The 70,929-nt window shown below is 40.9% G+C and overlaps 4 protein-coding genes and 1 pseudogene across 4 annotated transcripts; 1 reads left to right on the top strand and 4 right to left on the bottom strand.

The window, feature by feature from the left end:
• The first annotated feature begins 3,048 nt into the window (after positions 1-3,048).
• LOC102517776 (protein HP-20 homolog) lies at positions 3,049-8,740 on the top strand. The gene is made up of 3 exons (XM_006195483.3): positions 3,049-3,166; positions 5,039-5,167; positions 6,951-8,740. Exons 1-3 carry the CDS (start codon positions 3,160-3,162, stop codon positions 7,394-7,396), a joined length of 582 nt encoding a protein of 193 aa, XP_006195545.1. The 5' UTR covers positions 3,049-3,159; the 3' UTR covers positions 7,397-8,740.
• Positions 8,741-11,159: 2,419 nt separating this feature from the next.
• Positions 11,160-15,385, bottom strand: LOC102517524 (protein HP-25 homolog 2). Its single transcript, XM_014568371.2, has 3 exons — positions 15,243-15,385; positions 13,288-13,425; positions 11,160-12,111 (listed from the first exon to the last, which is right to left on the bottom strand). The coding sequence occupies exons 1-3, from the start codon at positions 15,283-15,285 to the stop codon at positions 11,660-11,662; spliced, it is 633 nt and encodes a 210-aa protein (XP_014423857.2). The 5' UTR covers positions 15,286-15,385; the 3' UTR covers positions 11,160-11,659.
• Positions 15,386-20,197: 4,812 nt separating this feature from the next.
• Positions 20,198-26,678, bottom strand: LOC102517278 (protein HP-25 homolog 1). Its single transcript, XM_032492087.1, has 3 exons — positions 26,530-26,678; positions 22,033-22,170; positions 20,198-20,857 (listed from the first exon to the last, which is right to left on the bottom strand). Exons 1-3 carry the CDS (start codon positions 26,570-26,572, stop codon positions 20,400-20,402), a joined length of 639 nt encoding a protein of 212 aa, XP_032347978.1. The 5' UTR covers positions 26,573-26,678; the 3' UTR covers positions 20,198-20,399.
• Positions 26,679-40,374: 13,696 nt separating this feature from the next.
• Positions 40,375-45,464, bottom strand: LOC116667507 (lysozyme C-like). Its single transcript, XM_032492093.1, has 4 exons — positions 45,282-45,464; positions 43,728-43,892; positions 41,952-42,030; positions 40,375-40,521 (listed from the first exon to the last, which is right to left on the bottom strand). The coding sequence occupies exons 1-4, from the start codon at positions 45,415-45,417 to the stop codon at positions 40,455-40,457; spliced, it is 447 nt and encodes a 148-aa protein (XP_032347984.1). The 5' UTR covers positions 45,418-45,464; the 3' UTR covers positions 40,375-40,454.
• Positions 45,465-56,686: 11,222 nt separating this feature from the next.
• Positions 56,687-69,147, bottom strand: LOC116667503 (annotated as a pseudogene).
• Between the last annotated feature and the right edge of the window lie 1,782 nt (positions 69,148-70,929).

The raw sequence follows: 70,929 nt of genomic DNA, 5'->3' as shown, positions 1-70,929 counted from the left end.
TTGTAGGTCTGAAGTCCCTGTTTTCTTTCAGGGTATCAATCAAGGACCATTCTTAGCTCTTGAAGACTTCCCTTACCCACGTTCACAACATTTGCCTACCTTTCTCTCTTGCCTTCCTTTTCTGCTTATAAGGGCGCATGTGATTACATCAGGCCTGTCCAGGCAATCCAGGATCACGTCCCTGTGTTAGATCAGTCGTGCCGCGTAACAAAACACAATCGCAGAGGTAAAATCACACTAACAGGAGGCTGGACATGAAACCTTCAGGGGCACGACTCTGCCAAACACAATGTGTTTTCATTTTTCTAGGATAAATACCCAGGATTGGAACTGCTGTTTTGCATGATAAATATATTCAACTTTATACAGAGCTTCCAAACTGTTTTCCAGAGCAGCTGTACCATTTTACATGCCTTCTAATATGTGAGAGTTCCAGCTGCTCTGTATCTTTGTATTACTAGTATTTTTTTAAATTTTAACTGTTCTAGTAGATGTGGAGTGATATCCCATGTTGGCTTTAATTTGTATTTCCCTAACGATTAATGATGTTGGGACAATTTTCAATGTGCTTGTTTTCTATTTTTTTTTTTTCCTATTTTCCATCTGTACATCCTCTCTGGCAAAATGTCTGTTCAATAGGCTTGTTTGATTTCTTACTGTTAGGTTTAAAGAATTTGTTACGTAGTCTCCATACAAGTTCTTTGTCAGCTAGGAGATTTGCAAACATTTACTCCTAGTCTGTGGCTTTTCTTTTTAATCTCTTAGTATCTTATGGAGCAAAAGTTTTCCTTTTCCATAAAGTCCATTTTATCAATTTTTTTATTTTATGATTTATCTTTTTGGTATCATGTCTAAGATCTCTACCTAGCTTAAAGCCAGGAAGATTTTCTCCTATGTTTTCTTCTAAAAGTAATACATATTTACATTTTACATTAGGATCTATCATCCATGTAGTGTTAATATTTGTAATAAGGTGTGAGGTTTAGGTTAACATTAATTTTTTTGACTACCAATTGTTCCAACATCATTTGTTGAATATTCTATCTGTGCTCCACTGATTTGGTTTTGTACTTTTGTAAAAACAAAATGTGTCGGTCATCTGTGGTTAATACATAGACTCTTTTATGTTCCACTGATGTATGTTCATATCCCTCTGCCAATACCACAGTGTCTTGATCACCAATCTACTGTATAGCACAGAGAACTATATTCAATGGCTTGTAGTCACCTGGACGGAAAAAGAATATGAAAAAGAATATGTGTATATATAACTGAATCATTTGGCTGTACACCAGAAACTAATAAAACATTGTAAATCGAAAAAAATGCAAAAAAATGTTTTAATTATATACCAAGTCTTTAAAATAAAGCAGAAAAATCATGTGATCATGTCAATTGATCAGAAAAGTAACTTGACAAAATTCAACACACATTCATAATGAAAACTCAGCAAACTAGGAATAAAGGGGAAATTCCTCAACTTGATAAAAAAAATCTACCAAAAAAACTACTCTTAATATCATATTTGTGGTCTGAAAATCATGCCTGGTACATGCATGTTCAGTTAGTTCTCTTCTCTGTGCTCTTGGTTCTGGCTGCAACTCCCATCAAAATACATTTTTGTAGCAAGGACTCTCCCTTACAAGAACTCTCTCCAAACAGAATTTTGGAGCCTGCATGGGAAGATGAGATAAATGTTCCCCCACCTCAGTATATATAAGGTCAAGTTCGAACCTTAGTTGATGGAAGAAATCCCTAACTATCATCAGTTACATATGTCTTTAGTACAGCATAGATTTAAAAAAAAAAAAATCCCCATTATATCTTATTTAAATGAAGAGATGACAACTGTTCAACACTCTGCTTGCAAAAATATTCCTAAAGTGAAGTTAGAGGATTCATTCACCTACATGTTCTGGGTCATTCACAGTCTTCTGGTCGGTCGGGCAATTCTATTCTTCTTTTTGACAGCCATCTATATGCTATTCGGCCTGTACTCTGGGCAAGTAGGAGTTTACAGGAAAGCATCCAGAAATTATTCACTTTTGAATCATAGTTCACCTACTTTACATGTTCAATGCTGAGTCATCCCCTACCCCAACTCAGAATTAACTTCTAATTTCTTCTTCCTATAAGAATGTCTTCTTCCCAGACATTTGTATATTTGATGTAGATACTAAAGGAGATGTTTGATTCAAACGTTAGAAAATGGATGAGTTCATCAAAGTTCAGGGGCATAAGAACTCCAGGCAGAAAGAACAAAATAAGGGTAATGAGCAAGAGTATGGAGTGTTGCTTTGTATAAAATATAACATGTAATGCAAATATTTTCCTTATAAGGTTGTTATAGGGATAAAAAGAGGTAAGTGACCTGCGTGTTAAAACAGTAACTAAGATTAATCAGCACGGCATGCTTTACATGTGCTTGACCATCCGATTATGTATCAATGAATTACTGTTGCTTTCCCATTGCACATTATTCTCATTGGAAATTGCCCTCCATTCTAGACTTTCTGCCCTGCATTTGGCTTCCTGTCCAGAAAATGGTTTGGCATGACTCCAAATCTGTGGTTAAATGTAAGGAATAAGTCTTCAAAAAGAAATCATGGGGAGGCTGTAAGTTCAGTGGTAGAGCCCGTGTTTAGCATGCATGAGGTCCTGGGTTCAATCCCCAGTACCTCCATTAAGAAATGAATAAGTAACTAAGCAAACCTAACTCCGTCCCCACCAAAGCAAACCAAAAAAGTGCAAATATATATATATATTTCAATTAAAAAAATTAAAAAAAAAAAAAAGAAGTCAGAGCAAGAGGAGAAATGGACCCCTTATTTTGGCCTTATATGTGTTGACAGCTGCTCCCATGATAGACCTGCTGGAAAGGACACCTGAAAATGACAGGACTTGTAGTTGAGAACCCTACCCAGGCTGGGATCCAGATTCCCAAAGAGCAGGTGACCCGAATCACCTTGCCATTAAATATTAATTTTGTTGTTGTCCCAGATTGCACCAGGGGTAAATATTTGAAGAAGCAACTTTATAAATGGTGAAGGCCTTGATAGGGTGAACGGTGACAGGGGCCCAAGCCTCAGACACAGAGCAAGTCATTTCAGAAAGAAATCTGAGAGAAGCCCACCCCAGAGGAAAGACTTTGTCCCGAGAATGGCTGGTAGGAGATGGACGCAGGTTGTGGGAGGGGCTGATCTCCTCATTCAAGTACTTGCAGGAGAGTGGATGGAGGGTATCATTTTATTAATAGGGGTATGGATATCCGAGTGCCAAAGATGGGTTTTCTGACATTATTGCTCTGGGGGGAGAGGATAAACACAGAGAGGGAATGCCATCTAACTCATGATGCTTCTTGTGGGTTGCTGTGCTGCAAGCCTTGGCTGGAAAAGTCAAAGCCAAGGGCAGAGGGTTTGGAGAAACGACAGGGCAAGGAGGCTAGCTAATTAATTACCTAATTAGAATCACTTATGGGTAAGAACGCTGATTCTTAACTGAGAGTGCCTGGAGGTAGAATCTTGTCACCAGCTGTACCTAACTAGCAATCTGGTTAGGAATAAGAACCGCCTCTTTGAATCCCAAGCTACAAATCTGTCAAATGAAATAGGCACCTTACCTTGCAGGGGTATAATGAGTGGTTCTAGGCACTTTCTCAATAAGCTTCTTTGCCATAGACAACTGGACCACAAGTATTTCCTCTGCAAACGTGGTTGCTCCATAACTAATTGGCCAAAAGGCCATTTTGCTGTAAAAGATAAAATAATGAAAAATAAAAGAGGGTCATTAAAAAGGACCTAATGAAACACAAGAAACGAATAACAAAATTGAAAGAGGCTTTATTGCGACATACAAAATATTTGAATACATTAAAACTGCTGTGTAGATTCATGACAATACTGTGCAAATAACTGATTGTACTCTGTAAGTTGTACCTAAGCACTTGTCTTAAAAGTCTTTCATAATATTTTGCACTTTTTTTTTTTTTTGCTTGTTGATTTGTCTCTTCTTTTGGCATTACATTTTTTCTTTTTTTGCTAAAATTTTCTCCTTTGTTAAGAGAGGTATCAGTTTCCAAATACTAGGATGCATATTTATGACTGAGCTTTGTGTTGTGTTGTGAAAGCCTGTACACGGGTTGTTCTTGGCATAGTCACATGTCACATGGAACGTTGATGAACGTTCCAAAGTTCTATGGGAAATGTGGGTTCAGCTCTGCCTTCAGATCACCCAGGGGTTTGCAAGCTGATATGTCATCATTTTCTAGTATAGTATGCAGTCTGGCTTTACACTCTCTTATTCCACACTTCCAGGAAGTTTTATCACATTTTTTCCATCAAGTCGATGTACCTAGTTGTTATCATCCACTGTTTTAAGACTGCCATGCCTACGTGTCTCTGTATGGACCATTTTAAGGGCTAAGATTTATGTAATACAAAAATGGGATTACTGCATCAGTGGAGAAATGAAACCGAACTGTCAACCAGTTATTTCATCTTTTATGGCAAAATTGCCTTACGGCCAATTAGTTATCTGGCAAAATGTTTGCAGCAAAGATGTCCATGGCAAGGACACTTACGGCAAAAACACTGGTCATGTCATGAAAACTTGATCGTATGGTATTTCTAGCACAATATTTTTTCCATGATAAGCACTCAATATATAGTATGCTCTAGCAAAAAGGAACTGTTTAATGATTCAAGAAATGTTATTAAGTGCTTACTACGTGCTATCAGTTCAAAGATGGATGAAAACAGAGGTTGAAGGTCCAGGATTCAGAATCACATTTAATTGAGAAATTATTACTATATATTATATGATAATGAAGGGGGGTTAACAAATTCTATCTAAAGTTCAGAGAGTCACATGCTCAGTTTACTAGTAAGGGTCAGGGTGACATCTGAGTCCACGTGTCTAATTCTAGAGATGATACATTTTATGGACCCGGTTGCAACTCTACCTATCCTGTCCTCATATAAAAACAAAACAAAACAAAACAAAATGGAGGAAAAAACCTCTCTTTGTTTCTCTAATCAAGGTATCGGGATATTGGTCAACATCATCTTAGTGGCAACTGCTGTCTTTGAGAAAGGAGGATGTGCTGGACCTCCCGGGGCACCGGGATCTCCGGGACCTCCAGGCCTGAGAGGGCTTCCTGGTCCCATAGGTGAGACATGTATTTCTTCCCTCTTATTTTGTATTCTTGGCAGGGAAGCCATAATCCTCATAGGCTCAGGAGGCATTGAGGATGAAAAGAATGTGGAAAAAATAATCAGCTGTAGGTTTGGGTCCCAGGGCAGGGTGGCCAGAGCCCAAATCACAGGGGACAAGGGAGAATGGCCCAGTTCCAGTACCAGGGGACTGTGACCCACGTGGGTTAGTCATGGTGGGAGCAGGGGCTAAGTAGAGTCAGCATCATGAATCAGACTGTCTGATAAACAGTAAGGAAAAAAGGGGGTTATAAATTTAGCAGGGCATCACACACCAGCAGAAGAACTGGATTTCATTGGGCAGTTAGAGCCCTAAACCTAGTTATTGTGAAAAGGATGGTGCCCAGTGAGCACCTGAACATGCAGCAGGAGTCTTCCTAGATTCCGTCCTGAGTGCCAGGACTCCTTTGCATCTTAATGAGACTAGACAAGAGGAGATGCTCAGGAAAGCTCACAATCGTGAGTAGTCTCTTGTGGGGCCATTATCATTGGTCATTACCCACAAGGATTAGATTTGGTAATCTAAAGATTTTCTGGTCCCCAGACTTAGACACTCAGGCCCTTTTATTTATCATCCTTGGTAAGATTAGAGTCATTAACAAGAATCAGTCCCACCCAAATCAGGGTGAGATAATATATAGGATCACTGACATCCATATAGGATCAGAAATCACATTGTTCGCCCTGTACTGTTCCATTTCCCAAAAGTATCCCAGGAAGTACAGAATCCTACCAAACAACCGGGGCCAACAGAATTAATAATAGCTAATGTATGTTTTCTTAACAGTTGATTTCTTTAACTGACAAATAAAAATTGTGTATATTTAAGGTGATGTTTTGGTACATGTATACCTTGTGAAATGATTACCATAATCAACTAGTTAACGTATCTGTCACCTCAGATAGTTACCATTGTGTGTGTGGCGGGGGATGAGAACATTTAAGATCTACTCTCTTAGTAAATTCCAAGTATACAATACAGTGTTGTTGGCTATAGTCACCACGCTGTCCGTTAGATCTCCTAAAGTCGTTCACCCTGCATAACTGATGCTTTGTCCCATTTGGTCAACATCTCCCCATTCCCCTCCTCTGTATGTATTTGAGTAAGGAGAAAAGAAAGAAAGAGAGCAATGGCAGGATGAAGAGAGGAGCTAGAAGTAGAATAATGTGCATTCTCACTATCCGGTGTAGCAAGAATCAGGAATTTTCAATGGATCTGGTCAACTATAGTCACCATGCTGTCCGTTAGCTCTCCAGAGCATACTCATCCTGCATAATTGAAACGCTGTATCCTTTGACCAACATCTCCCCCTTCCCCCTACCCTTAGTCTCTGGCAACCACCGTTCTACTCTCTGCTTCTATGTGTTCAACTTTTTTAGATTCCGCATATAAGTGAGATCATGACATAAAGGTTCTTCTGTAAGGTTTAATGTTTTTGGCCACTATAGTAAGTACTTTAAATGCAGTCTCATTAAGACTTCACGATAGCCATATGAGAAGTCAATAATATTATTTTCAGATGAAGAAATACAGCCCCAAAAGTTGAATTGACTTTAGCAAGTTCACATAGCCAGCCAATTTCAGAGATGTGACTTGTAAGCATTTAATCGTACACCAAAGATCACTCTCTTAACCATGATGTTATAACAAAAAAAGTGGTGGTTTCACAGATCAACTGAGGTACCACCTTTCTATTGGATGCTCTGAACTTCTTACTGGCTTGTCTCCATTTTCCCAAGGGGCCCCAGGTTTCCCAGGACTTCCAGGACTTCGAGGACAAAATGTAAAATGCCCATGCAACAGAAAGTCAGCCTTCACTGTGAAGCTCAGTGGCAAGCTGCCTTCACCATCGAAGCCTGTCACCTTCACAGAGGTCCTGTACAACGCTCAGAGAGACTTAAACGAGGATACGGGGGTCTTCATATGCAGGGTGCCAGGAAATTACCTTTTCCTCTTTGATGTAGAGCTCCGTCACTGCAAGGTGACCATTTGGCTGATGAGGAACAAGAACCCTGTCTTAGAAAAGCATCAGGTCTCCACCAAAGAGTACAGGAATCTCTCAGGCATGCTGTCCCTTCCACTGAGCGTGGGTGAAACGGTGTGGCTAGAAGCTGCAGTGGAAACTGAGGAGCCCGAGCAAGCCACACTCACCATCTATTTCTCTGGTTTCCTAGCCTCCATATAACAAAGACAAACCCCTTATGACTCTGCTGTCTGAAGCAAGCAAACAAACAAATAAGTACACACCACATCTTGGCCTCTTGGACTTTTCCTTAGCATTTTGGAATTTTGGTAAATAGATTCTACATTTATAGGAGGGAACAGGTAGATTTGATCACAGAGGAACTGGGCTTTAGAACTCTGTTCCAGAAGTCAAATCTGTTTCACTTAAAAATCACTCTTCTAATAATTACCCAGGCCACTCTGTCTCCTTGTCCCCAGACCCTACTGTTGGATGGAAACCCTTTTATCTAAGAGAAGCACACACATGGTCTCCCTTTACCCAAGCTACTTCTCCATCTAACTGACACTTTCCACCATGAGCCCTTCCTCATCCCTCCAATTCTTTCCTCTTCTATCCTTCACTCTGCATATTCTGTCAAGTCCTTTTTACAGCAAAAGGGGGTTGAAGTGAAACACGTTGCCATTATTCCGCTTACGATAATGAAAGAATGACCCCTCCTTCCAAAGCTACAAAAACTTGGGGAAATATTGTATGATTTCATGGTAACACTAACTAATGAAACAGGTTAAAAGGGCTTGCTTAACTCAATAGAAATTTATTTCTCACTCATTAAAGTTCCAATATTGATATTGTTGGCTGGAGGTTGAATTTCTCCTAAACAGTGATTCTGGGGTTCGGGTTCCTTTCCTCTCTTGCCTCTGCCGTCTTTGACATGTAACTTACAAGCTCTCCATTATTCCTGTATCAAGACAGCAAAAGGCGAAAGATCACAGAGAGTCGCATGTGAAATGTTTTTAATGGGCAAGGCCAAGAGATGGGTCACGGAATTTTTGCTTGCCTGCCATTGACAAAAATTCAGTTGTTAACCATCCATAACTCTACCTCCTTTGGAATTTTGGTGAATAGATTCCTATACACTTAAAAATCACTCTTCTCAAAAATAGATTTAAAAAAAATTTCTTCTGTACAGCACAGGCAACTATATTCAGTATCTTGTAATAACCTTTAATGAAAAAATATGAAAATGAGTATATTATATATATATGCATGCCTGGGAGATTATGCTGTACATCAGAAGTTGACACATTGTAACTGACTATACTTCAGTTAAAAAAAAAAAATCAATTAAAAGAATCACTCTTCTCATAGCTACCAAGATCATACTTTCTGCTTATCCCTAAACCCACATTACCTGGCTGGAGGAATCCTTTATCATATTTACAAATTAAATGAGACAATTACATAGTCATTTAAAAGGACAATAAAAGCATTTGATAAAAACTGGAACTTACTAATAATTTTTAAATCTGTTAGGAAATAAAGAATAGAATTTTCTTAATCTGATAGTGACTACTGAAATCTTACATGTAGAACATTTCACCCTGGAAAAGTAAGCTTTCAGATAGTGGACCAGAATAATATGCCCACAATCACCAGTACTCAGTACTGTAACTGAGCCCCCTGGGCCCTGGGGGGCCTTCCCGGGGCAGACGCCTCCCCCATATCCTCTGCCATAGCTCCTCTCTGAAGTACCCAGATACTAGTAACCAAAAATGTCTTCGCTCATGCTGTAGCACCTGCTAGCCTGACTCTAAATTGCACATGTTTCTTTAGCGCCCTCCCCTATCCCTCTTTGTTCCAGCATGCTTTGTTCCAGGTGCAGAAATGTCTAGAGATATGACTTGTTAACTCCAGGTGCAGAAGACAAACACCAGACCAAGGACCATTGGAGGCGGAGGTCATGGTCTGATAACCACAGAACCAGGTGGCCCCATCACCAGGTTTTCTTGATGTCAGTACAATCGTGTCAAGGAGGAAAGAATGCAGCCCCTGCATGTTCACAGATGTTTATCAGAAGCTCTGTTTCTTGCTACTACCCCACCCCTGATCGGGCTCACAGTCTTGAGACGCTAGCCTGCTGTGACCTACTTTGCCTGGCAAAGAAGTAAAGCTCTTCTTTTCTGCTTCACCCAAAACTCTTGTCCCCAGATTTCAATTTGGCGCCAGGGCACAGAGACCGGGATTCGGCAACAGTATCACACTGGAGATGTCAGCCGTGGGGTAAGCAGGGAAAAAAGTAAGGCACATAAAACTGGAAAGGAAGAATCAAACGTTTATGACATTCCCAGTATGGATCTGGAAATAGGTTAACGCAGGTACTGTGAACAGCTTCTTGAGACTTTTGGGGACAGAACATACCACAATAGATTAATGGTAGAATTTTCCTTAAAAGTAACAGATATTCCCACTGATATTCATCCTGAGGAGAAATTAACGTCGGGGTGGAGACAACGCAGGCCCTGCATTGGGGAATGGCTGCATCTTCTCTTCCCCTTGGGCCGCAGGATCACTGAGATTTAAGAGGCATTGAGGAGAGACTTGGAGCAATGCAGCTTTTACTGTTTTACATCAGTTCCCTTCTTACGTGCTTTGGAGCAACTTCCTTACAGTTTTGCCAAATATTCTCCCCAACTTCTTTTATCTGTAATACTTTGAAGTGGCAAGAGAATGGTTTCTAGCCCTTGGCAAAGTTTCCATGTGTAATAGAAAAAGGTACAATCTGTCCTTCAAATATGGAATGGTGATGTATATAAGTAATAAGATTTCCCTCCTGATTATGTTTTACTCAAGCATTGAAGGCATGTGCAAGGCAAGCTCACCCTCTTATCAAGACGGCAGAGAGAGGCGACCTCCTAACAGGTCAGCCAGGTGAAAAAATATGGGGCTAATTCACCAAAAGTCAATTTTCCAAAAGCCAGTTCAGTAAACGAGCTACGTAATGATTGGCCATTGTGTGTGTTTTAGGATGATCTATGCGTTTGCCTATGATTGTCATAATTAATCAGTTATTTTGTATCTGTTATTTAAATCAAGAACTTTAAAGTGGTGCCGCTAACTCTAATACAGACAAATAACTACAAATGGTATAAATGTGAGTGCCAGAAAGTTGAGGGTGTAACTGGACTATTTTCTGGCAACAGGTCTATCAGTAGAGGGTAGGCTTGTGACTAGGGACAAACCTCCTCTGGATTTTGACCCCTCGGTTCACCAGAGCTTCATCCAAATGGGACAAAAGGGGCTTTGGGCAGCCGCTCCAGGGAACAGGGCGGCAGACAGCTGCCCGCATTGCTAAAATCATGTGTGTCTGTATTTCTTGCGAGACAAATGATGTGTGTACTTTCTATTACATTGAAAGTAAATTTCCACAGCGCTGTGTGGCCTGGTCAACATTTCCATACTCTAGAACCCTGTCAGTGTTTAACCAAAAGATCGTTAGTTCTGAGTAATAGATGTTACAATGTTTTACTCTCTCTTTCCTCTCTCTCCCACCATTGTCAGCAAAAGGAAATTAGTAGTAGAGATGTGTTTCTTTCCCATTGATGGGAAATGTTATTTTTACCCTCACCCTTGGACACACACACACACACACAGTAGCAGTCAAAAATAGCAAGAGTCAGTTTTGCATTTTTCATGTCCTTTCATCCCTATATAGTGATAAAGATGGTGGAAAATTGAATGGGAACATGTATCTTGAAAGAGGTTTGGAAGGATAAAGTGTCTTCCTTATGCTGTTTACCATGAGGAGAGATTTCATATTCAGAAACAGCTAAAACTTTGGAAAAAAACAAAATACATCCTCTCCAATCTTCGTTGAAATTTTTCAGAAATAACTCAAAAATACTGGCAAAATGATATGCCTCCCTCGAAGTGTTTCTGGATATTATAGAGTACCAAGTAAATTAAGACACGGCAGGTGAAACTATTTATTGAGGGTGAAGTGGTTGGAAAAGAGCATATATTTAATACATATAGTTTTATTTCCTTTTGCTCCTCTCCATGTCACACTGTAAATATCTGTTCATTGGGAGCTATGATCAAGACGTTTTCCCCCCCCATCAGGTGAAAAATTTTCAGCCATAATCAAGAACAGGAATAATGGCTTTCCTGTTTCCCCCACCTCCAAGCAGTAGGCAGCTTCCGATCAGTAATTGTTTCCTGACATACCCCTTCCCCAAAGTTTCTAGGATATAGCAGAGTACATGAAATGTGATGGAGTTTCAATAAGAAATTGTTGACCAGTTAATGGATTATAAATCTTAATTGTTCTTTGGGTTGCATTCACATTGGTGAACAGGGCATTCTTAATGGTATTCATTCAATGGTCTCACTTAAAAATATCTAAGGGGAAAGGGAAGTATTCTGTAGAATTTAGGATCACTTGAGGGATTTAAGTGTGCCTGTTATCCCTTAGCCAGTGTAATTTCAATAGAGCAAATACCCAAAGAACACGCTTTGAATCAATCCTTTCTCAGTCTCTGCTGTGTCTTGCTCGGATTCCAGCCAGACTCTGTCTCCCGCGGTCAGCTGCAAGATGACATTTCCGGAAACATGCCTATAATTATCCTCGGCCCTGGCTTCCTCCTCGAGGACTTGGGTGCCATTCTTCATGAGCCCTAACTTCAGGGCATGCTGGAACAGCTCGATGTCAAAGCCAAAGTGGTACACGCCAGGGACGCTGCAGGTGAACACGCCCGTGGTGAGGTTGAAGTGGTCCTGGTCGTTATGCAGGGCTTCCTTGAAGACAACGGGCTGGGAGGGGGCTGGGAGGGGATCACTCCGCTTCACTGCAAAGGCAGGTTTGGCGGGGGGTAGACACTCCTCAGTGTTTCCTGGAATCCCGGTTAGCCCTACTGGTCCTGGAAAGCCTGAAAACCCTTAACACCGAAGTAAACAGAAGGAGGTTGGAGGAGTTTTGAAGTTCATGCATTTCACAGCCCATACATTTCTTTCCACACTGCTCCTCCTCCCAATCTCACTCACCCTTCAAGGATCATCTTAAGCATCACTCTTCCCAGGAAGTCTTTCTCTCCTCTCTGCCATCACCGTAGCAGAATCCAGCATCTACTTTGATCATAGCATTTGCCACCCTGGATAGCAATCTCCCCCATCAAGTACCTATTTTGCTTCCTTAGTTAGACTATGAGCCAATGACCTACTTAATTTTGTTTCTAACGCAAAACCATCACAGTGTCCAGTGTAGAGTTGGTAGAGTCAGAATATTCTTAGAAGCAGTGATTGGATAGTCACTTGAATTGCCCTTCCCGTTGATTTCATAGGTAGATCATATGTTTTTTGTTATCACAAACACCAATTAAGGATGACTCTCGGGAAACACTGGCACAGGGAAATCTAGGAATTGGATCATTCCAGAGATAAAAGGGGATGTTAGAGCGATGTTTCCTGAGCTGGACTGTGCACTAGTGTCTGCAGGGGAGACTGTGAATAATACAGTACCTTGGCTAATAGTGCAGTGACCTTCTGAATCAGAATTTCAGGGGGGTGAATCCAGGAAACTGCATATTAAACAACGTCCACAGATAATTGTGATGCACAATCAGGCTAGGAATTCCTGATGCAGGATCGAATTGGGATAGTTTCCAGCAAGGTTGAGATGGCAGAGCTAGTTCTCAGACTTGAGGGGAAATCTCCTAACACCTGATTCTCAATGGTCGTCTCCAATACCATTTGGCCCTTGAATTTGCAGGAAACTCACCAGTACCCGTATTAATTATGGGTGAGCATACAGTAACTGCCACTTTAAAGAGTGCACCAATTTAAAAGCTATCTGAACCGTCATTTAGGTTTACATGGTGGCGTCTTCAGGACTCATCCCTGAAGTTTTTCTGGGGTAAAAACCTCGTCACCTGTTTTAAGATCCTAGGTGCTTAGCTGTGCTTGGAAGTGGAAGTCTGCGGTAATTTTCCTCCAGAAAATCATTGTCTCAGTCAGTTACTGTGGGAAACACCTGGGTAATTTCCACTGGGTTTATGGATATTTCAGTCAGAGAGAAAGAAGTGACCAATGCAATGTGGAGAAAAATGTTTTCTCACCTCGAGGGCCAGGAGGCCCCATGGGGCCGGGGGGCCCTGGAGGTCCGGGATATCCTTGAGAATCACAGGGCCCTTGAATTTCTGGAGAGTTGACATCGGCCACGGCTGATACGACAGACCAAGCTAAAATCCCGACACCTAGAGCAGGGGGTCAATGGATAAAAGTTCACAGAAGTTGAAAGTTGGTGCTGCTTCTCTTGAAGGATTATGTTCCCAGCACTGTTTAGGGCAGCAAATTCTCCCAATCACAAGAGCTAAGTATGAGCTTAGTCATATCAGTGCTTTCCCCTTGCCCCCATCTTGCTCCTTGATGGGGTACAATCAGGGCCAAAGTTGATCTATAGGTCCCTTGTATTGGATGTTAATGCTGCTTATTGAAACTTGAACTTCTGAGGGCCTAGAGGTTTTCTCTAGGACACCCAAGCTTCGGTCTCTTTAAGTAAATGCTCCCAGTGGTATCATCCCTATGATGGTCGGGCACTTGTAGCGCTTACAATTAAGCACAGTGTTGCCTCAAAAACAAGCCAATTGGAAGTTTCATTTACTACTCACTGCTTATATCTGCACGGAAAACTTCTTTTCATTCTTAAAAACCAGTTCAGAGATCACTCATCTTGGGAAATACTCCATGACATGAGAAGACAGTCTATGAAGACGGGTGCCTCTCTTATGGGTAAACACTAGGGGAAATTATCCCAGAAGACTGCCATCCATCTCATCAACGATACATCGATGCAACAACTTGTTATGTGTAGTCGTTTAAGTGTTAACCTTTTAACTGGTAACATCTTTTTTATAAAAACTGTTTATGGAGATACTGTTTGCATACCATAAAACTCTCTCATTTTTTTCCATTTTCATATTCTTTTTCATTACAGATTACTAAAAGATACTGAATATAGTTCCCTGTGCTATACAGTAGAAACTTGTTGTTTATTTAATATATAGTAGTTAGTATCTGCGAATCTCGTACTCCCATTGTATCCCTTCCCACCCTCTTTTTTCTGATTTATTTTGTGATTGCACATAAGGTGCCTCAATTACTCCATAAAAAAAGTTCAGCGTGTCCTCCCCCATCTTTGCAGGTGTATAATTATGTCCAAACTCATCAGGTTGGATACATTAAATACGTAGTCTTTTGCATGTGAATCATACCTCACGAAAGTGGTTTTAAAAAAATTCGAGAGGGAGGACGGGACAGTGTAGCAGATCATAACTAGATATGTGAATGGAAAATGTCCAAATCTTTTTGCTTTTGTAGTATAAAGACTAGGAACTCAAACTGAATACTGTAGAAATTAGAATTTAATTCCGTATTGTAATTAGTTAACAGTGAAAGAAGTTAGATCATTTTCAGGAGACAAGAAGAAGACTACGGGGGAAAGCTGGAGGTAGAAGGGACTGAAAATGGGATCAAAACAGGAGAAAGTGACACAGGAAGAATGACAGCAGCTCTCCGATGGGTAGAGAGAGGAAGTGAGTGGCAGAATCCGAGATGCGTGCAAAGAAAAGCTCAGAGACCCTGCAAGCGCCGACCTGCTTGATTGTAAGGATCAGCGGATTAGCATTAGGTTATGTGTCAGAGGATGGACATAGAAAACACATTGACAGTCCATAGTCAAATACGTAAAAATTTTGCATCATCTGCCCTTCGGCTTTATTGAAGCCATAATTCCCCTGTACTCACTTACATACAGCAGACCTACTTACATCTGGATGACACAAGCTTTGGCTCACATAAAACTTCCACTTCCGCTCCTTTCTGTTTGCCGTATCAGACTGGAAAGGCTGAAATGAATCTATCATTTTGTCCAGTGTTATGGGAAAATCGTGTCTCGGAATTGTTATGATAATAAAAAGAACTGCAGGTGATCACAGGAGACTGAACTTTGGGTAGTTCTGTGTACCAGCAGAGGGGGTCCAGTTCCTTACCTGTCAGTACTGGTTACACTTACCGACAATTCCCATGGAGAGAGACCGTCCTCCTTCCCTAGGCATCCTGATGTAGAGGCGGAAATTGCTGTAATGAGTATGTCTTCAGCTGTTCTGTTCCTTTTCCACTTGTTTGCCTTTCAAAGGTACGGGGAAGATATTCTAATAAATCAGTTTTCTTTAATATTTAATTTTTTGGCTTATCTGAGGCCAATGACCTCAGCTGGTTTTCACCAGAGTAAAGTACAAGTTGATGTTCAAACAGAGGCTCTGTTTGTTATTTGTTCCTTTTTTTCTTTAACTATCTTTTTTTTTGAATAATTAAGAATTTTTTTTAAGGATTTAAACTTACCTCCACTACTGGTTCATTATCTTTACCTTTGATTTTATTGTTTTAGTATGCTTTTTCTAACATTTAGAGTATATATTTTCAACTTATCACAGTATAATTACAAATATTATACCTCATCATTTAATAGATAAAAACTTTAAAGCAGTATATTTTCATTTCCCCCCTTTCATTCTTTGCTGGTATTTCTGTCATGTTTGTTTTCATACCTTCCAAACTATCACAATACATAATTGTTTTTCTTGTTTGCAACAATTATTTTTTAAAGTCAGTAAATGAGCAACATATTTCACATGGTTCCACAAATTTACTATTTCTGGTGCTCTTTATTTCTTCAGGTAAATCTGAGTTTCCTTCTTCACCATGATTTTTCAAGAATATTTTCACTGGATGTACAAATCCAGGCTGATCATCATTTTCTTTCATCGCTGCAAAGGTATACTTCTATTGTCTTCTACATTTCACAATTTCCTTGGATAAATCACCAACCTTTATTATTTTTTCCTTTAAAAGTAATATGCTATTTTCTCTGACTGCCAGATTTTCTCTTCGTAATGATTATGAAATTAAAAATGTGGTGAACATTAAAAGGAGAGTATCATAATGTTTTAACAGTCCAACAAAGGAAGGATTTGCACAAGTCAGCTCAATCATCTTTTCTAAGGAAGCCATTCTATGAGCATTCTCACTAGTCAACATTGTTGAGGGTGGTTTGAAAGTACAGATAAGTGGGGGAGAAGTAGACTCTAGTTAATAGGAGGTGCAGGGGCCCTCTGTGGCTACAAGCATTGCACATTTGTGGACTAAAATGCTGTTTAGTTAGAGCTGTAAATAAAGGAAAGACTGAGATGCAAATGGAGAAGGATGGAGGAGACAGGCCATGCACAGCATCGTAAGCCAAGCAAAAGGATTGGTTTTCATCCTAAAGAAAATTGGAAATCATTAAAGGATTTTAAGCAGGGGATAGTATGACCATATTTACATTTTGCAAAGCTCCCATGGGTTGATAGGTAGAATGACTAAAATAGTATCACTTTAAAAAGATAAATGGGGCCAGAAATAAGCTAATTTCTCAGTTTTGTATACTTGAAAGCTATCCAACCCACAGATAGTCTTATTGACTTCACTATGGTTATTGAATCACTTGGGATTCTGAGCTTACTTGTTCAATTATTTATCCCTCCTCTGTAACATTTACTGAGGTCTAGTGTTTATTAATTATGTGTCTCACGTGTATACCTACATATAAGACCAAGTCTTACCCATTTTTAGGGATAAGTCTTGTTCATTTAACCCAACAAAAAAAGGACTGGCTCATTTCTTTAAGGAAAGAAGAGTGATGGAGAATTACATAGAGAAGTGAGGAAGATGACAGACCCTAGAGAAAGCATAGCCACAGAAGAAAATATATAGGTTTTGCATGAGTAGGGAGACTACCAGGACAGGAAAGATCCCTCAGCTGGCCTGGACTGACATGAACTGGCAGAGTTAGGAATGCATAAATACCTCTAAGACCGTTAAATGAATTAAAGTTATCATCAATCTTCTGAAAAAAAATCTCGAGACCAAGATGATTTCACTAACAAATTTCACCAAACATTTGAAGAAGAAATAAACACAATCTTAAAAATTCTCCTTCAGAAAATAAAAAAAGAAGACAATTCGTAACTCATTTTTTAAGACCAGCATTGTCCTGATACCAAAATCAGACAAAGATAATATTAAGAGAGAAAACTACGAAGTCATATCCTTCCTGAACATAGATGCAAATATCCTCAATACAATTTTAGCAAAAGAAATCCGACAATATATAAACAGAATAACACACCACAACCAAGTAGGGTTTACTGAGGAACACAAGGCTGTTGCAATCTGCAGACCTCAACAATATTAACAGTTTAAAGAAGAAAATCCTCAGGGTCATCTCAATAGATGCATAAAAACATTCAACAAAAATCAACTTCCATTCATGATAAAATTATCATCAAACCGAGAATAAAATTGAATTTCCTCAATCTGATAAAGATTATCAACAAAAAGTCCATAGCTAGCATCGTACTTAACCATCAAAGACCAAATTCTATTCTCCTAAGATCAAAAAAAAGTAAGGATGTCTACTCTCACTCTTATTCAGCATAGTCCTACCCAATGCAAAAAAGCAGTTAAAGGAAATAAAAGGCACACAGAATGGGGAAAAAATCTGTCCCTATTTGTAGATGACATGATTGTCTATGTTAAAATTTCAAGGACTCTACAAAAGAAACTTCTAGAGCTAACCAGTGAGTTAGGCAAGGTTGCAGGACACAAGGTCAGCACACGCACACACACACTCACACACACATCAGTCACATTTTTGTATACTAGAAGTGAACCACTGGAAATAGAAATGAAAAACACTGACACAACGTTGTAAAATGACTATTACTCAATAAAAAAAAATGTTCAAAAAAAAAAAAAGAAATGAAATACACAATACCACATATTATGGCTGTGAAAAAATGAAATACTTATGCAAAAGTCTAATAAGACGTACGGGAGATGAATGCTAAAAACCAATCAATAAGCCCACTCCTGGGTATTCATCCTAGAGAAATGAAAATCTATGTTCTTGCAAAGATCTGTGCATAAAAGTTCCTAACAGTTTTATTTGTTATAGCCCCAAACTGGGAACAAACCAAATGGCCTTCAATGAGTGAATGAATGGGTAACAAACTCTGGTATGTCATATAATGAAATACTTGCGAGCAACAAAAAAGAAAAAAAATTATTGATACACACAGCAGCTTCAATGTGTTAAAACACAAAATTCCATCAGTAGATCTGAAGATCTAATTGGCTTTAGTAGGTGATTCCTGAATCACGTGGCATCCCATCTAGCAACTAGAAGATGCTCCAAGAAATGGTACAAAATGGAAGGCTCTTGTAGAAAGGAGGGTGGGGCAAAGAAGCCATTAGCAGAAGAATGGAGAGGGTTATTTGGAGCCAGGACGTCTTCTGGGGGGAAGGAAATGGTGAAGATCTCATCAAGCAAACTGCCTCTTCTTCCTTTGGAAGATGGAGGTGGCACCACGGGACAGACTACCTCATTGGTGCTGACCAGCAAATCCCCAAATGGTTGATTAAGATTACATTTCTGGGGAAGGTCAAAAGTGCAGCTAGGTTAGGTACTAAATCTAGGTTTGGTGTCATGGGCTTTAGCACAAGTGATACCATTTGGGGCCTGTGGGTTTTCTCTTTATTAGGTGGATTTTGAATTCATTGTTTTTCATGAAAAGGTCAATCACAAAGCCACTCAAATATCCATCAGCAGAAGAGTAAGTAAGTAAATGGTGGTGTATTCATACAATGAAACACTATACATTTCTATACAATGAAATACTACACTACTGCTACCACAGTGTGCATAGAGTTCACAGACATTATGATGTGTGGAAAAACACTAGACACAAAAGATTTTGTATTGAATGATGTCACTCATATAAGGTCCAAGAATAGGCCAAGATAGTTGATGATGCTAAAAGTCAGAATAATGGATTCAGCGCTGCAGATGTGGTTGTGGGCCAGAAGAGCACCAAGGAGACTTCTGGGACGATAGAAATGCTCTCTACAGTCATCTGGATGTATCCATGTTTGTATGTGTACAAAATTAATTAGGCTGTGTACCTGAGAGTTGTGCACTTTACTAAAGTTCAGCTGTAGAAAAGTATACATGAAGTATATATATTGAAGTTTATAATTCAATAATAAAAAAGCAAAACCCACCAGTATTTTTTAAAGTCTAGTCATCAGTAGTGTAAGGTTGGCTTAGATCCTCATCACGATGTACAAAGAGCTTGATTACTTTTATCCTGCTTCATCGTATATTATGTGGCTTTGGTTTAATGCCTGCAAGATGGTTGTTGCGGCTGGAAGAACCGCATCTTCATTCTTTATAGAGAAATGGAGAAAGCAAAGGGCAGAGGCCAGAGGCCAAAGACTGCAAGTCAGTTGAATTGCTCCCATTTTAAATGCGACTCCAGCAAGTATCGTGAACTTACATCTCACCAGAAAAGATGGTGTTTTCTACGGTCACCCTGAATGGAATAGAATCTCGTCAAATTACATTTTTGTAATCGGGCTTATTGAGGCAATGCAAACAAACTTAGCTAGAATGGAAATTAGCTGGAAGAAGGATTATTGAGTAAGGAACTAACAGCCTGAAGGAAATTAATGATCCTGAAAATTATGAAGCCACAGAAATTCCCTCACCTCTGTCTTTGGCCCTCTGCCTCTATTGCCACGTCACCCACCCAGTTATGCCTTTGGGAAATCATCAGATGGGAAGCATTTTCATTTGGTCTTTTAAACCAACTTGCTATCTCTGCCAGAGATATTTACTTCTATATTTATATCCTTAATTCCAAAAATAGATTTGAGACTTTGAGCAAGGTTTTTGTCCCCTGGAAGAGACCAAAAAAAAAAAAAAAAAAAAAAAGCAGGCTTAATAAAAGAACGGAATGGGGCTTTTTCTGGTGTATTCAATAGGAATCTGGCTGGGCAGCTTCCTATCTCAATCTTTCCCCCCCCCCCTACATTTTTGCCACTCAGGACCTTGAATGTTGGGAAATCACAAAAAAGAAATCGTTGAAATGTTGATGAACCATGAGTCTTTATTGATTTCAGTGATTGGTAATACATTCATTTTGTTCAACTTGGCCATTACTGATTTTGTGAGCTGTTCATCTTTTAACAATTCTAGAGGAAATACTTGGCATGAGAGGAGTAGAAAGCTTCTTTTCTTAAATTCAGAGTTACTTGAGGGAGGGAACTATGCAGCTAACCCAAAGCCATCTTAATTTCCATTGATCAAAAATCCATAAAACACGGTTTGAATCGTTCCTTTTCCAGATTCTTCTTTGTCTAGCATTGACTCCAGCCAGACCCTGTCCCCTTTCTCCAGCTGCAGGATGGAACTTCCTGAAGCATGCTCATGGCCATCCTTGGCCTCTGCCTGTTTGTCTCTGATCTGGGTGGCATTCCGTAGGAGACCCACCTTGACAACGTTCTGAGACAAGGCAATGTCAAAGCCAAAGTGGTACACACCGGGGACGTGGCAGGTGAACACCCCCGTGGCCAGGTCAAAGTGGCCGGGACAGTTGTACAGAGCTTCCTGGAAGACAATGGGCTGGGAGGGTCCCGGGAAAGACCCATTCAGCTTGACGGAAAAGGCAGACTGAGGTAGAGATGGGCACTTCTCAACCTCTCCAGGTAACCCAGTTTTCCCTCTTGGTCCTGGTACACCTGGGAGTCCTAAATTTCAAAATAAACAAGCAAACAAAATAGAATGATATAATTTAAGATTTTGTATTTTGTACGGTATATGAATTATTTCTTCCTTTCTACCCCTCTTCCCCTCCAACTTCTTTCTTCTCACTGGTCAAAGCCTAGCCCAAGTATCACTGCTTCCAGAAGGTTCTCCTGTGTCCTCCAGATTTGGAAAAGTTCTATCGCCTTGTACCACATTTGGTATTGATTGTCACCATGGTTATAAAGAATTACCACAAAGAATTGTAATCTCTCCTTTATGTGACTATTTCCTTATCCATACTGGGAGCTAGGGTCTGAATTTTCTTTCTAAATGCTATATTCAGTATCAATCATCAAATTAGCACTCAAAATATGTTCAACAAGTGAATAATTAAATGATGAATATGTGAATTGATCATTAAACATGTTCTGCCATGTTTTTTCTTTACCATAAGGCTGAATATTAAGGATCACTCTTGGCAGTTACCCAGACAAATCCAGGGATCATATCATAACAGAATTAAATGGGAATTTTGAACAGTGGTATCCAAACATGCCTGTTTCTTAGACCCAGTTGTGGAACACCATCCCACCCGAATCCCCCAATTATTCAATGCCAGTCTACACTGTGGGCCTTTCAAGGAATCTCTGAGGATGGAGACTAGGAAGCTAAATGTTAACAAGTCTGTGGATGAGTGATGCTCAGCCAGATTTCAAAAACCACTGCTTCAGAAGGTTGGTACAAGTGTTCAAAGCGGATGGGATCGCCACGTGAGCTTAGCCCAGCGTACCTCTCAGCAGAAGACAAGAGACCAGGAAGCCATGTATCTGCTGCCCCATGTGCCTGATGTATGAAGCTCAGCTCACACCTACACCGTGCGACACCAGTGTGAGTGCTCTGCCCTAGTCTCAACGTGGACTGCACATCCCACATGTCCAAAGAGCTGTTTTAACATATAGATTTCTTGGTAGTTAGATGCTGTCTTAGTGGAAGAACATTACGACTCTTCAGGGTTGAGAAAAAGAGGGCGTAGTCATTTGTTACCAAGAAATGACTTGCCTTAATGATCAGTATTCTCATCAGATCACCTGGAAGATCTCAGTGAATCCATGAACATTGCCATCAGAGAGAATCTATGAGAGGCCAATAGAGCAGTTAGGTTTTTTTTTTTTTTCACCTGGAAGTCCAATTGGCCCTGGAAGACCTCTGGGTCCTTGAGGTCCTGGGGGTCCATGAGGTTCACACGGCTGACCATCTTTTGAAGACTTGACATTGGCCACAAGTAATGGGACAAATAGGGCTAAAATCCAGCAACCTGAAGCAGAAGAAAAATGAATGAAGTTTCAAGTAAGCTGGGAGATGGATCAGCCTCCCATAAAGAGACTGTCTTACAAATTTTGTCAAGTGGCTGCACGTTTTCACAATTCCAAGAAAATGATGTTATTTTGGTCTTTAGTTCCACCAAATGCCACACGTATCAATGCTGTGACTTAGCCAGAGAAGATCAGAAGGCACGCTGAGTTGAGATGATTTCATGGCGAGCACAAAATCCAAGAAAATCAGCTAATCCATCCTATTTGAAACCAATGCTGCTTTCCCAATCTCATGCGAACCCCAGAGGTTCTCTCTCGGGGACTCAGAGCCTCCTGCCATCTGTTGAGCAGTCACCTTTAAATAATTGGATGAGTAATCTTGTTCTTATGATGAATAAGCACCTGAATTGCCCATTTATTCTATATTGACTTATTGCTTTATTGTTTGAATGGGCTTGGAACAGAGAAGATATATGATGAATTGTTCCTTGATGGTGAATGAACCAATAAATACCAGATATTGAATTAGCCAACTACTCTTTCCCACTACCCTAAAATTTTTTACTTAGTCACCTTCATTCCACTTTGAAGTATCAAACCAATAAGAACAATCTGCTTGCATTATACTTGCTTCGATGAATGCACCTGTTGTATTTCCCCCTTTATGAGACTACCAGGTCCTTGAGGGTAGCATTAAATCTTCTACCAACCCTCAGTAATCAACTTTCAGGGGTTACAAATATACACAACAACTACAGGAAACACAAGCAACTTTAACATGAGTCATACACTCTTGAAAGCAGAGGGTTTCAATTCTTAAAGTACCAGTCAGTGATCACAACTTTTAGAATATCTTTTCTAATTCAAACAAGACATTAATCACTTTTTGACTTTAATTGATGATCCAAATGATGCTCTTCCAAAGCTGAAGACAAGTCATGAAAGGAAATACACTAATTTATGAGCGTATTTTAAAAGTCAGAGGACGTCGATTCAAATTCTAGCATTGCTACCTTAATGCTGAGTGATCTTAGGTCAGTCACTTAACTTCTCTAGCAGCTGTATCTACAGAATGATGCTGGGAGCATGTGCTTGCCATGTTTAATAGTTTTAAAGTTTAAGAAGATATGTGTATAGTCTTTGTATGGATGTCTAGCAGATAATTCATATTTCTTTATGAGTTATTTCTTATTAATTTTATTCTTATTGCTATCTTCCAAGCAAAGTGCTATTCTGATTTTAAAACTAGAGAGAATGTTAATGCAAAGAGTTTCAACAACCGATCACATGAAAATGAAGGACACGTCTCAAAACAATTTAAAAACAACCCTGAGAGAATCTTGAACAGTTTGACACATTCCAGTGTTTCATGTTTCCCAAACTCCTCCACGAAACAGTGAGGGGCTTGGTAACCGAGACCTGGAAAAGGTGATGGCTGTACTGTTGTTACGGAAACGACAGGCCAGTCAAGAAACAAGCACCACTCGGAGGGTTGGAGTACTCAGATGTATTATGCCGGCGGGCTCAGAGGGGCTTCTGCCCCGAAGCTCTGAGCACCTCCAAGACGTGCGCATGAGGTTTTATAGGGTAAAGTACAAGCTTGGGGTATTCGGCCAATAGGCATGGAACAGCTTTAGCAGTATTAGCATCACAAAAGTGGAGGCGGGGAGGCAGCAAACCAACATTCCAAAGCCAGATACGTATCTTTGAAAACCCAGCTGGCTAGCAAAAAAACATGAACAGCAAACCAACACTAATTAACCTAGATTTACAAGTTACTCTAGCAGAACTCAGATCAGTATTCCGATACTTAGATTTGTGAGTTATCTTGTTAGCCCAGCCCAGCCTCTCCTTCACATTCCTAAACTTGTGAGTTATCTTGTTAGACCAGCCCAGCTTTTCCTTCACACTGTCTCCAGGCTTTTAAGTTTTGAGGATGAAACCAGGATTGAAACCCACATATCCAGACTCTCTGGTGATTTGTTCTTTCACACAAATACGATGCTGGATTGTCTATGTCTTGGTGGATAAAAGTGGGCCACAATTTTTGCTTACAGTCACTGCCTCCCCCATTCCATTCCATATACACACACATATTCATATAAACACACAAAGGCCACCCAGGGAACTAAATTAAAATGATATATTCAATTGATTTTGCTGAGATGAACCAGCATTATTCTCAAAATTATAAGGCCAGGACAATAAACTGTAACAGGAAATCTTTCATTGAATTTATTGTAGGAAAATTGATGAGGACTTTGTGGTTTAACTTACTCAGTATCCATAAATGAAAATCCAGGAAAATTATTTCCTTTTGCCCTAAGTTCAAGACCCTCAAGAAAGAAGTAGGCGTGACCTTCGTACACAAAAAATAATTTGCATAAATGATTTTTAAGAAGTAGGCATAAACGTTACAAAACAATTTGCATAAGTGACTACGTCTTTATCATGAAGCTTGGATACAAATTTTCATTTAAATTTCAAAACCTGTCTTGATACCTACACCTTATTTTCTCCAGTCTTTATTTTTGCCTACTTGTTTTGGGCTTTGCTATAATGAAAGGTTTTTTTTTTCTTTTAAAAGTCAATACTCCTCTGTCTGTTTATATTGTCCTGTGAGTACTTGTGAATTCATGTAAACTCACTCCAGTTCTCTGCGGAATCAGGGAAAATTTGAGAGACAGAAGTGAAAACTAGATGTGCATGAGGGTGTATGTGTGTGTCTGGCGGGGCTGGCAAACAGCTACAATGCTTTGAAAATATTGATTGGGAATTTTACATATTAATAATTAATAACAATAGATATTATCAAAATATACTTTACTGTCTTATCAGTTGATATTGTTGAATAGTAAAGGAGTAAAATTAGTTGTGTGAACGAAAAATACTGCAAACCATATCAGTAAACAAAGAATGCTGAAGCCATCAAGTCATCAGCGGCTGCCGCCACCCCCCAGTGAGGACAGGCCTGCAGCCCAGCCTCTGCAGCCACTCACAGTGGTGCCCTCTGAGGGGACTCAGAATAAGAAAGGACAGGATACTGGCCCTAGATAGCTAGATGCTTGTCAAAGGAATGAATTCAATGAGCTCAAATGTTTGCTCCCTCCCATACATAAAAGAGCGCTAAATTCTTGAATTTGAGATGCCTGGTTTTCTTTAGGTAATAAATAATCTTTTATTGTTCCAACTACCTGGTCTTTGTTGTAAAGCTCCTATATATCCTAGCTCCTCCCCTACCTCTTCAGAGCAGTACCCCAGAGTGATCTGAGAGCCATCCCAGCTCGAGTCCTCCCGCCAAATAAAACATAACTCTCAACTTTAAGGCTGTGCATTTATTTCAGTCAACAGTTTGAAGACAATGAACAGGGATTTCAAGTGGGACATAATCAAGAGAGAGCTAAAAAGGGACTCAAAGAGAATAAACAGTAAACACACAATAGTCACAGTGAAACACATTTGGGGGTGAAATCAAGACAAAGAAAGGCAGTAACAGAGACAGATATCAAGAAGGAGAAAGAGAATAAGAAATTTTAACATGTAGAGCAGTGTGTTTTACTATTGGTTTGATCATGAGCATTGTAGTTTTCAATTTTAATGCATAATTGGAAACTATAAAGGACTTTGTTAGCATCCATTCTTTTGTTTATGTGATAATAGCCTTGATTTAATTTGAGTGACTGGACATTAATTTCATATTGAAAGCAAAGGTCTTGGTTCCCAGGTGACACCTACTCCTTCTCCGTTATTTGCAATATCCAATTGGCAGGTTTGAGAAAATGCCTTTCTTTTTGGCCAGCATTACCTGAAACTGCCTTCCAGGGTTGTTCTAATTTAAATAATAATAATAATAATAATAGAAATCACATGCAGAGAGAAGAAATGTGAAGGAAAAGCTGGCTGGGCTAACAAGATAACTCACAAGTCTAGGTATCGGAATACTGATCTGAGTTCTGCTGCACTAACTTGTAAATCTAGGTTAATTAGTGTTGGTTTGCTGTTCATGTTTTTTTGCTAGCCAGCTGGGTTTTCAAAGATACATATCTGGCTTTGGAATGTTGGTTTGCTGCCTCCCTGCCTCCACTTTTGTGATGATAATGCTGCTAAAGCTGTTCCATGCCTATTGGCCGAATACCCCAAGCTTGTACTTTACCCTATAAAACCTCATGCGCACGTCTTGGAGGTGTTCAGAGCTTCGGAGCAGAAGCCCCTCTGAGCCCGCCGGTGTAATACATCTGAGTACTCCAACCCTCCGAGTGGTGCTTGTTTCTTGACTGGCCTGTCGTTTCTGTAACAGAAAGTGCAACTTACCAACACAATGGGTTGATTTCATCTTGACAGACATTGCTAAGAACACTTACCCACGATGCTCATGGAGAGAGCGCTTCCCTTTTCCCCAGGCATTGAAGCTTTTTCACGGACCACCTCCTCACCTGTCCTATAACTAGCTTGTCTGCTTGATTTTGAAACATTATGGTAAATGGTTTAATAGATTGGTTTTGTCTCAATATTTGATCTTCTGGACTCTTGAGGCTGAAGTCAGGGTTAATTTTTAATCAGAACAGTTAAACATTGAAATACGTTTAGGACAGCTGACAAGTTGACATCCCAAGTGAGAACACCTCTGTCCACCCACCCCAGGAAGGCATCTCTTCTTACGATGGCCAAGCCTGGGCCCATTAGGCTGACGAGCTCTGGGGTATTCCCCTGCTCCTGGTCATTTCTTTAACACCACCTGAGAGTCCACCTCTGACTCTTCCTGGACAACAGAAATATGAGATGGACTAGACTCTCATTTCCTTTACTCTAAACCCATAATTTTATAGACTGGGAAATTGGCCCAGGGGGAAGAAGTGACTTAGGTGATAAAATCAGGTCTAAATATAGGACAATAAAGGCTTTTCTCCTAATTTAAGAGCCCAGGTGTCTTTTCTTCAACTTCTCTCCCTTACTATCAATATATCCGATAAATTCTTGCTTTGCCATAATAATCAACAGTCAACTGAAATAAATGCACAGCCTAAAAGTTGAGAGTTATGTTTTATTTGGCAGGAGGACTTGAGCCAGGATGATAGCCTCTCAGATGGCTCTGAGGGACTGCTCCGAAGAGGTAGGGGAGGAGCTAGGATATATAGGAGCTTTACAACAAAGACCAGGTAGTTGGAACAATAAAAGATTGCTTGTTATCTAAAGAAAACCAGGCATCTAAAGTTAAAGAATTTAGTGCTTTTCTATGTATGGGAGGAAGCAAACATTTGGGCTCATTGAATTCATTCCTTTGACAAGCATCTAGCCATCTAGGGCCAGTATCCTGTCCTTTCTTATTCTGAGTCTGCTCAGAGTGCACCATTGTGAGTGGCTGCAGAGGCTGGGCTGCAGGCTCGTCCCCACTCAGGGGTGGCGGCAGCCGCTGATGACTTGGTTTCAGCATTCTTTGTTTACTGATATGGTTGCAGTATTTTCATTCACACAACCTACTGACATCCTTGTATGTGCCCACCAAGCTCTCTGCTTGCCAAGGTGAACCGAAGTTAAAAATTTAATTGAGAGTGAGACCTTGGGAATAGCTTGGCAATCTTTAAAAAGCAACATAAAACTGGACAAAATTGCCAAAAAACAAACAATTAAAATTCTGGGAAATGACCAAAGTATAAAACAAAGTAAGGAAAGTTAACTAAGAAATATTTATTCCAAAAAGTCCACCGAATCTCAGTAAGAACAGTGACAACCTATGGCATCTTCACCAGGGGCTCCTGCCATCTAACCCTCAACTCTGTGGCCAGACGTTCAGCCAAGGTAGGGCAGGCAAGGAGGGCTGGTATCAGGTGGGGCTGCCTTAATTTTGAGCAGTAAATGGAAAAGTTCATGCTCAGGGCACTGTCAAAATAATAGTGTTTTAAGTATCCAATGGCCAGGAAAGGCCAACATCACAGCTAGTCTGAGATCTTAATAGTTGGGGTAAACAAGGAACCAACAAAATACTGTAAAAGCTGTTGATGGAATGGGACCACCAATAGGACGTTAAGAAGATCCTTATTATCCACGGTGGTCTGGAAAGCTGTGCAGGCTTTCCCTGTTCTCTCTAGCTACCAAACTCCGCCTTCCATGATTGGATACACATGGTCCACCTCTCCTAGGGCACGTTTCTCATTGTCCCAGGCTATAGGTCCCCTCACCTGGCCTCCATCAGCCCTCTCCATCAGCGCTCCATTCAGCCCTTAGCCTGTGCACTGTGTGACCACTAATCTTTCTATTATTTATGAACAGAAACACGAGGTATTCATGTCTGAGCTTTCTCACCTGTCCTCACTCTCCCTCTGTGTTAGTTTTCTAGGCTAGTTGCCTGGTGAAAAATTACTGCAGACTTAGAGACTTAAAACAGCACCCACTTACCAGCCCACAATTCTCTAGGTCAGATGTCCAGCCAAGGTATGGTGAGGTCTCTTCTCAGGGTCTGATGAGGCTGAAATCAAGGTGTCAGCCAGGCTGTGCTCCCTTCTGGATGCTCTGGGGGGAAAATCCACTTCCAAACACATTGAAGTTGCTGGTCAAGATCAGTTCCTATGGTTGTCAGGCTGAGGTCTCAACTTCCTTGTCAAGGGTTTCTCTTGGCTCCTAGAAGTCACCATCATTCCTTGCCACGTGGCCCCCATTGGTGGTTCACAACATGCTGTTGCTTCTTCTTCCAGGCCAGCGGGACCGCATCTCTGCCCTCTCTTCCTCAGTCACCAACTGGAGAAAAGCTCCTGCTGTGTTCTGTTTGGTTTCTTTCCTTGCCATGTAGTTCCTTTTTTTTTTTTCAAATAATACATACTATAAATATAAACAAATGCACACTATGCATTTATATAGATTACAGTTTAAAAATTATAAATTATATATATTGATTTTAATAGTTATTCAATGATTTATTTCTAAAAGGTTACAGCAATTCCTATCACCATCAGCAACATTTGGGAGTGTGTATCTCCCCAAATCCAAAATAACAATTAAAGATAAGGGCTAGAAATTTTTTCCAGCCTCTTTGGAGGAAAGAGATTGTATTATTATTTTAATATGCATGCTCATATTTCTGTGAAATTTATCATCTTCATACATTTCTTGGTGATTTGCACTTACATAAGTTGTCAGTTCATTTTTTTAATTAATTTTCCTTTGGGGTTACTTTTCTTTCTTGTCCACTTTTTCGGGCTCATTTTTAAATGATAGATATTAATCACAGAAGTGACCATTTTTTTCAACTTTTCTTTGGTTTCATTGCCATGAGATTTTAATTTTAGAGGCTCAAATATATTTACATGTTTTTAATAGTTTCTGGGTCTCCAACCTTGGTTAAGGTCTCCCCCGCCTGACATTGTACTCATAGTCCTGTAGATCACATTATAAAACTATTATTATTGCCACACTTCTGTGTGTAATGTGTCTAGAAATTTTCTTTTATTGGTTTAAGAGCAGGATCCAATTTTATTTTCTTCCACTAGGATACCTGGTAGTGTCGGTACCTTGCATACATTTCTCACCCTTTTTCATTTGGTAAAATCACAGCTTCACTCAAATATAAATTATCATGTATCCTAGGATCCACTTTTGGACTCTATATCATATTCCACTCACTCATAAATAAGTCAGTCCATAGCTGTGCCAACCTCATATTTGTGAAAACCCTCTGCTTTTAAAGTGCTCACTTGATTAGGTCAAGCAATGATCTCCCTTAAGTCAACATATATATAACATAACCTAATCCCAGGAGTAAACTCTGGCATGGTGACAGCCCCGGAAGTTACACAGGGCATGTACCCCAGGAGGCAGGGGTCCTGGGGGACATCTTAGAATTCTGTCTACCACACCCTCCAAGCTTCTCTCTCTGAAGGAAGAAGTTTTGCTTTTAGGGTCAGTTTCTGGACTCTCCTTTGTAATCTGAGAACTGGACAGATTCCCATTCCAAAGTAGTGAGAGATGGAGCCACACGTTCCCTCCCAGCAGGTGGCAAGATGTGGAGCAGGCCAGGAGCAGAAGCTTTCTGGAAGTGTTACGGAAACGACAGGCCAGCCAAGAAACAAGCACCACCCGGAGGGTTGGAGTACTCAGATGTATTACACCGGCGGGCTCAGAGGGGCTTCTGCTCCGAAGCTCTGAGCACCTCCAAGACGTGCGCATGAGGTTTTATAGGGTAAAGTACAAGCTTGGGGTATTCGGCCAATAGGCATGGGACAGCTTTAGCAACATTAGCATCACAAAAGTGGAGGCGGGGAGGCAGCAAACCAACATTCCAAAGCCAGATACGTATCTTTGAAAACCCAGCTGGCTAGCAAAAAAACATGAACAGTAAACCAACATTAATTAACCTAGATTTACAAGTTAGTCTAGCAGAACTCTGATCAGTATTCCAATACTTAGATTTGTGAGTTATCTTGTTAGACCAGCCCGGTTTCTCCTTCACATTCCCCCCTCTTGATGCTTTCACAACCCTAGCTGGAGTAAACATCATCACTTATCTGTTGCAGGGGCTCATAATTGGAGGCTAACATCTGAAGTTTTATAGCCTCTATCCACTCACTGACAAAGCGGGTCAGGAAGTTTAGGACACAGGGCCCAAACAGCAGAACTGCAAAAATCAGGAGTAAGGGACCTATGAACAGTGCCAGCCAGGAGGTCCAGCCCCAGGGGCCTGTCCATGGGCTTTTATCTAAAATATGTTTTCTCTTTTTACTCGGTCTTGTAACTCTTGAGTCATCCCTCTGACAATTTCTGATTGATTGGCTTAAAAACAGCACTCTTCTTTTAGGAAGAGGCATAGTCCCCCCTCTTTGGCCTTGAGTAGGTCCAGACCCCTCCTGTTTTGTAAGATCACCTCGGCCAAAGAGTCAATCTGATTTTGCAGAGTTCCCAGGGTTTCTGCTATTCATCGGAGATCATGGCTGAATTCACCTGTAAGCTGAAAATACCGGTTGGTACATGGACCATTTGTCACCCGGTTCCATGCAGGTGCATTGTACAGCCAAGGAGAGTGAGGGCATTAGCGTCAATAACATCAGCCTTGTGATTATCTTAGACATGATGCTGCAGTGATGGCACTAATTATAACAAGATATAAAATAGCTACGAGGATTCCATGGCCTATGTTCCAGTCAGGTGCACTGCTAGTACGCAGACTAGTATAGCAAACAAGGAAAGAGGCAAGGGAGCACAAAAGAAATACATTTAACAGCTGCGTTGAGCTTTCCTCAAGCTTCGGCCGTGCGTTGACTAGCCAGCTTCCGGGTGTGGCTAGAGCAGGGCTTGTCGATTCTTTTCTGGTCCCTCTTGATCTTGATCTTGAGCGGGTCTCCCTGGACACTCTCAATTTTCCAGGGACCCTCTGTCTGAGGTGGAGTCGCTCTCTTAACCCTGGAGTGGTGGATCCAAGGGATGATTCCTGCAACTTTAACAGCTGTAGGGGTAGTTAATACCACTAAATATGGTCCCTAACAGTGAATAGCGGCATGTGTCACTAGATGGCCCCCTATTTGACAGGATCGTGGTTGGCAGAAATGGCGGGCAGTTGAGTCCCCACTAGCCCCTATAATAGTCACCTTTTTCTTGGTGAGGGGGCTACAGGTTGAGTCACCACAGAATACTCTGCTCCTGTGTCTACCATAAAAGTCATTGGTTGGCCCCCTATAAACATCTTGACCTTGGGCTCCCGGGGGCCCAGGGGCAGGGAGCCTGGTCTCTCCTATTCTGAGTCGTCCCCAGCCAGTCTGATGTGATTACTGGCTGGTGGCTCCAGCTGATAAGTAGGTCTTTTGGGGGTGCTCTCTTCCCATCCTTTCTGTTTGGACACTCGTTCTTCCAGTGTCCTGTCTCCCGGCAGTATGCGCGCTGTGCTCGGCCCAGGGGCATCCATGGTCGGGGTCCCCTCTTCCGGGGTGGTGCAGGATTCTGGCTGAAGCTTGTTTTCCCCAGGGCTGCTGCAAGGAATGCGGCTTTCTGCTTCATTCGCTGGTCTGCTTCTCATTGGGCTTCCCGTTCTCGGTTTACAAAAACTTTGTTTGCAACTTCCAGCAGCTGTGTAGCATTCATCCCTGCGAATCCATCCAGTTTTTGGAGTTTCCAGCGTATATCTGGGCATGATTGGGCTACGAAGGCAGCGTTGACCATCTGCTGGTTTTCTTGGGCCTCAGGATCAAAAGGAGTATAGACTCGGAATGCTTCACATAGCCTCTCATAGAAGTCAGTGGGGGTTCCATCTGGCCTCTGGGTCACTGTTGTCATTTTAGACATGTTAGTTGGCTTCTTGGCTCCTGCTCTTAGCCCTTGTAGGATGGCCTCCCGGTGCTCACGCAGCGCTTCTCTTCCTTCTTGGGTGTTAAAGTCCCAATCTGGTCTGGTGTCAGGGGCATGTGTCATGGCCCATCCCTCAACATCCATTGTGTCCCCAGGGGCTCAGCCCTGCAGCCATTTTCATGTTTTAGTGAGAATGCGTCTCCTCTCTGTATTGAAGAGTCAGAAGCAGCTGGCGGACATCTTCCCAGGTGGGCCGGTGAGAATGGAAGATAGACTCTACGAGGTCAATCATAGCCTGTGGCTTGACAGCCTGATCACAGTCATATACCACCAAGTAGAAATCATCATGGGCTGGACAGAGACCAAATATTTGCATGACTTTGCAACAGAGACCCAAGGCTGTCCCAGCATCGCTTCGGGACTGGGCAGGGGCCGGTGTTCCCCGACAGTTGCCATGGAGGCGGCTGAGGTGGAGGCGGTGCTGGAGCTGGGGGTGGGGGGGGCTGCTGCTGCTGCTGCTGCTGCTGGGTGGCTTTTCAGAGTAGGAAGGAGTATGAGGGTGCCAATTGAGAAGGGCTGTAGTGCTAAAGGACTGGTAGCAGAGTACGGGGTGCCTGGACTCAACAGTCCCATTTTCCCCAACTTGTTGTGGCCCTTGTGTCTCCTGCAGCAGCATTTGGAGGGCCGGTGGTGCTGGCTTCCCGGCTTGTGCTGAGCAGACTCTCCTTCCTACGGCTCAGGCTGGAGTCTGGGCTCTGCCTCTGGGTCCTCAGGTTGGGGAGGTGTTGGTGCCCTGGGGGCATACGGAGGGGGTAGGCATATCTGTCTTCTGCGTCTCCCTGGAAAATAGGCTCTTTTCTGTCTGTCTTTTTGGGCTGGACTGGCTGGGCTGCTAATATCTTGCATTGTCCAGGTCCATTTGAGCAGAACCGAATCCATGGGGGTAGAGTCTGGGCGATATTCAGCCAGGAGTCAATGTAAGGGAATTGATCTGGGTGGCCTGCGGTTCCAGTGATTATTTGATAGACCGCTCGCACTGTTGCTAGGTCCAGAGTTCCTCCTGAGGGCCACCTGACTCCAAAGGCCGGCCATTCAAGTTCACACAAAGTGCAGAGCCTGCCAGGGGTCATTCGAATTCCACAGTCTCCTGAGAACCCCTTTCTGAAATTCTTAATCATGCATTCTAGAGTGGTGGGTTTCGACTTAGAGCCTCCCATTTTTTAGATGTTTGGGAAGGTAGCCTTTATATCTTTTCTTTCTTCACTCCTCAAAACACTGGAGTTCCCAGAGAGACCGCTCTCTTGCTGGGTCTGAGTTGTTTGAAGGCTAATTTGGTCAGGGAGTCTGGGTTCCAGTCACATCTGATGTCTCTGGAGCTCAAGGCCTCAAGCAGTTCCAGGGACTTTCTTCATTAAATCCTCTCTATATTCTGAACTAATTTATCAGGGGCGTGGGACTGACGGCAGATGGTAAAACAAATGAACTAGAAAAGGGACCACCAAGGCCGGGCGAGCCCGGTCCTGAAGGAATTCGTTTTCTAAACTCGAGTCCTGGGGGCCTGGGGGTAGGCAAAAGAGGCACTACTTGGGTCTGTTCTGTAGGGGAACACTAAGTCTCGGGTGTTCTGTGACAGAAACAGGTAGGAGACTTTTTCAAAGAAATAGCATCCTAGCCTCTGAGGGCACAGGGGCGTTGACTCACTGGCTGTCTATGTCCTTTTCTATGTCCTGTCTATGTCCTCCCAGTGTAGCCACCCTGTGCTGGTGTCGCAGACAAGACAAGGGAAGGTTTTCGTTGCGTCTGCCTGGCCGCTCCCTTCGCGGGGACGAAGGTGCCTCTTAGCTTTGGCAGGTCAGTATAAGCCGCTGACTCCAATCAGGACCCTGAGGGACCGATACCGCCCTGAGCCATATGAGGTCACCATGGAACCGCAGGTTGGGACTCACTTGAACTCCGTAGCAGAATGCCGTGGAGCTACAAACTCGAGCCTGATAGCATGCTTCAGAGGCCGCTCATTCTCACACACACACACAGAGGTTAACAACAGTCCTCCCACCAATCCCAGTATCCTGTTTCCTATAGGAGGGGATCCGCCTCCTCTTCTGTCCACTGGGACAGGACCTGATTCCTCCCAGGGGTTCCTACCTTGTCCGGACGGCCACCTGGTGAGTCTGTCCGTCCCTCCATGGAGTCTGGCTCTGGTTGTAGCCCAGCCACCCCGTGGGCCGAGTTGCCACCATGATGGAGAACCCGGAATACCGTCGGGCGGCCCCACCTCGTTCGCTGGTGGAATCCCGTCCCCCGGTCGGCCAGAGCCACCAGTCCAGTGGCTCAAGGGGCCGGCGTGGTTGTATCTCACTGGGGCCTCCAGAAATGTTATGGAAACGACAGGCCAGTCAAGAAACAAGCACCACTCGGAGGTTGGAGTACTCAGATGTATTACGCCGGCGGGCTCAGAGGGGCTTCTGCTCCGAAGCTCTGAGCACCTCCAAGACATGCACATGAGGTTTTATAGGGTAAAGTACAAGCTTGGGGTATTCGGCCAATAGGCATGGAACAGCTTTAGCAGTATTAGCATCACAAAAGTGGAGGCGGGGAGGCAGCAAACCAACATTCCAAAGCCAGATATGTATCTTTGAAAATCCAGCTGGCTAGCAAAAAACATGAACAGCAAACCAACACTAATTAACTTAGATTTACAAGTTAGTACAGCAGAACTCAGATCAGTATTCCGATACTTAGATTTGTGAGTTATCTTGTTAGCCCAGCCCAGCCTCTCCTTCACATTCCTAAACTTGTGAGTTATCTTGTTAGACCAGCCCGGTTTCTCCTTCACAGAAGGAAGTGAGGTCTGTGAACATCGGGACTGGAGGAAGAAGAAGTCAGAGGGAACGGTCTATGAGGGAAGGGATGGGCAGATGACAGCGGCAAGGTCTGGGCCTCCTACACGGGCAGGAAACTGAAAAGAGGCAGGAAAGAATCACGAGATTGACTTCAAGTAGATATTTGGTAGCAAGTCGAGAATGAGGAAGGGAATGGAGAGGAACAGGGGAAAGAGATTTTTAAAAAGTACTGCTTTGAGTTATAAATTCTATCCTCTGAGATATGCCTAAGAGAAGCCAGTAAAAACATAAATTTGCTTTTAATAATGTTAGTTACTGAACTGTCTTTCCTTAGATGTGACTCGGTGCAGACACTGGGCCCAGTAATACATCTTCCAGTTGCACATGGAGGTACCTTGTCTTACTGGTTAGGCTATAAAGTTACCTTAGTCCCCAGAATACATGACCGAACTTAAAAACCAAGGGAAAAAGTGAGTATGCACGCATGTTTTGTGTGGTCTGCTCTCTCAGTTCACCAGATCCAGCCATTTTCTCTCATCTACCAAAAAAGATTTCTTCTCTAAGTATTCTAAAAGTGAGTATTGTTCACATTGTATTTGCATGCATGTGGGAGTGTGTAACTGAGTCACTTTTCATACTATATGAATCAAACGTATTGCAATTTAGAAATTAACAGGATTTGCCAACTCTTCATGAAGCACTAACAAGCGGGAAAACCCGGGGTCTCCAGCCAAGACCCCAGCACTGGTGTGTGGATTCTCATGGAGCCCCAGGCAGGGAGCACTGGTTTCCTTAACTGATTACGAGTCATCTGCCCCAATCCCAACCGTTCTACGTGTCTTAGATGGAAATATTGACCATGTTAGTATTTGCCTGACTTTGCCCCACAAAACAGCAATTTTGAATGGTTTAACCTACGAAAAGCAGTGGTATGCAGATGGAATCCCGTTCTTAGAGATGGTTGCAAAGTACAACCAGCTGCCTTGAACCCAGATGACTCTTCAGCAAGATGGTAGGAGGGTGGGGATGAATCATGTGCTGCTGACACTTTGACCCCTAAGAATTCTCCCAGAGTTCTTCATACGTGCTCTCAGTGAACCTCATGTGTGCGCTTGTCCCTGCCCATGGCACAAGCTGCCTGTGGCTGGTAACCAGAGCTATGTGCTTGGATCTCCACTCCAGCGGTGCATCAAATACCCTAAGCATACAGGTTACTTACATCTACTCCCAAGTGTCTGATACGGTAACTGTAGGATGAAGCTTTGACAATCTCATGCATAATCAGAGTTGAGAAATAGCTCATAGCCGTTCAAAAGAAGAAATGTCTTGCTTCAGCAATTTTGTCAGAGTCACCTGGGAAATAAGTTGAAACATTACAACTTGAGAGAGGAAGGAAAGACCAGTAAAAGCAAAAGGAAACAATCCCCACCTCTTGGATGGGCAACTCCTGTAGAGCCTGGGAGCTGACGGGCTTGGGGATCCCTGAGGGTCACAGGGCTCAGGACGTCCTTCAGATGTGAAATCAGCAAGGACTGAGATGATGAACAGGGTCCAAATCCAGGAACTCAGAGCAGAGGTTACCAGTAGATTTGCACCTACAAAGGATACATTTTAAGGACAATATGAACAATGGGTACCTGGTTTCTCACTGTCATAGAAAGCAGTTACCAACATGGAAAAGGGGAAAATATGAATGAGCCTAGTGGGGTAGGATTTGAATTGGAGGTATTATGTGAATTCAATTTAAACAGATGGACATAGAGATAAATATCGTGTAAATATGCACATCCTGTAGCTTTGTCCATTGATGGGGCCTGGGAACAGTGACACCCTGGTGCCCAGGTCTTGTTTGTGAAATACCCTTCTCCACTCTGAGGAATGAGGGCTCTTTGGAGCAAAGGCTGATTCCAGGCTGAAACAGGAAAAGAACCAGCTGAACCTTGGAACATTTTGTGCCAGAAAACAAAAACAAGTGCTCAAAGAGGATGGGGACGTGTCAAAATGACAGAGAAGCTAGCTTGCAGGGGCTCTAGTGGCCAAATCAGGGACAACGTGCCCATCAGAATACATGACAGGGATGGATTATAGCTCATCATAATTTGATAATAGGAAGCCAGGGGTCCACTTGATATAATAATTAAATGCATTAATTGAAAATTTGATGAGGAACAATCTCAAAGTAACTTACCCTTTTCCAAATACTTCACAGCGGAGATGACTTGCAGACATCACCTTAATCAAATAATCAAAGTGAATGTCATCACTAACAGAACATTTCAAAACCACATGCCACCTGAGAAGACCCAAGGAGAGGAGCACGGCATCACATGTGTGGTGTTCCTGCCAAGGATGCACAGGCTGATCTAATCAGGAGAGCGTCAGAAAACCTCAGGTCCTTTTACAACACAGCTGGTTTGCCATCTTCAACAGGGCTAAAATCATAAAAGTCAAGGAAAAGACTGAAGAAATGATCTAGATGGAAGGAAACTGATAAAAACATGACACCCAAATACACCACATGATTCTGAATTAGATCTTTTTATTAAGAAGGACAAACAGGGACAGTAGATGAAAATGAATGGGATCTGATGATTAGGTGGCAGTAATGGATCAGTGTTAATGTCCTGATTTGTATGATGTTTTGAGGTTGTGTAGGATTTACACACTGAAGGACTCAGAGCCACTGGGCACCATGTTGGCACAGTACTCTAAAAGTGTTCAGAAAAAATAAAAGTCTCTAATATACTTGCAAATTTTGGGAAAAGTTGAGAGTATTTCATTGCCTTTACTTTTTGTTTTTGGTTTTTTTTTTTAGAGGGTGGGCAGTAATTAGGTTTATTTGGTTAATTATTTATTTCAGTGGAGGTACTGGGTTCCTCCACTGAACCCAGGAACAAAATTCTCAATTCAGATTGTCTTCACTTTTAGCCATTTGGCATTCTGTTCCTTTTAAAATGTTACATTGTGCAACAAACAGTGGTTATTGTTTACTGTTTTTGAAGATGACTGAACAGATGAAGGCGTCACATGCCTACATAGATGGGACTCTGCCTAAGATCCACTGAAGATGAACCCAGGACCTCCTACGTGGAAGCATGCACACTTACCACTTGAGCTATACCCTCCCTCCCTCAATGTCTTTTAAAAAGTGGGGGGGGGGGGAAAGCCTCTGTTCTTTTGGAATTTATATTTCAGCAAGAAGACACAAATAAATACATAAGAAAAACATGTAGTCTAGCAAATGGTTACAGGCATAGAGCCCGGGGCCCTCCCAAAATTAGAAATTAAATAGCGGACAAATCGCCAGCCAGGGATTGAGGAGAAGGCATCGGTGAGGTAGGATGTAAATGAGAAGCTGAGGGAGAAAGACTTTTCTAGAAGGATGAAGTGGCTCACTTTGTCAGATGCTGCTGAGAGATCAAGCAAGATGAACAGAGAACAGGTGGTCCCTAGAGTTGGCCCCAAGGGGTCATGGGAGGAGTCACCTTGGAGCAGTCTTCAGCTGAGTGAGGAGAGCAGTCAGATTAGGAAGGGTTGAAAAGAGAAAGGGTGTGAGGACATGGACTTGGTGAATAGAGTTATCTTGTCCCAGAAGTGTTGCTGTCAAAGGGAGCGGAGAACGATGTGGTACTTGCAGGTTATGTAGAGTCAACGGAGAGTTCTTTGTAAGAGGGAAGGATACCGGGGCAGTTTGCACAATGAGGGGGCTGATCCAGCAAAGAGGGAGAAACTCAGGATGCAGGACACACTCAGCCTCAATTGGAGGAGTGAGGGGGCTGTGGTGGAGGTTGCATGTGGGGACACTGTCACTGGCAGGAGCAGAGGTCCTTCAACCGAGTTATAGCGGGGAAGGAAGAGGGGAGGGGCCCAAGGGAAGATGTGGCCTCTCCTATGGTGGCCGGGAGGGGAGGGCTTGGCCTGAGTTGCTCCTCTTCTCCCAGGGTATCCTGCGGCCAGCCATCTACTGAGATGAGAGCGGGGAGAAGGTGAGTGGTTGGGCGTGTGTGCTGGGACTTTGAAGAGAGGAGAAGTGAAACAGTGCTGGTCATTTTGGAGAGTGGGGACTCAGACAGAGGGCTGCAGAGAAGTGACTCAGATGGCGGGCGGACTGGAGGGCCCATATGAGATCTGTGGTTATGAATTTCAAGTGAGACCTGTCAGCATGCTCAGGGGTTTCTCTCTAGCATTTTCCAGGTGTTTGGATACAGCAAATACTTAAGTGCCAAATCATTTTTCCCAAGTATATACATACATATCTTTTTCTTCAAAGACACTAAATGGGTCTAAAAAAAGAAAGACAAGGTATGACTTGCAAAGCCTTTAATGATAGTGTTTGTGTTTTTTAACAGCATGTGTGATTTCTCATCTGTGGTTAATTAGCAATTATTTCCATACTTGCAAGCTCATCTGCCTCTGAATTTAGTCATAATGCAGGAAGTTAATGAAATTAAGGAAAAGTAACCCCTCATCTAAACTCTCTCTCTATTTCTTGATCTAATCTCTCTTCAGTGGTCAGCAAGATGCATGAAGGAGTTCTTTAAAAGGGCTAAAATAGATTGATATATAACTTGTGTGTTTATTTTTAAAGCTTCGTAAATGCAACCTTTCTAAGAAAACAGTTAAAGCAAAGGCCTCACACTTACTGGAAACAAAAATCTTAATTCAGATTGTCTTCATTATTAGCCATTTGGCCTTCTGTCCCTTTTAAAACGTTACATTACCCAACAAACAGTGGTTATCGTTTACTGTTTTTGACGATGGCTGAACAGATGAAGGCGTCACGTGCCTATGTTGGTGGGACTTTGCCTAAGATCCATTCAAGATACTCTGGAGTTACATTTCCATTGAATATTGGCCAGTACTTGTATCATTCAAGATTAAGTCTGGGTTCTTTCTTTGATTAAGAACTGAATGGGCTGCAGATCTATTTGATAATTACGATTTTAGACAAATGTTCACCAGCATTAGTTCTGTTAGCCAACCGAAAGCACTGTAGGCCTCATATCCAACAAGAAACATGTTAGTAAATATTAAGCCTCTTAGAAAAAAGACTACATGCTCCTGCATTTGTAGAAACATTATTTGCTTGAAATAATGGTAGTATGACCTGTCACTTAAATGATGACTTCCTTGATATGAAAAAGAGAGAAAATGAGCTGAAGAAGGAAACTCCGCAGTTACAATCTGCAACCCACAACATACTTCCTGAGATCTTGGCCTCGGCATTTATTTTTCCATGCCACCCTGGAAAGAAAGATGAAACAAGCAGAAATAAGGTTAAAACATAGGTGCGTTCACTTAGTGTGATACTCTACGAGAAGCTAACACAACATTGTAAATCAACTCTACTTGAGTGCAGAGAATCTTAAAAACCCTAGAAATCCGCTAAAAGAAATTGAGGAGTAAAAGGGTAAGATTCTGAATCAGTTAAAGTAGATCGTTTTGAGGTAACACGCTTTTCAGCGTAAACCCAGAGCTGCAGTCGTCAATTCTCAGCAGCACAGTTTGGTCTTTGGAAATGTTCTCTGACTTGTCTCAGAACAGGAGGGCAAACCAGACCTCCCCTTTGATGCTTAAAACACAGCATGCTTGCAACAGGAACTAACAGAGTGTGGTAGGTGCCTTATACTTCAAAACCACACATACAAAAAACTCAGAAAAAGAGATTTGTGGATACCAGAGGTGAGGGTTGGGGTGGGGAGGAAGAAGATGGGAATTGGATGAAGGCAGTCAAAAGTTACTACAAATTCCAACTATAGTAAGATAAATACTGGAGCTGTTATGTACAAACTGATAAATATAATTAACTGCTACATTTTATATATGAAAACTGTCAAGAGAGAAACTCCTAAGAGCATCACACACAAAAAACTTTATCTTCTGTTCCTTTAATTTTGTATCCATATTTCTGCAGGTGATTAGGTTCTTGCCTCCTGGTAGAAAGAATTCAGAGATGAGAAGCTAAGAAAGTAAAGTGAGGATTTACTAAGAGACAGATAGTACACTCTCACGGGGACAGCAGGCAGTCTCAGGGAAGTTACTGCCCTGATTTCTCTGGCAGATCAGTTACATAGAGTGTGAAAATGAGTGGGCGGAATATTCACTGTGGGGGGAAGGGTTTGGGGTCCTATTCTCTGATTTTCATCCCAACTCCACCTTCCCAAAGGGAGGAGGGATTTTTGTCTTTATTTAGTGTGGCTGGGAAATATCATGGCGTTGGTGCATGATGGGTACTTCTAATCTGCAAGGCTAATTTTATTGTAATGAGGGCATAATGAGAAAAAGTTACATTTGGACACTGGAGGTTCTTGCCTTTTCCCACCTTTCTTTGTCAGCCTCCCAACCACTTGTCACTCTAAAATTTGTGACCCCTTATCAGCCCAGAGGTTCCTACTTTTCTTTCTCTGCCCAGGGACCCCTGTTGTTTACATGATGTATGGTTTCCTGCATTTGGCCCAGGACCCTTCTTTTTCTGCCAAACCCTGCCATTTGGCCTGTGTCCCCCCTTCTCTGCTCACATCTAGCTATCTGCCTGCTCTAACAGTCTGAGGAATGGATGTTCACTAAACCTACTGTGATGTATGCAAGTCAAATCATTACGCTGTATACCTTAAAGTATCCAGTGCTGTATGTCAATTACATCTCAATAAAACTGGAAGGAAAAAAAAACATACCATGCTCTAATGCCTTGAGGGTCCCTGACAACCCTCTTTGCACATTGTACGGCTTTAGTGATGTCATCTTGCAGCAAAACTGAAAAAGAGACGGTGAGGAATGAAAACAACGGTTATAGAAATTTCATTTTAACTTAACATTCAGCCAGTTTTATTCTCTTAAGCTAAGAGAGAACACAGATTACCTTTCAAGAGTCTATGTATCTACGAATGTTGAGAGAAAACTTTTTCTTCCTTGTATCCCATTTGGCATGAAATAAAGCATTCTGTTTCTCGTTTTCCAAAGTCATTGGAAGCAATGGAATTATTAACTAATATGATAGATGTTTCTTTTTTTTTACTAAACACTTTAAACAAATGAAGAAACAGAAACTGGCCCAGCATATTTTTGCTCAGTATTTCTACTACTGGAAAAGTATTCCTAAAGAAATAATAAAAACACACGCAAAGATGTATGCACAAGGTGTCTCATAGCAATTAATAAAAGGGGAAAATGGAAACAGCCTAAGAGCTTACCAGTAAGAGCTAGACTGATAAATGACAGAATATTTATGTAGTGGAATTCTAGTCATCTTTAAAAAATAATACATATTGGTATTTGTGACTTAAAAATAATTTTATGTGATAAAGAACAAATCGTAGAGTAGTATATAGAAAGCAATATCATTTTTGTTAAAACACACATTGCCTGCACATTTGTATGTGGGTAGATATGTGCATGACACTGCTTTACCTTCATAGACAAGTTCCATACATGTCCTGAAAGAATTTGTGTATACCAAGTTAGCAGTGGTCACAAATCTCTGGGTAGTAAGAATTTTCATTCAAGGACCACAAATTATTATATAATACAAAATATTTTAAAACAGAAGTTAACTGAATATAAAAGAATATTCTAAGATATTCATCTTCTCTATTAGAAAATTTAATATTTAAAAATTTAACAATAGAAAATTTTGCAATACTTCTCCAAAATTGTATACACAAAAGATTCCACATTCTAATTTTAAATAAACTCAGTAGAATATTTGCTTCACCCCAATTGAACAAATCCATAAATTAGCTTGTTAGAATGACTATGATTATATAGGAACTGTATTTCTGGAAAGTGTAAACTAAAGAATTTAGAAATTAAATGTCATAATGCTTCTAATTCACTTTAAAATCACTCAGCCAAAAAAAAAAAAATATATATATATATATATATATATACACACACACACAGAGAGAAGTAAATAAGACAAAATGCCAAAAACTGTTAAAGTACATGATGGGTACATTGCTGTTTATTATACCAATTTCTATAATTTAGAACATTTCATAATAAAAAGTAAAAACAATGGTTAGAAAAGGACCACACATATTTCTCTTCCTTGATTAGTTAACAACTAATTGTTTCATTTTCTATAAAGGACTATAGATATAAAAAAAAAAAAAAAAAGACCAAATCACCAAATTATCCCTAAACCTCCTCAGAGTAAGTCAGAGGAGTGCATAGTTCTGCACAGAGAGTCAGACAGTCCAGCCACAGTAAATTGATGGATCCCTCCAGAAACCTCTGTGTATCAGAGAACAGCAACCTTTCATGATAGGAGCGCTTTACGTTCTTACTTCAGGAATCAGGAGGAGGGTAATAAAGAGTTTCTGGAAGTTGAGATGGAGGTTTCCTAGGTCCCTGGTGACCCCATCAAGGCCTTTTTGTTTGTTCTGAATCTCTGTTCTTGTAAACATGACAGGACAGTCCCTGTGCCCACACTCAGTGTCATCTTGTCTTACCGTCGCAGTTGATGCCACAGCCGTTCACTGCTTTTGGAGTTTTGCCATCGTTACACCAGTAGCGGCTGTTGATCTGAAATATCCCGTAATCGGTGCTTCCGCTGCCGCGGTTGTAGTTTGTAGTTTTCGTGTTATAACTACTTTCCCATCTGGCCAAACACATCCCTGAAAAGAACTTACTTTTAGTAGTAAACAGTAACACCACGTGACTTACATTGCAAAGCATGTTCTATCAGGCAAATTCAATTTTACTAATGACTGACGCCTTTGTAAGTATAAAGATGACTTTTACGTGTAAAGTATTTTAACACCTTAGTGCTAAAGGGCCCTTAAGAGAATTCTTTTGCTATCAAATCATTTTGTAATACTAATGAAACAAGATAACATACTTTAGAAAATATGAAACTAGTTGTTTTTCTATTACGCTTCCCCTGCTCCCATCCCTCAGGTAAGATTCAGCCTAGAAGAGAAAAATCAACAGAGTTGTTGAGTGGATTTGTGCTTAGCAGTAGATATATGATGATGATGGAAGAGTGCTTTTTAGTGGGGAAAATAAGGAATTTCTGGGAGGAAGAAGTTTTCTTATGATATCTAAAGGTGAATTTGGATGTCAAACTACACCCCAGACAAGAGCTGTAGAATGGAGAAGACTGTTCTGTCCACCCACCTACCCTTCCGTCCAACCAGCCATCTGCTCATTTGCTCAGAAATAGTTATTGAGGGGAAATGTCTGAATTCAGTCTGAAAAATACCGTGACTACATCGACAAAATTGGACTAAAATCAAGAGCAACATTTACTTTGGGCACAGCTTGAATTCTGTGGCAGAAAGTGAAAACTACTTCATCAACTAGAGTGAGTAAGAATAATGAAACGTCCTTTCCTGCTGCATTTCAGGGATCCTCATACAAACACTGACTGAGGGGAAGTTGGGTCCTACTAGCCCCTGTGTTAGTTCAGCGGGGAGGGTAGAGCTCGGTGGTAGAGCGTGTCCTTAGCATGCACGAGGTTGTGGGTTCAGTCCTCAGTACCTCCATTAAAAATAAATAAGCAAACCTAATTACCCCCCCTCCAAAAAAAGAGTTCCACAGAATTTTTAAAATTTGCTGTTAAAACCCCAACATCATGATTAGAAAGGAGAAAAATACTGCATTACTCTAGGCTTGCAGAACCCAAGTTCCAAACTAGACATGGCTGGACTCAAATGCCAAGGGCCTGACAGAGACATCCCAGGTGCCCAAAAGTACCTTTCAGCCAGCCTTACGTGGGCCGCTGAGGGAACCGAACCCGCAAATTTAGTGGCACTGGAAGCATGGGTCCCGGCCTACTTAGAGTGATATAGAGTTTTGCCCTCCCATACCCTCAAACCTTCAGCTGGTACATCTGATTCTAAAGAAACAAGGTGATATTTTTAAACATTGTTAAGTGTACAAACCTTCCAAGAGAGTTTTTAAAAAGTCCATTCACTCAAAGTCCCTTTCTCTTTATTCATCCTGCATTACTATCCGTTCCGCCCCCACCAGCTATTTGGAAGGACGAACAAGAGATGACTTACAGTTGGCCAGGCTGACTCCCCTGTAGCCATCCATTCCGAGTTCCTTCAGCTTTCGGGCCAGCGCGCATCTCTCCCAGACCTTGCCCTGCACAGCGACAGCGAGGAGGACGAGCCCCAGCACAAGGAGAGCCTTCATGGTGACTGAGGTGCCCGGACTGCAGTCTGCCCGGGGCAGAGTCGGCCCCAGTATTTAACTCCTTTGGACTTCCCTTACTCCTGGGGGTTCGGGAGCTCCACCCCTTGAGATTCGGGGGAAACAGGAACCATTTATTGGCCCACTGCCTTAAAATATTTTCTTTCTTATGTTTGAAGAGGGATATTCTCGCATCCTAAGACTCACCTGCCGGAAAATAATGAAATGAGCTTGTTTAAAGTTATTGCTCAGGAACAATCTGGATTAGCACTGCTGCCAAAAGAGAAACTTCCTCCTGTTTCGTAATGAATTTGAGTGACTAGAAATTTAAAAAAATGGAACGAACATTTTACGCAACTGAAAACGAGCTCCCATCTTTGATTAACACTCATTCTCATTAAATTGTTTTATGTGCGTTCGCTCTGGGGTCTTCATCTTTTTCAGTTAAAATTTCCTTAAATACACTTTCCACAAAAGAACATGACACCCTGCCTGTTGTTTCCACAGGGACATAGCGCAGCAGCACACTGCTCAGCCAGATTCCTATACTAACTTCTTTGGATACTATTGTAGAGTTTTAATTTCTAAATTAATGTTTTACTGTTGTAAATATGGCTCATGGGAACAGCAATCCTAACAACTCCTTGTTGACAAAGCCTTACTTCGCCTTTCTGTGTTACAACATAAGGGGGTCCTTATAAGGCAAGGAAACTTGTAATAAAACCTACAGATGAATAGCACCAAATGCCACCAAAAAATACACCCCTTCAGCATAAGGATTATTTTGAACTGAAGGGAATTGAGAAGAAGCAGATCCAAGGAAATTTCTCTGTCTACCCGCTATTTGCCTGAATGCAGAACATAGATTTGTACAAATGTCAAACTCCAACAAGCCTAGATGCCTGTCGGCCCCAAGACAGCCCTGGAGGACACGACCTAACAGCCTGCACTGACTAGCTAGTATCTTCCACTGGTTTCTTACAGATTTATCTGCCTACAATTTGCCCCCCTTTGAAGCTTAAGACCCTTTTTCTCTGTCATACCACTCTTGTAAAAATACATTGTTCTTTGATTAACATGTTATGTAGGTCTGAGCTTCAACCACCTCTTTAAGTTATTCATCCTTGCATTTCTTCCAAGTTTACATGAGACACGCATGTTAATACACTTGTTTATTTTTCTCTTTTGTTATAGAGCCACCAAAAATCTAAAATGGTAGGAGGAAAAGTTATTTTTCCCTACTGTACAGTTTCTGGTGGTGAGGATGGGACAGTAAAGGCTGGAACAATCCACTGTCTTGCGACATCACAGCTGAGATATGGGGTAACTGAGAGCAGACCCGCAGAAGGTGAGAGTTCTGAAGCACATCCGTCTCCCAGATCTCTGTTTGCAGTGCATGGTCAAGAGGAGGATAAACATTTCTCCTTGTCTCCTTTTCTCCAAATTCACAATGGCAGGAGGAAACATTTGTACAAATAGCTCTCGAATCCTGACTTTGGTGAATTTGGTTTTGGTAATCCATGCCTATGGGTGTTGATTCTTACCCTCCCAGAAAGAGTCATATTTTCCTTTGTCTCTTTTGTGTCATTTGTCATAAGGATGAGAAATCATAAGATGAGAATCCGCATTTGTCTTGTGTTATGTCCTGAGCCAGCTAGCAGCCTGAGACATGAAGTGACAGGCAACTTTGTCCAAGCATGGCAGCTCTCAGGGAAGTGTGTCTTAATAAAGGGTCACCGACCATAAGGGGCCTGTGTCATCTCTTTGCCTTCTTGCCTTGCTTGTGCTGGGAAAATTCTCATCCCAGTATCACCCTCCTGGTAACACAGATTAGCGGGTCCATGATTTACGGTGTCTCACTTGTGGGAGGTAGAGGTTTCTTTGCCACCTGTGCCAATGAACGTCTTTGCTTTTTAAGTTGTCTTCAGACTGGCTCTGCATTGAGAGGGCTCACAAGGACACTTCTTGTGGACATGGTTAAGCCATAAACAGCTTATTGTTTTGGGTTTGTTTTGTGTGTGTGTGTGTGTGTGTGTGTGTGTGTGTGTGTGAGTGTGTGTGTGTGTGTGTGTCTGGAGATAATTCGGTTTATTTATTTTTAATGGAGGTACTGGGGATTGAACCCAGGACCTTGTGCATGCTAAGCACATGCTCTACCACTGAGCTTTACCCTCCTCCCTGGCTTATTGGTTTTAAGCATAAAAAAGACCTACTTGTTTGGAGTCACCAGTAAGAGAGCTCTCGTCTTAAACAAATGCCTTATTGGTACCTATGGGAAGACTAGGTTGAAAAAAAAGAAAGAGAGAAGAGAGAGAAATTGATACAGAAGAACATCTTGTGAGAAAAGAGAAAACAAAACACTTCCTTAACAAGATTAGGCAGTGATCAAACTTAGAAAAAAGGTCAGGATCTGCAGATGGCACTGAAGCAGGTGTAAAAGTTAGGTAAATATTGATAACCAGGAAATAGATTTGACAAAGACTCAGAAGATACACAGAAAATTTTGATTTGTTGTCCCTTACTCTGTAATCACACCCCACTGGTTCCAGGCCTTCCACACATTGGGACTGTTCTACCAAAAAAAATTTCTTGGACTACCCTTCTCTTAAAAGAAAGAAAAAGTTTATAGTAATTACACTAGACATCTAAGACTAGGCAAGTATGCCCCTGAGTTCATTCTTAAGTAAAACCTACACTTCTCCCTCAGTCCGTTGGAACTATTAACCATAATTTATCTTTGAAATGTAAGCATCCAAAGAGAGAATTGTTGGCAAAAGCAACCATGGAACAGGAACAATAAAGGAAAAAGAAAAAGAAAATACAGATTTTTTTAAAAAGCAAACTGCTATTTGTTCTATAAGCTCTCTTTTCCCAAGATTTGTCTAGAGCCTTCGTATATTTCTATTAAAGACAAATAAAAATCTTAAAAACTCTTCTCCCTGTATATGGTAAAAGGCTTCAGCTATCTGAGTGGGTAACCTTAACTTGTTCCATCTGCCAGAAACACCATTTAGATCCAACTCTTATTTTATAAGCTACTGAGTTTTGTACTGTTGTACCTGACATGCGGCTAAAATGTTTAAATGAAAGCTATAAAATCTGTTTGCATCTGTCTGTACGTCTATGTGTGTATGTTATGTATATGTGATATATTTCTCAATCTGGATGTTACTCTTAACAACTAACTTCTAAAAAAGCTTAATTTAATTGGCTTAAAGAAAATATAAGCACATATAAATGAAGATTAGTCAAATAAGTTCATGTTATCTCTACGAGGTGTTTGAGATTCTGTAACTGGAAATTCAACATAAGAACTAAATGTACAATAAAAATGATTTGCTCAATGTATGTCAACACGGCAGGAAAAGAAAACCCATGCTTAGCTTTTTAGATTCTTTGTTTCTGTGATTTGTGCTACTTCCCTGGTTTGTCAACGAGAAAAATAACTTAAAATGATGGTTAATTTTTTAAATCTCATGAAATCCTCATGGCAATTCAAGAACAATTGTCAAGAACCCATGAATTAAATGGATGAAAGCGGGAGAAAACTCTGTAAATGAATTTTGCAAATAAATATAAAATAAAATTTTATAAAATACGTGTTTTATAAAATACGGCTTTTATAAAATACGGCTGCCTGAAGAGAATTCCCAAATCCTTTTTGTAACCTTAACCTTAAACGATGGCTATTCATTAAATATCAATATCATTTCTAAATCAGAGAAAATACTGAAACACTAATTGCTAAACATAGGTTTAAGTTTACCTGTGTTTGGCTTCTTACTATACAGAAACTAAAGACATTTGGGTCCATTAATAACATGTTCTTTTTCCCACTTTAAAAAACTGTAGTATAAAAAGACATACGTCTCTAGACATTACAAAATGATATATTCCTCAATTTGCTAATTTACTACACAATATCAATATGTGGCAGACAGTTCACAACTGCTTACTCCCAACTTTTTTGGGAATTTGTGTTACTATAGGTTAAGCACTCTAATCAATATATGTAATGGAAACTACTAGAAATAATAAGGGTAAAGGAAAAAACTGTGTGCAAAGTATCCAAGGGAAGTAAGATATATGTTGGTAGGGAAAGGCATGAGGTATCAGGATGCGGTTTTGTTAAGAGAAAGTAGAATCATTTTGTCCTAAGTTAGAGATTATTTAGAGCTTGTTTTAGACCAGGACAAAAGAAAATGAACGACCAAACCTACGTGAATACAGCAAGTTAGGAAAAGAGAGAGAGAATGAGTGAGAGAGAGAAAGAGAGGAGGGATTCCTGTCTTGTGTGGTGAAGTGAATGAAAATGGAATGAATTTATGATATGGGTTTTTTAAATGAGCTTTAACAGCAGTAGTGTGCTGATGCTAAACTAGAATTTAATTTTTTCTCTTGGTTAAAAGATCAAAATTGTCCTGGATTACTGTGAAAAATTTTTCTTTACCTGTTAAGTAACTCGCCTGGGAAACAAGGATTCTGGGTCTTACAGAGATCATTAATTACTTGTGCTTTATGATCTTCATCTGGTCTTTGGTTACTTAAAAAGCCCAAGTTTTCTCAAAACTAAAAGAGATAAGTCTTTTTTTCCAGGTGCATTACTTCCTGTATTTGCCTTTGAAACACATAACTAAGTACTGTTTCATAACAGTTTGTGATCCTATTTAATCAAGGTTCAAACCTTTTGACATTTTCCACTCAGCTTCTTGGTGCCTATCTCTTAATTATACATAGTCAGCAACAGTTGCCAGATACTTGATGAAAGCCGCTATTGTGGAAGACAGATCAGAATAAACACTTGGAGAAGAGGAACTCAAAGGAAACAGAGGCAAGAAAAGAAGAAAGAAGAAAATACAACTGTAATGAATATCTCAGACAAGTAAGAGAAAATGTCACATCCATGGAACATGCAGGACTGCTGTATAATAAACAGAGAAGAAAAGAGGAGCCCTTGTGATGTAAAAATATTACCACGTTCATAAAACATTTAATAGAAAAGCCAAGAGAAATATTAGAGAAATATTCCCAGAAATACAATAAAAAGACAGAGATTAAAAACAGGAGAGAAAATATGAAAAAAAATAAACTGGAGAATAAAGAGATCAAACATCCAATTAATAAGAATTCTTAAAAGGAATATTTAAAAAAAGGAAATGTAAAATAAATTCACAAAACTGAGGGACACAGATTTCCAGACAGAAATGACCACCAAGGACCCAGCACAATGCTATAGAATAAAATCCATATCATGCACACTATCATGAAATTTTAGAATTTCAGGGATAAAGAGAATTTTAAAATTTAAGGCCAACAATGTTAAACCTAGATTCTTATATACAATCTGTCAAGTGTGAGAAGAAAAAAACAAAGACATTCTCAGGGACCAAAAAACTTCTTTCTGCACCGTTTCTCACGAAGCCTCTGAAGGACACTTTCCATTTAAAAGAGAGCCAATAAGATAGAAGATGTGGGTTCCAGGAAACACGGCTCTAGCACAGGAGAGAGGAGAAGGAATCACACAGGTGTATGGAGTGAAGCCTGACACTCACTGACACCTGTGCTACAGGCTAATCGAAGCCAATCCATGTTGTAGCAGGAGGGGATGGGCTCCATGTGGACGCTGGGGAAATCCAAACTTAAAGATGGCCTGGAGTGTCTGCACCTATTGAAGGGAGCTTGGCTGAGACTTCTGGTAATGAATTAAAACATAAATAAGTATATGGAAAACTAAGCAAACAGAAAACTAAGGCAATTATTAATTCTGAGAAAACCAAAAGCCTTGAGTGGAAATACAGCCAAATTGTACCATCATATTAGACTCATCTGGGAGTGTTTGTGCCTGTGTGTAAAGGGGAAAACAGAGCAGGGGGAGGTGAGAGAGAGCTAAACCTGCATTTTCCTGGGTAGAAATAAATAGAAAATATCCATGGTTGAAAATGAAGAAATGGTAGAATCACCCTGCTCCTGAGCTATATGGCAGTAACACTAGAGTGTAGTTAAAGAAGCTAAAAATAGCTAAAGAAGTTAAAAAGGTGTTACCTCTGGTGTTGGGAATTAAATTAGAAAGGTTAAGGCTATTTTTCCTCATTAACCTTATAACAATTTAGATGACTTTTTAAAATATGCACATGTATTTTGTGATTTAAAAGTTTAAAAATATATTGTGTATGAAAAACAACTAAAAGACATACAATGAAATGTTCACAGTGGTTATTCATGAAGACTTTTCAGAAGTTTTATTTACTCTGTATTTTTTGGCATTTTCAAAGTTTTCTTCTCTCAGCATATATTTTTACTTTTGCAATAAGCAAAATAATAAATAATTATACACACACAGAGGAATGTGCAGAATTAGTAAAAACAAAAAAAAGGTGGTTATTTGAAGTCCTAAACATTTTTCTATGTGTATCAACTCAGCCATATATGTAGGAATATTCTGTCATTTAACTTGATCTTTCTCCTGTGTAGAACTATTGTACCCCATCAGTGGTTTCTCACATTTCAATGGAATAAAGTTAAATATTAATTTTCCCTGAGCTTCAGGAGCAGCATTAAAATGAACTTATTTACAAAACAGAAACAGACTCACAGACACAGAAAACAAACTTATGGTCACCAGGGGGAAAAGGGTGCAGGGGTAAATTGGGAGTTTGAGATTTGTAGACACTCACGACTATACATAAAATACATAAACCACAAGGTCCTACTGCAGAGCACAGGGAACTATATTCAATATACTGTAAGGGCCTGTAATGAAAAAGAATATGAAAAGGATCATATACATGTATAACTGAACCACTGGGCTGTACACCAGAAATCAACACAGCATAGTAATTTGACTGGACTTCAATTGAAAAGAAAAGAATACAAGCAGCACTGAGAAACAATCCATATGCTGGATGTGTAAATGTCGGATGGTCGTGGAATGCTTGTGACACCTTTGTGAATTCTTTCTGAGTACCATTCTTTCTGTCATCTTTAAACTTCCAGGATCAATGCAGTTAGAGCTTAAGCTGGATCTCATTTCCCCTTTTCACAGTATGAACAAATATTTCTCTTCCCATTTTGGTCAAGCCCCAACACAACCATTGGGCATTCAACACTGAGAAATTACATGAAGTGTAACTGATTTCTCAAACATATAATGAAACATAATCTTGTTTGCGAAGAGTCAGCAGTGTTTCCTTTTTAGTGACTGCTTTCCATAAGAGTATTCTGATTTCATTTCTCTATTAAGTGTGACTTTGGTTTAAGGTACAGTATGATCTGTTTATTTGTGCCAATGCAACTGTGTATTTGTTAAATTTCCTTCACTGGGCTAGAAAACAGTGATTTCAATGTATATATGAGTTCTGGTAACATCACAAAATGCTGAGGGAAGAGAGAAGAAATTGTTGCAAAGAGAGGAGTAAGGTCATGTACTTGAGTTGTATTTTTCACCCTCTCGACAGTTTATTGCTGCCCTTAGCAAGTAAATGAGATAATACACTCACCCTCTTACTCAGAACAATTTCAGCGCACAGTGACCTGCAGGTGCTGCCGCTCTCCCTGTGGCATCACTCCAAGCTGTTGCAGATGTCGCCACACGTCCTCTCCCCACAGCCCCCCACCTCCCGTCGCTGTGACACCTCTGTGAGCTGGCTGCTCGCTGGCATGGGAATGGTCTATTTCCAACTCAGTCAAATAGGAGCTGAACTCACACACACGGCACCATTGACACCTGGATCTCACAATGTCCCAACCCAGAGACAATGAGGGCTGGTGTCAGTGTCTACACATTCATCTTAGAAAATAGTTTCCTTGACGGCTGATTCAAAATGATTTTCAGGTGAAGAGTAACTTAGCATGCTAGAAATGTTATACAGACAGTGAATGGTAAGTGCTAACCTTCTAAGAAATGAATGGATATATTAGCACCTAGGAAGTTAAGATAATTTAAGTTTGCTAAGAAGTATACTATCTTCTAAAATAGAAAAATTTACACACACACATATACATACACATGACTACTAATTTTTGTGAAAAACAATGAGAATAAAAGAAACCTGAATACAGAAACACTGCACTGAAAATATCTTCCTTGTGTAAGAAATTCTGCAAGTCAGATGTCCTCCATGTACTCTGGTGAATGAAATCTGCTTTAGACCTGAATTTCATGGTGGGACTGCTGACATGGCCTTACCTCCGGCTTGTCTCCCCTCCAGCCCACCCTGCATCCAGAGCACGCCAACCTTGAACGCAGAGGACTCGTGGTTTGTAACACACAGATGCCGATCGCATGGCATGTACGCCTTCATTGTCCTGTGTTGAGCTGTCACATTGTCCTCATATTCACCCTGATGAGCTCTTTGAAGGCTTATGGTCCTTTAAGGCTTCTCCTCTGCCTTCTCAGAAAGAAGCACATTCATGTGTACAACGTAGACATTCAATAAAGTTGGTAATTCACCGTTAAAAAGTGCATTCTATATCGCTAATTATCAGAGAAGTGCAAATCCAAACTACAATGAGGCATGACCTCACACCAGTCAGAACGGCCATCATTACAAAGTCCACAAATGACAAAAGCCGGAGAGGGTGTGCAGAAAAGGGAACCCGCTACACTGTTGGTGGGAGTGTAGCGTAATGGTCAAGGAATTCTACACGAACGGCTGTATTGTGGCAGGAGGTCCCTGTCACATTTAGTTATAAACATTAGGAATTTGTTCATTAATTAATCCAATAAATAATAATAGCTGATTGAATATTGTCTATGTAAGATGCACTGTATTGAGGCTGAGGATACCAAGGTGAAAGGGCATGACTGTTTCCCTTTATAGGACGTTCAAAGCGACAATTACAATTCAATATAATAGTTGTTTTAATGTTGGTCTGCACAGAGGGCTGATGGGGTATGGAGGGGACCTGAAGTCCGTGGGGGAGAGACAGTGAAAGCTTCCCAGCATGTCAGCTAAATGAGAACTAGGGGAAGAACAGATTTTGTTTTTGTGGGCAGTTGGGTGGAAGACTTGTGACAGGGGCTTCCCACGTTTGGTTCTCCTTCTGGGCACATGGAGGATTGTAATTCCCTAGTCCCTTGAACCTGGGAGAGAGCTGTGTAGCTAACTTTGGTCAATGAGCTGTGGGCGGACATGATGTGAGTCACTTCTAAACCGAGACATGTAATGCTGGGGCAAAATCTTCCAGAGATTTTTTTTTTTTTAAGGGAGATATATGAGAGATCATGGTATGTTCTGGAAATTCCCTTTCAAGTGGGGAGTAAGTGAAGAGTTTGGCAAGTGGGGGAAAGAATTTTTAAGCTATTCAAAGGGAATTCCATTTTAAATTGTAAAAACTGGCTGGGGAGGGAGAAGGAAATGAGGACTTAATGCCAAGACGTAAGAGGGTGGTGATCTTCCAGCTCTCTTGACTGTGCTCCACTTTGCAGGGGGGAGAAATGACCCCAGAACTTACCTCATCCTACCATTGCTGCTTTCCCGAGAAAAAAGTACTGAGCTTTTAGGATGAAATGTCATTTTTTTAAAACCAAAATTTGATTGGATTCTATACACATTTTCTTGATCATTAGGGTTGTGAATGATTAATATTTGAATCAAAATATGTATGTATCTTTAAATATAAAATCTTTACATATAAATAAACCAAAGCATGGTGATATAAATAGACATATATGGAAAATTATAATTAAAAAGCAAAAAAGCAGGAACTGAAAACTATGACCCTGACAAAAAGGCATCTTTTCAGAACATTGAGGTGATTCCAACTGTTTCTATAAGTAACACTGCATTCAGCCAGGCTTCCTAGTAGGGTACAGTTTAATCAGTAAATCCTATTAATGTGCTAATTTTAGTTAATTAATACAAAATTTCAGTAATGCTTGGTACCTCACTTAGGTGATCTTTAATAGTTAATCCTTTGTTGTATATGCAAATGAAATATGTGGAATTATGCACCATTAGCCCACAAAAAAGTTTTAAATACTTTCATTGTTTTTTTTTTTTTTGGTCTCTTTGGGGGACTGTAGACTGCAAATCATCATATGAGAAGTTGCTGTTACAGTCTACAAGAGAAATAATGAATGACCAAGATAGGAGAAGGCAGGAGATACAGAGCCCAGTAGGTAGATGAGACAGATATCAAAGGACCAGAGAACCGGGAGAATTTTTTGATTGCTTGGATGGCGAGAGATAAGGTAGAGGGAAAAAGCTAGCTGGATGTTTGGGTTTCTGGCAGGCCAGTTATGGGGAATTCAGGACAGTGAATGAACTTGAAGGAGGAGAGAGTGGGTAGGAGCTAAGTCCAATTATTAATATGTTGTGTTTGAAATTCAGGTGGATGAGTGTGGTAGGCGGCTGGATCTGCCCTTCAGTCTGCCCTCTTTCTTCCGAGCTCGGAGATCCCTTTCAGCCTCGCTCTCCATCCTCTGGTCTTTGGAGGACAGCTGCCCTTCTCTCCGTGAAGGTCCAAAAGGCCTCAGAGGGGTTTCTCTCAGCTCTGTTGCTCTGGGAGTTTGGGAGTTTGGGATTGGAGTCTGGATTGCTTCTGAGGTTTCCTGACCCATCACCAGACTTTGAAGGTTGGACCCTGGAGAACCCCTGGCGGATTTCCCTCCACTCTCCTGCCCTGCTCCTCTTGCCTCCAGGGCGTGGCTGCTTTAAACCTGCAGAAGCTGCACGCACCACAGGAGGGGATCTTTTTCAGCATTTCCTCTCTCCTCCCAACCTCCTGCCCACTTCTCCTGAGTAGGACTCACAGGGGAGAGTGAAGGGGTGGGTGCAGACTTGCTCTCTGGCTGGGTGTCCTTGGAATCTTGATTTGTCACACCAGCCCCTATATGTCCAGTAGGTGTTGACTGTAATTTAGCAGCTTCTCCTTACATCCATCTCCGGTGGGTTGGTCCTTCCTCCTGCTGTTTCTCCACTGATAAGAGCAGCTTTGGTCTCTTATTTTCTCGAAACTGCTCTTGATGTTCTGGAATATCTTTGTTTCTTTTCTTTCTATGTTCACTTGTGTCTTCAGCTCTATGAAGCATTTTTAAAAACTGTATCTGGCTTATTAATATGAGAGTGATAACCTTCTATGATTTTCTACAACTAAGTCAGAAGCAGGACTGAAACCTGTTGTTCATCATTTGAGAATTGTGACTTTGCAAATAAGTCTATTTATGGTTAAATGGGTAACTAAGGTTTAGAGAAGAGAAGCAACGTGCCAAGGTGAAAAAATGGAGTAAGGGCTGTCTTAGCTCCAACTGCCATAACAAAGTGCCATGGACTGGATGGTTCAAACAAATTAAGTTTTATTTTCTCATGGTTCCACAGGCTGGAAGTCCAGGATCAAGGTGCCAGCATGGCCAGGTTCTAGCAAAAGCTCTCTTCCTGCCTTGATGACAGCCGCCTTCTCACTGTGCCCTTGCATGGCAGCGATGGCTCTGGTGTCTCTTCCTCTTCTTGTCAGGGTACCAATGTCCTTGGATCGGGACTGCACCCTCAGGACCTCATTTAGCCTCAGTAATGTCCTTAAAGGCCCTATCTCCACACACAGTCACATATGAGTTTGGGGAGGACACAATTCAGTCCATAGCAGCAGCCTGCCTGAGTTACAATCCCGAGATTCCATGGCCAGTCTTTCCAGGGTGAAGACCGAGAAGACAAACACAGGGTCAAGGAGCTCAGAGTCAGGGTATACTTTTAAAAGCACGGGCTTTTAAGTCAGAAAAGCCTGAGGTTCAGTGCTGGCTCTGCTCTAAAGCTGTGAGGTCGCTCTCCTGGGAGATGTGAGCGTCAGATGTGATCACATATGGAAAGCGCCTGTCTGTCTTGATCGCCCCTGTGGGATTTTAATCAATGGAGGTGCCTGAATGATGTCACAGTGCGGCTAATGTCATTGAAAGAAGACTGTATTGTTACTCAAAGTTCCCAAGAGGAGGGGGCACATGGGACTGACCATGTCTCCTATGTGGTTGATACATGTAAAACCCCAAGACCAACACTGAGGGTTTATTTAGGATTTTCAGTTTGTCCTTTGGCTTTTTCATTTCATTTTGTTTGGTACTGTTTCTCCATTTACAGCCAAATAGTCTTGTGTCATTTGAAACTTTTGATGTTCAATGGAGGGAAGGAACTGAAAAAAAAAAAAAAAATCAAAACCCTATCTGTTCTTGTCTGAGAGTAGGACATTCCCAGCAAGAAGAGAAAGGTTCCCATGGTTCCTAAAGTCACCAAAATCCACATCCCAGATTTCAGCCCATTTGGTTGATGCCAAGGCAAAAAGGCATGGATGGAGATGATCAATTGCTATTTATGCATTTATGGATTGATTGGCTCTATAGCTATCCTGTGAAGAAGATGGCATCCTTTACGTGCAAGGATTTATGCTAATACATCAGGGAAAATTAGAAAAGGCAGGGAACAGGAGTGAGGATATGAGGATATGCTCCAAACCTTCCCTCCTCCAGCTGAGCTCGCTGATCCAGCTGCTCTGGCCATCATGCCAGTGTATCCACTCCTTCACCACCTCCTGTTCCTGTCCAGCCCCAATTCCTGGCACTCGGCTCAGGAACTCACCTCCTTATAGGGATGTATTTGAAAATTCTGTGTTAGTTCCTGGGGCACAAGGGACTGGTCTGGTATCGCCAGCTAACACCCAACAGGGTACCCAGTTCAGGCCAGGAGACACTCCTGGGGCAGCACAATTTCCAGCACAATTTAGGCTCTTACCTCTTAGTACATACACGTATTTGACCAATGTGCCTGTGTGTAATCAATCTCCCAGCACTGGCACGCCATGGAATAGATGCCCCCGACGCAGGCTCTGACACCCCTCATTGGGCCATCCCTCCCCCACATCTGGACGCCCTCTTACTGTGCTTACATCTCTGACACACCGTGCTGGGCCACTATCCTTACAGGAGGGAGGGCTGACATTTCTTCTGCTGTTTGTATTCACATTCCAAACACCTAGAGCAGTGTCTATAATATGATACATGCTCAATAAATATCAATTGACTCTCTTTCTGATTATTTAGTATATTCCCTCATGTTGAGCATTCTGAGATTTTTTCTTACTCTCCAAGCACACATGATTCCAAGGCTCAGGTCTCAAGTTACATGACTACAGTGCACACACCAGCCACGGGAGGGCAGCAGAGGGCCCCAACACAGGTGCAGCTTCAGGCTTCAAGGTTCTGGGATCAGTTTGGTATAAATAAACGGAAAAGAGTATGGGTTTATTCTTACCAGGATACTTAGAGGTGTGTGAAGAATGGGTCAAGGTGGGAGAGAGGGGCTTGAAGAGTGGCAGCTCAGATGCATCTAGATTTTGCACAAGCAGATTTTGGTTCACTAGGCCTGGAGGCAGTGCCAAAGATGCTACATTTCTCCCAAGCTCGCTGGCGCTGTCAGTGCTGCTGCTTCACCAGCCAGTTTTTAGTAACAAAGGAACAGACGGTGCCCAAGGAGCTTTTACACTAACTCTCTTCATACCCATCCTGGGTCTTATTTCTCCCTTCAGGGAAAAAGACATATAGCATATTAATCCCATTGTTCCTTATAGGTGTTCATAGTTTATGGACAAGTCCATGGGCTAAAGACTTGAAATGCCTCTGCTCAATTCCTGGCTTTAGAAGTTACGACCTCTGTGAACTCGAGCAAGTCACTTAACTTCTCTGTGCCTCAGTTTCTATCATCAAAATATGGAAAATAACAATGTTTGATAATGTTGTTTGAGTTTCACAGGTGACTGTGATGCTTAACTCGGTTTCAGTACTACTGCACTGTGCTCTGTTTGCTGTAAGTTAAGAAAAACAATTCATGCACTCAATGCATTCAGGAAACATATTTTCAAAGGTAACTACAAGCTGGACTTGAATGAGGCACAGGTATAGTTACGTATACAAGTGCTTAAGGAAGGGATTACACTTCAGGGAGGTAAAAGCTATGATAAAAATAAGCACCAAATGCTGTTCCCATAGAACAGAGAGAGAACCCTTAAGAGTGAATAGATCATAACATAAAATGGGTGTATGGGAGGGAGGGAGACAGAAATACGTTGATCATAAAATGCATGAGTTCAGAATTCCTTCCTTCTTCTGTCTATATAACTTGGAGTATAGGACCTCAAAGTTATCCAGGAGAAGTGGGACCAAGAGGGCTACCTGGAGCTATAGAGAAGTGCCCATCGCCATCAGAGTCTGCCTTTTCCATAAAGTTGAGTGAACCCCTCCTGAAGCCCCTCAAACCCATTATTTTCAAGGAAGCCTGTATAATCAGCAGGATCACTTTAATTTGACCATGGGAGTGTTCAGTTGCACCACTCCTGGTGTGTACGGTTTTGACTTGACATTGAGCTGTGTCAGAGATCCATGAAGATAGGACTCACAAGGAATGGCATCCAGGTCAGACAGAAGCAAGCCCAAGCTGAAGACAGCTATAAATGTGCTTCAAGATCTGTCATTGTGCACCTGGAGAAGGAGGACAAGTTCTGGCTGGAATTCAAGCTGCATGAAGCAGAATCTGAAAAGGGAACCACTCAACTTAGGTTCTTTAGCTATTTGTTTTATGGAAAATAAGATGGCTTGATATTCATAGCACTCCTCCCTTCCCCGTGTGAGTCTCAATTAATGAGCATAAATTTCCCCTCTCACACTTTTCCTACAACATCATAGAATAAGGAGAAGTCCATAAAATTGAGTGCTCAACTGAGAAAAGTGAATTTGACGGTGATGAAAGAAACACTGAAACAGTCCTGGCCAATGATAAGTATGTGAGAAAGGCTTCTGAGAAGTCTATTTAAACGGGATCTCACCTGGATTACTCTTTGACTCTTAGCTTTTGCCCTTTGTCCTTCTCCTTTCTTCTTCCTTGGTCTACAGTTATAATAGCAGGAGCTGCAGCAGCCACGCTGTGATCATGAGAACTAAAACTCAATGCTAAACATCTATCTTTTTAAAATATAAAGCATATCCTATACCCTATGTTCTTTTTAACAAAATCAAGTTTGTCTTTCTTTTAACATAATTTCTTTTAACACCTCAAATTTAGAAATTCTTCCCTAGCCAGGAAAGACAGTCTGTTTTCTAATTTTTTAAACAGCAGGTTAACTGTCATTAATTAAACTAGAATTTGTTTTGGTAACTGCTATGAAGCAATGATCTAAATTAAGTTTTCTTGCCGAAAGCTCATCTATTGTGCCAATACCATTTACAGAATTACCTTTTTCTTCCTTATGGATTTGATACTGTTGAGAAAATAAACTGAAAATAATACAAAACATGCAACTTACTGATAAAAGCTTCCCAAGGTTATAAAGCTCCATACAAAAGCTTTAACAAATCAAAATTAATGTATAGAAAAACCTTTTTATAACACACATTATTTATATTATACATAAATGTATTAATATTAGTTTTGTTGAAAACACAAAAATGTGGACACTTGAATTTTAAAAGAGAAGCTTCCTCTAAGAATTGGCCACATTTATGGGAGAAAGAAGATCCATAATGGAAAGAAAATGACCAGTAACAGATTACGGTAGCATATTGCTTCAGACCTCGCAAAGTGATCACATACGTAGCTGCTTTACGTTCACAACAAAGTAGACCAGGTAAATACTTTTACAGATGTACAAACTGAAGCATAAAAATTTCAAATGAGTGTGATTTTAAGTTTTAAACAACTACCAAGTGGCAAAATTACAATCAGTATTCAGATCTTTTAACTCCGAGTCACGGGTTTCATGAAAATACAAACAAAACACTATGTATAACCATTAATGGTCAGACAACAACCTGTTTCTCCTGTACATTCTCGTCCCCAACTCCCATTTACTAGATCCCTTCTCCCAGCCTACAAATAAACTGGTCTATTTCCCCCGGAAAACACCGCCCTCTTGACCTCACATCCTGCTTCTGCTACTGCTTCAAGGACTACTTTCCCTTCACAGCCAAGCTCCAAGACACAGCTGTCCACTGCACCTGTCCCCAGTTTCTCTCATCTCATTCTCTCTTGATCCACTTCAACTGACCTTCTGTCCTGACTGTTCTCCTTCAACTGCCCCCATTACGATCACCAAGGACCTCCACCTTGCTGTCACCCATTTCCTGGCTCATCTTACCTGACTTCAGAGGTACTGGATACAGTTAATGACTATTTCTTGATGTACTTTCTTCACTTGGCTCTAGGATTACATGCACCTAGCTTTTCTCCCTTCACACTCATTTTTCTTTCTTAATTTCCCATGTTGGTCATCTTCATAATCTTTAAGTGCTGAAGTGCTGGAGTGCTCAGGGCTGTCTTGAACTCTTCCATCTTTACTCACTCTTTTGATGATACCATGTGGTCTCACAATTTACAAATCCATCTCTGTATTAACTTTCAAATTTTTATCTTTAGCCCAGACCTCTCCTTGAATACCAGACTTGGGGTATAACTCCCTTCTCCCTTCAAACGAATGAAAGATCAAAGAAATAACCGAAGGAATGGTGACAAATATCAACACAGGGTTGGTAAACAGGTTTCATTTTCATCTTGAATGCCAACTGCAAATGACAGCCAATAGTTGCATGAAATCCTGTGCAGTGGATTCTGAGGCCACATCAGCTTAGAGGGAAAATACACCATGACTGATTAGCAGTGAGGCATTCTGGTTTTCACCATCTCAGCATTAATATAAAACTATATAAAATTAATATAAAACTGTCACAGTATAGCAAACTATAATAATGTTATGCAAAGTTCTTCAAACCAATTTTGTGAGTAAACACTAGTAAAGAGAAAATGATTGACTGACAGGTTAAGCAAGATTAATGAAAAGCTATGTTTAAATGTAATTAGTGAATAAAAGGCAAACAGTATTTCACAGTATGTGAGGGGTCTTTACCATTCTGAAAGCAGGCCTACTTTGAGAACCATCTAAAACATCCTTCCTATATAGCAATACATATTTTGCCTTATAATTTAATAGTCACTAATCATACAATCCTTTCACCATTAAAGAATACATTATTTTTCAGGGTTAATTATGAGCTCATGGCACTTACATTCTGTTTCATGCTTACAGGCGCCTAAGGTAAGCTGACGAGATGTGGTTAATAACTGTTGCATCATCGCTGCTGGGTCTTGAAATATCTAATGGGATAGAATGAAAAAAAAAGCCCAATAACTTCAAAGTGCACCATTTAAGATGCTTTACAAACTCTCATCATTAAATCTGCTTACCATTTCATCGCAGAACTCTGAAACCACTGTCTTCTTCCCCAGCATTGCATTGGTGTCTGACTGAAACAGTTTTAATAAATGATAGAGGGTTACCTGTGAAATAAAAACAGACATGGTATCTGTGCAATGGTTTTCATCATCATCATGAGACATCATCATTTCTGTAACTGATTTAGTAAACATACCATATTCAGGACCTTGTCTCAACAACTTACTGTGGCAGATCACCAAAATTCTCTGTACTTTTATTTTTCTATTAGGTATTACTATCCATCCACATCTACTAACTACAAATGTTTTGAAGAGGGTAAGGATCTGTTACAAAACATCTCTAGAGAGTGACTGTATATAAAAGTCACACAAGACACAGCTATGGAAGTTAAACCGGGGAATCACTAAGACATGAAGTCTTTTAATTATACAAGTGAAGTTAGATTAACGGTGACAGTTACTCTGTGAAGATTAAAGTTTACAAATCTACTGTGGGGAAAAAAGATTTAATACTTTCAAAAGGAATGACCAATATTAAAATGCTCACTGAGGGCAAGATAATTTCTCTAATGTAACAATAAGATTATTACAAAAATAGTATAATAAACAAAAAGTTACTCAGTGATAATTCACTTTGGCAAGAGCAACACGTCTTCAAAATACTTAAAGACAGATACAGCTAAGACATCAAAGGAAAAGCTTTGTAGCACGATGTGCGATTACTTGAGCAAAATAAAACCTAGCTGGTGAAACATCAGAGTTCATGTTGAAGCTGCAGAAACCTATTTAGAACCTCAAAGAATTTTCCAAAAAGTTACCTAAACTCATTATAAAGTGTATGCATCAAATGCTATATTTAAAGCAGTGTGAGGTCTAAGTGGGGAGGGTACAGCTCAGTGGTAGAGCATGCGCTTAGCATGCCTGAGGTCCTGGGTTCAATCCCTAGTGCTTCCGGTAAATAAATAAGTGAACAAACCTAATAACCGCCCCCCCCCCCCCCAAGAGTGTGAGGTCTGAATGCAAATACTTGGGCTCAAAAACCAGCTCTGCCACAATCAGCTCTGTGTTTTGAGCGTGTGGCTTCATCTCTGAGCCTTCGTACCCTCATCAGCCCCACAAACTGCTGAAGGGTCAAAGCGAAAGCTTCAAGGGACTTTTCACATTATCAAGTAACAATCTGAAGAAGAGGTCAAAAGATGAAAACATCAGTGGTTTTAAATAAGGATTCATGAATAAGATATAAAGCTGCTAGGACTGATGGGAGTTTGAAACAGCAGTAAGACTGTTTCAAGGCCTTTTAACTAAAACACTGGATATTCCCATTTCAGAGATCCTATGGACTCAACCTGTTTATTACTAATAACCAAAGGATACTAATGACTTTTAAACTTTTTGATGTAGTAAGCATATGACTGCCATGATTTCTTTCAAATAACTGTTCACACTGTATCCCTTCCTTTTATACTTGAAAAATGGAAGAGTTTTGAAAGGCACTTCACTTAAAAATGAAAAATCATAACTCACGGCAAGATACACCACGCCATAAGCTTAGATAGAGTATATCTGAATAACAATGCCAACATATAACAAGCTATTCATTAGATACTGTTCCATTTTCACAATTACTAAGAAAATACCCATTTTACATTTGCAAAGATTAGCATTACTCACAGGTCTTTCATTAGGATCAATGAAAAATATTTTGATGATTATTTCAAATTCACCCCAACCTGTTTCAGTAATTTCATATGGAGGCTTTGTAACAATTAAGAGAAAGAAAACATAAAACAACTATAAATTGTAAATTATTGATACAGTTTCCCAGCTCTTTTTAAATGTATGTGTTATGAATCAAAAAACTACTGTACCTCTTAAAGGATTGCCATAGCTTTCATGTAATTTAAATTGCATTTTCTTCACATACGCTTACATACCCTAAAATACAGAGGAATTAATTAGTTCTGCCATCCACATATAAAACTGGGAGAGAAATACTCTGAGTATATATACTAATTTTATGAAATATACTTCCCCTCAAATTTTATGGAAATCAATTTTCTAAAAACATGAATTATACCTCAGAAGTTTTTTTTATTTTAAATAAAGGAAGCTTGTGCTGAATTTTCATAACTCATAACGTATAGAAAATTACATGTCCTTAATTCACTTATTTTGCAAATAATGTTTTTATACATCTCTGTAGACAATACTCAAATCAATTTTGATTTTTCCATGAAACACAGTACGTTTCCAATAATTTTAATAGAAATAACCACGTAAACCAAAGCAAATCTAAGAACTAAGCAACTTAAAAGAACAAAACTACACCATACAAAGGTCAACTAAACTAAGCGACCTAAAACTGCTGGATATAAAACCCCTCCTTTTCTTAATTTTATTGTGAAGCACAGAAACATATTCATTAGTTCTTGCACATAAAAGGGATTCTCCCTGTGAAGATGGCCTCTTCAAAAATAATTCATTATAGAGAAATAGGAAAATGCAAAACAGAGTAAGTCACATTCAACAGTAATGTTCATTAATCTTTTTATTTGCTGCCCTCAGTTCAGTCACGGTTCTGCATGGCAATTTAATGTGTGGCATATTGCCCTTCCTCTCATTGACCTCTACATTTGTAATCTCTTAATTTATTAAATGTGACTGAACATACTGTGGGGTTACATGGGGAGAAAGTGTATTTCAGTATTGGAAGAAATTCTGAATGATAAGTCAGCATCTCCACCCTTAAAACTTATAGAATTATTTTGAATATTTATTAAATTCATTCACAAAATGTGTCCCCTTGATAAATTAAATGTATGTCCAAAATTCTAGTCTCCTACATATAATCCAAAGTGTTTGAAGCAGACTGCCTTCATCATTATCGAGCTGTGAATTTACCCCTGAGCTATTAGCCACCGTTTTCATCTTTTAAGTAACACTTCGTCATGACATCTCTAAATGATTTTTCAGACTTTCCAAACAGTGACAAATGATTACAATGATAACATAAATTCTCAGTAGTCTTCTTGCTTCCACTGTGTTGGCTCAATGATAACTGAAATACAGAATGAAGGGTTTTCAATAGTTCATTCACTCAGTGCGTTTTTGCTGAATACCTACTATGTACTGGCTGCATTCCAGGCACTGAAGATTCAGCAGCAAAATAAAATTACCAGCAGCTAGATTACATAACAGTTTTGTCTTTTATAATCTCTGGTCTTATTATCAAATTATCACCTAAATTTACTGTTCCTGAAACACTTGATTATATACTAGGTTACCTTAAGGTGTGGTGATTGGAAGACATACTGAGTTTCTAGCATACTTCTTGTTACCATAACTTAATTTTAATTAAAAAAGTTATTTGGAAAAATTGATTTCTACTAACAATTATATGAAGATGACAGCTTTTACTTTATTCCTTCAACTTGTTTATAATGGGTCAATTTTATTATTAGGTTACTATAATATTACAAGTTATCTTCAAGCAAAACAAACTGTAGCTTCAAAACAGTTTCAGGAAAAACAAGTACCTACCTCATTTCTATATGGCTTCACGTATACTGTCCACTGATGGGTGTGCCCATCCTCCTCTTTTCTTTCCAAAATATCGAGCAACATTACCATAAACTATTGGTTTAACGATAGTAACCCCCTAAAAGAAAAATAATTTCAATACCAATTAATATTGTATTGTTACCCAAATGAACAGAATGAGAGCTCTGAAAGCTTGTTTTAAGGAATGGCAGGCAGTCTAACAACCCAAGTTTGCTCCAACCATGGATTCCCCTCAACAAATCAATTCCAGACAATTATCCTTATTTCATACTATCATAAATAACACTAGATTAATTACAATGTTCCCATTTTGAAAATGTCTATTTAAATCATGTAAAGTACTTTGAGAGCTTTTTTTTTTTTTTAAGAAACAGAAAAGGGTCTTTAGTGAAAAACTAAAGTAAGGTCTGGATATGGTCATCAGTTTTGACTGCCATCACCTGCTGGTAATGTCCTTCGTTCTCATCTTACAGCAGTGTTTTCTAAAGCACAGCACAAAAATTAAAGGCAGTTTGGAAGAGGATTTTAGGTAGAATAAGGGCAAACATTTTCCCTTTATTACTGATTGTGTTTACTTTAATCTGTATTAGACAAACCATAACTATAACTAGCAATTCAAACCCACAATTTCAAAAATCGTAATGCATAGGAAAGGGCTTTAAAAATTGGCAACCTGTTAAACATTACAGTTGGATTCAGATAATGATAAAGAGGCACTTGGATGACTGAGCTTGGTAAACACTGGATGATGGAATGTTTGCTACTTCTGTGCTCAGTTCCAAGATGTACATACATGTTACTCATCACATCTGGTAAGAGTAAAAGGCAGTGAGTTTTAACAGATTATAACAGAAAGAAGAGAGGAAAAGTTTCAAGTGAAGAGAAAAAGCTGAATGTTGCCCATGAATCTGAGATCAATTGTTCAACAGTAATAACCTGAAGGTCAAAGAGCAGATACATCACACGTAAGAAGTGCTGGGCCAGTGTAATCAGCGGTTAGCAAGAAATGAGGAAGAGCGGTGAACAAATGGGAAAACTTTTCACTTTGACTAGATAATTCACAAATAAACCCAACACCTTTTAGCCTAAAGTTAGTTCAGAAGAAGGGAAGCAGTTTGGATGCGAACTTAGAAAATCCCAGCCAGTGCTATTGGTATTTTTGTGATAACCAAAGTTGGGGCCCCAGCTCCAAGGCTTGAATGAACACACAGAAGGAGCACTGCCATGCTGAGTGGCTAACAGATCCTCTAGCTGCTACAGCGTTGCTAGGAACTTGCAGAGTTCCTCAGAACACCCTCTACCTGGATGAACTTTAACTAAATTGTAAAAAGATGCTTACAAGCCCACATAACAATCAGCAAGGAGGAGAAATATGTCCCATATTTTAAAGTTTTACATGACTAACTCACACCCGTTTTTGGTGGAAAAGCTTTGAGGACTACAGACCTGATCTCAAGTCATTTTGGATTTGAAAACTTTCAGAACCCAACAAGATTACAAGTAGAGAAAGTTCTTTAAGTTTGTCTCCAAAATCTAGCGTTGTAACACTTTGTTCAGCAGTACTTTCTGAATCAATCCAAAACCTGGCCCCAAAGCATGGGCAAATGTATATGTTAATGAAGCTTATGGCACTATGAATTTTACCCGACATCTCTCTCCCCTTCCATTAAATTTCGGAAGCTTTTTAAACTTTCGAAGAACTCCCACTTTGCAAGAAGTACTAAAGCACTGTGTATGCTAATTGTATACACAGTATAAAATCACATGAAAACAATGTAACATAGAGAAGAGATTGGTGCAAAAGTGGGTGATTCCTTTTTAAAGAAAAATTTCCTTTCTGCGATCAATCAAAATCAGAAGGGGTAAAACAGGTGTTTTATCGGAACCAGCTGGTCCTGTCGTAAAAAGTTAACGTGCCAGGGGATGTAAGTGGGAGGAAATGTGTCACAGTGTCAAACACTACGGTAGGCTCTATGATAACTTTTACTAGAAACAAAGAAGCTAACATGGACTCAATGTTCCCTATGTGCTGGGCAGTGTTACGTTCTTTGCAGGCCTTGGTTAGTTTTTCGGCTGTAGCTTTCGGGCTTTATGAACACCATGAACGTGGGGACGTTTTCTGAACTTTTCTTCCCTCGGTTCTTCAGTTACTTGTGAATACTGGGGGGAAGGGGGGTTTGATGCTGCCTTTGTAAGGTTGCTATAGGGTCTGAATAAGAGAATCGGGTAAAGCGTTCACCTACTGGGCTTACTCAGTAAGTGAGTATCGAAAACTTGCTACTGTTATTATTCTCACAATAGGTGGGCACCCAGACCCCCACCCCGCCCCGGTTTCCAGGTGACCTGGGCTGGCAGCGGAGGAGCACCAAGCCGGGACCTCCCAGCCCGTGTTTCTTGGCAACAATGTCCAGCTCTCCCCTGGGCACCACTGATGGTATCTGATTTTTTGGCGGGGATGGAAGGAAGGCGGCGACGCGCGAGGCTGGGGCCCAATGAAACCGTGATGTTCCCTCTGGGGCTCTGACTCGCCGTCCTCCCGGAAACCGCGGTTCCATCCCGAGGCCAGAAGACGCGAGAGGCAACCAGCGGGCCGTCCCCGGCCGCGCAGGGAGGAATCGGGGCGCGAGCGCCTCTCCCGGAGCGAGGGCGCGGGCCGGGCACTGACCTTCACTCTCCCGCCGGAGTCAGGCCCAAATTCGGCCATTCTCTTGAACATATTGTCCTACGGAGAAAGCCGCTGCCGCCGCCAGGGAAAGAGACCGGGGCCGGCGGGCTCGCCGCTCCCCTCAGAGGCCCCGCTCCTCCCGCGCGGGCCCAGGAGGAGGGTTTCTGGCTGACGGAGGGCGAGTCACTGAGGCTAGGGGCGCTGAGGAACCGCCAATTCCTCACGGCGGGCGGCTTCCCGGAAGCCCATTCAGCCCCGCGCCGGTGGAGAGCTGAACCCAAGTGGCGGTAGCAGCGGCAGCGGAGGCGACGGCGACGTCGTGCGCAGGCGCCGACGAGCTCGCGCACGCGCGCACATTACGCACAGTGCGCACGCGCATGGCGCTGCACATCTCGGTCGTTTGAGTCTGAGGAGCCCGGGCATCTCCAGCCAGCCTGTCACCGCCACAGAACGCCTAGCTTCCTAATGACCGAGAAATCGGCTTTTGGAGGCAATACCTCGCCATCGCCAAAGCATTGCAATTCTAAAATGAAGTTCGCGAAATCTCAGCCACCGACAGCTTTTCTTTGTCTTCATCCAGCCCCCTAGACCTCCCAGACTTCCAAGCTTGAAGCGCTGATTTCTTCTTTTATTTGCTCCCCTTTTCGTTTCCTTTCTACCTTTTCCACTCAGTTCAGATTCTAAGGCCCGTAACGTGACACAACCGGCCCCTCTTTGCCCTTCTGTGGTTCTAACGGCTTTGCAGGTTAGCGCAGTGCCAAATTAATGATCCCCAATTTAAGCGAAGTATTAAGAGGTTCGCCCTCCCTTTCCTTCTGTTTTAAACTAGAAGCTATTCAGAACTTTTCGCTAGTCTCTTCAAACCGCCAACCCTCTCATTCTGATCAGGTGACTTGGCATCTTACTTCACGGAGAAAACAGACCTCCGTGCCCCCAGACCTAAACACGAGCTTTGGTTTGCCTGATAGCCACCCTCCCTTTCTTCTCTTCTGTTCAAGAGGGAATCTTCTACTTTAAAATACTTCAGTCTGTGTTCTTAATCTCATTGTTTCTTGCTTTCTCAAGTTTTTGGCCCCATCAGCCATTTCCACTCTGCCCTGGGTTGCCACAAACCTTAAATTTGTTAAAAACAAAAACCAATATCTGCAGGAGCACCATAAAGTGAAGCACAGCAAACTGTGAGTTTCCAAACTGAAAGAGCCTTCCAAGCACCCAGGATAAAGATGACAGCAAATCCACATCAAGGCACGTCACGATGAACTTTGAGAACTCTGGGGATGAAGAGAAGATCCCACACAATTCCAGGTTGTAAAGACTCCAAAATCAGAATGGCTTCAGTTTGCTGACGAGCAACATTGGAATGTAAGGAACGATGGCGTTCTCTAGAGGCTGTTCCCCAGGTGGTCCCACTGCAATGGGCCACCTTCAAAATTCTGAAGGAAAATTAATTCCAACTTAGTGTCCCATACCCAGCCCACTAGCAACCCAGTATGAGTGTGAATAGAACACACACGACTTTAGACATGCTAAAATCTCAACAACAAAAAAAGTACCTCTCTTGTTCCCTTTCTCAAGGAGACTCTGGAGATGTGGTCCAACAAACTGAGGGAATAAAATAAGAAGGAAGAAATTATGAAAAACAGGGAACACAGTGAATATCAAATATGGAGAGAAAAGAAGAGAATCCCAAAATGATGCTGAAAGAAAGAGCCCAGGATGATAGCCATGTATTAGACACAGACAGGAATCAGTCCCAGTTAGATTTGGTCAGAAATCTTTGGGAATTACTGCTTTAAAAAGATGAGATTGATGAAATTGTAGCTGCGTCTGAAGACCTGAGAGGAGAATTAAATGTAAAACTTAAAGAGTGGGAGATTAAGAAGTACAAGCTACTATGTATAAAATAAATAATCTACGAGAAGTTATTGTACAGCACAGGGAGTGTAGCCAATATTTTATAATAACTATAAATGAAATATAACCTTTAAAAATTGTCAATCACTATGTTGTTCTATAATATTGTACATCAATTATACCTCAATAAAGGAAAATAAAAGACGTAGCATTTGGGAGTTGAACTAATGA

The sequence above is a fragment of the Camelus ferus genome, chromosome 12 (genome assembly GCF_009834535.1).
Source record: "Camelus ferus isolate YT-003-E chromosome 12, BCGSAC_Cfer_1.0, whole genome shotgun sequence".
NCBI classification, from domain to species: domain Eukaryota; kingdom Metazoa; phylum Chordata; class Mammalia; order Artiodactyla; family Camelidae; genus Camelus; species Camelus ferus.
The sequence above is the reverse complement of the archived record's forward strand: the minus strand, read 5'-3'. Positions and strand labels throughout refer to the sequence as shown.

What these genes read in the sequence shown, in the direction of transcription:
- LOC102517776 (XM_006195483.3), top strand. An exon ending in AGGGCTTCCTGGTCCCATAG is followed by an intron (nt 5,168 to 6,950) that starts GTGAGACATGTA and finishes CATTTTCCCAAG; the next exon opens with GGGCCCCAGGTTTCCCAGGA.
- LOC102517524 (XM_014568371.2), bottom strand. Translation starts at nt 15,285, where the DNA reads ATGCCTAGGGAAGGAGGACGGTCTCTCTCCATGGGAATTGTCG. An exon ending in TCTCTCCATGGGAATTGTCG is followed by an intron (nt 13,426 to 15,242) that starts GTAAGTGTAACC and finishes CCCCTGCTCTAG; the next exon opens with GTGTCGGGATTTTAGCTTGG. An exon ending in GGGGCCTCCTGGCCCTCGAG is followed by an intron (nt 12,112 to 13,287) that starts GTGAGAAAACAT and finishes TTCGGTGTTAAG; the next exon opens with GGTTTTCAGGCTTTCCAGGA.
- LOC102517278 (XM_032492087.1), bottom strand. Translation starts at nt 26,572, where the DNA reads ATGCCTGGGGAAAAGGGAAGCGCTCTCTCCATGAGCATCGTGG. An exon ending in TCTCTCCATGAGCATCGTGG is followed by an intron (nt 22,171 to 26,529) that starts GTAAGTGTTCTT and finishes CTTCTGCTTCAG; the next exon opens with GTTGCTGGATTTTAGCCCTA. An exon ending in AGGGCCAATTGGACTTCCAG is followed by an intron (nt 20,858 to 22,032) that starts GTGAAAAAAAAA and finishes TTTGAAATTTAG; the next exon opens with GACTCCCAGGTGTACCAGGA.
- LOC116667507 (XM_032492093.1), bottom strand. Translation starts at nt 45,417, where the DNA reads ATGAAGGCTCTCCTTGTGCTGGGGCTCGTCCTCCTCGCTGTCGCTGTG. An exon ending in GGGAGTCAGCCTGGCCAACT is followed by an intron (nt 43,893 to 45,281) that starts GTAAGTCATCTC and finishes AGTTCTTTTCAG; the next exon opens with GGATGTGTTTGGCCAGATGG. An exon ending in CTGTGGCATCAACTGCGACG is followed by an intron (nt 42,031 to 43,727) that starts GTAAGACAAGAT and finishes TCTCTTTTTCAG; the next exon opens with TTTTGCTGCAAGATGACATC.